The sequence below is a fragment of the Cotesia typhae genome, unplaced genomic scaffold, assembly GCF_013202065.1.
Source record: "Cotesia typhae breed Kobodo isofemale line unplaced genomic scaffold, CoteBio_Ctyphae scaffold_45, whole genome shotgun sequence".
NCBI lineage: Eukaryota > Metazoa > Arthropoda > Insecta > Hymenoptera > Braconidae > Cotesia > Cotesia typhae.
Window position 1 is genome coordinate 2,355,551 of NW_027423777.1, and position 72,089 is coordinate 2,427,639.

General features: G+C 31.0%; 5 protein-coding genes and 1 long non-coding RNA gene across 10 annotated transcripts; 5 read left to right on the forward strand and 1 right to left on the reverse strand.

Moving 5' to 3' along the window:
* Window positions 1–10,684: 10,684 nt before the first annotated feature.
* On the reverse strand, window positions 10,685–11,423 carry LOC141536880 (uncharacterized). Its single transcript, XR_012480815.1, has 2 exons — window positions 11,252–11,423; window positions 10,685–10,852 (listed from the first exon to the last, which is right to left on the reverse strand). It is a non-coding gene; the product is annotated as an uncharacterized LOC141536880 (long non-coding RNA).
* Window positions 11,424–16,458: 5,035 nt separating this feature from the next.
* Window positions 16,459–19,333, forward strand: LOC141536958 (putative phosphatidate phosphatase). 3 transcript variants are annotated; one of them, XM_074257787.1, is made up of 7 exons: window positions 16,459–16,912; window positions 17,046–17,197; window positions 17,292–17,390; window positions 17,470–17,672; window positions 17,789–17,846; window positions 17,917–18,093; window positions 18,313–19,333. In XM_074257787.1, the coding sequence occupies exons 1-7, from the start codon at window positions 16,849–16,851 to the stop codon at window positions 18,409–18,411; spliced, it is 852 nt and encodes a 283-aa protein (XP_074113888.1). In that variant the 5' UTR covers window positions 16,459–16,848; the 3' UTR covers window positions 18,412–19,333. The 3 variants fall into 3 exon arrangements, with proteins under 3 accessions (XP_074113888.1, XP_074113886.1, XP_074113885.1); XM_074257785.1 differs by having other exon boundaries at window positions 16,462–16,912; window positions 17,049–17,197; window positions 18,307–19,333; XM_074257784.1 differs by having other exon boundaries at window positions 16,511–16,912; window positions 18,307–19,333.
* Window positions 19,334–20,266: 933 nt separating this feature from the next.
* On the forward strand, window positions 20,267–22,469 carry LOC141536956 (putative phosphatidate phosphatase). Of its 3 annotated transcripts, none has more exons than XM_074257783.1 (7): window positions 20,267–20,351; window positions 20,904–21,055; window positions 21,117–21,218; window positions 21,312–21,517; window positions 21,749–21,806; window positions 21,889–22,065; window positions 22,142–22,465. In XM_074257783.1, the coding sequence occupies exons 2-7, from the start codon at window positions 20,936–20,938 to the stop codon at window positions 22,304–22,306; spliced, it is 828 nt and encodes a 275-aa protein (XP_074113884.1). In that variant the 5' UTR covers window positions 20,267–20,351; window positions 20,904–20,935; the 3' UTR covers window positions 22,307–22,465. The 3 variants fall into 3 exon arrangements, with proteins under 3 accessions (XP_074113884.1, XP_074113883.1, XP_074113882.1); XM_074257782.1 differs by lacking the exon at window positions 20,267–20,351 and adding an exon at window positions 20,694–20,816 and having other exon boundaries at window positions 20,904–21,022; window positions 22,142–22,469; XM_074257781.1 differs by lacking the exon at window positions 20,267–20,351 and adding an exon at window positions 20,694–20,816 and having other exon boundaries at window positions 22,142–22,466.
* A 10,118-nt stretch (window positions 22,470–32,587) lies between these two features.
* On the forward strand, window positions 32,588–33,758 carry LOC141536989 (calaxin). Its single transcript, XM_074257826.1, has 3 exons — window positions 32,588–32,699; window positions 33,170–33,519; window positions 33,573–33,758. Exons 1-3 carry the CDS (start codon window positions 32,588–32,590, stop codon window positions 33,756–33,758), a joined length of 648 nt encoding a protein of 215 aa, XP_074113927.1.
* Window positions 33,759–38,916: 5,158 nt separating this feature from the next.
* On the forward strand, window positions 38,917–40,392 carry LOC141536860 (uncharacterized). The gene is made up of 5 exons (XM_074257636.1): window positions 38,917–39,050; window positions 39,165–39,437; window positions 39,499–39,693; window positions 39,824–39,988; window positions 40,052–40,392. Exons 1-5 carry the CDS (start codon window positions 38,994–38,996, stop codon window positions 40,223–40,225), a joined length of 864 nt encoding a protein of 287 aa, XP_074113737.1. The 5' UTR covers window positions 38,917–38,993; the 3' UTR covers window positions 40,226–40,392.
* Window positions 40,393–40,832: 440 nt separating this feature from the next.
* Window positions 40,833–42,381, forward strand: LOC141536862 (uncharacterized). Its single transcript, XM_074257638.1, has 5 exons — window positions 40,833–40,944; window positions 41,104–41,364; window positions 41,579–41,779; window positions 41,864–42,019; window positions 42,089–42,381. The coding sequence occupies exons 1-5, from the start codon at window positions 40,900–40,902 to the stop codon at window positions 42,260–42,262; spliced, it is 837 nt and encodes a 278-aa protein (XP_074113739.1). The 5' UTR covers window positions 40,833–40,899; the 3' UTR covers window positions 42,263–42,381.
* Window positions 42,382–72,089: the final 29,708 nt, after the last annotated feature.

Below are 72,089 nucleotides of genomic sequence, written 5' to 3' on the forward strand. Positions count from 1 at the left end.
TTTTATAATTCATCGAAAGCATCTTGTTATGGAATTTTTAAAAATTCTCCTGGAACTTTCATGGCCACTTGTTACTTACAAGTACTTAGTTTAAGATCTAGAAATTTTTTGTTGAAAGTAAACAAGATGTTGAGATTTTTTAAAGCTTTCCAGAACTTTTGCTTCTATATATAAATACAGTAAGACTTTACTTGCATTTTTTAGAAAAAATTTTTATTATTATTATTGATGCAGTTTTTGTTGTTCTGTTCTTGTTGTTGTTCTGGCTCTAGTTCTTGTTGTTATTTTTATTGTAGTTCATGTTTTTATTTTTCTTGTTCGTGTTATTATTGTTCTTTTGTTGCTCTTGTTCTTGTTTTTCTTGATTTTATTTTTTGTTGTTCTTATTTTTCTTGATTTTATTTTTATTATTCTAACTCTTTTAATTATTGTTCTTGCTGCTCTGTTTCTTGTTATTATTAGTAGATTTCATAGAAATCTAACTATTGCATTTGTCCTCATGACGCAACTTTCGAAAAATTTTGCTATTTTCTGACTCAGTTCGTCAAGCTGATTCAGAAAATACCATTAGTTCAAAAGTTTATATATGTATGTATTTATATATATATATATATATATATATATATATATATATATATATATATATATATATATATATATATATATATATATATATACGATATAACGTGGCTTATCCGGACGATAGCGTCTCCAATTCATCATGGATCTTTTCCAAACTCAACATACTTATTTTTCAGACGAAAATTAAGGCCAAGTTCAAAGATGAGCTCAATCGGTCAAGTAGTTCAGAAATTACAGGGTTTTAAAATTTTCAAAATCATAAAAACTCATTTTCTGGCAGATTCTTTCGCGTATAACTTTTGAATGAAATAACTTATTTAATTTTTGTAAATTTTGTATTAAAGCCCATTTAATGAGCTTCAATTTCCATACCAATTCATTCTCCTCAACTCAAATTAACCTCTTCGTCTGTAGATTTTTAATGAAATTTTACTCTTGCAGTCGTTTTTATTTTTTGTTTAATAAGTATAACGCGTCCAAATTTCTTAACTTCCCGCTAAGAAAATCGAAGATATTCAAAAATCGGGACGTTATTGTTCTTACCCCGTTTTTCAAAAATCGAGTTTTTATCAGATCTCGACGTTTTAAGGTGTCAGGAAGCTTCCTTGACTTCTCTAGCGAGGGTGTCTGTATGGCTGTATGTATGTATGTATGTGTGTGTGTGTATGTGTGTGTGGATATATGTAAACCTCTTATAACTTTTGAACGGCTGGACCGATTTGATCTCGGTTGGTGCCATTCGAAGGGGCTTGACCAAAGAGCCCTAGTATTTGATCACGTACCAGTAGATGATCACTCCATGTATTTGTATATCTATATTCACAAATATAAGTATACAAATACATGGAGTGATCATATACTGGTACATGATCATCTATTTGGGCTTACTTTACCTTACCTTACCTCACTTCATCTAACCTTACTCCACTTAATAAAAAAAAAAAAAAAAAAAAATTATTAAGTTTAATAAATTACGAATTATTGAGATTAAAAATGTTTAAAAATCGACAATTTATTTCATGATGTTACAATATAATGTTAAAAATTTGGATTAAAATATTGTTAATATAAAATTCTTAAATGTAAAAAATTTTAAGTCATTATGTATAATTAATAAATAAGTAAATTGTTATTAATATATATATATAATTAGAATTCGCTATTTATGAAATCTACTTCCATTTCGGCTGCCGAATGGCCTTTTTTAATTTTGTTCTTGTTTTTATTGCTCTTATTTGTGTTAATATTGTTCTTGGTGTTCTGGTTCTTGTTTTAGTGGTTCTTGTTCTTGTTTTTGTTGTTCTCACCTTTATTATTGTTCCTCTTCTATTTCTGATTTATAATTCTTGTTAATATTGTTATTGTTGTTCTTCTTATTATCATTATCCTTGTTCTGGTTGTTCTTGTGTTTGTTCTTCGTGTTCTTGTTTTTGTTGTTCTCCTTATTATTATTATTGTAGCTTATTATTTTTTGTTTTTTTTTGTTCTTATTATTCTTGCCTTGTTTTGTTATTTTTGTTCATTTGGTTCTTGTTTCTATTGTTCTTGCTCCAGTTGTTCTTGTTCTTGTTTTTGTTGTTTTTACTCGTGTCATGAATGTTCTTATTGTTCTGGAACTTGTTTTTGTTGTTCTTGTTGCTTTTGTGGTTGTTCTTGTTGTTTTTTCGGTTGTTCTTCTTGTTTTTTTTGTTTACCTAACTTTATTTTCTAATTTTTTTTACGTTTCAATATTTTTATCATTATTCTTCTATTCTTAAAAAACATGGAACAATAACCATTACCTAAAATCAAATTTCAATCATAATGACAGTGACTGATGATCAATGACTATTTGATTGCCACTTTAAAAGTGTCAAATTTATTAACCACAAAAATATCCCCAGTACCATTCAATTAAATTCCGTCGATGGTGATTTATAACTTGAATTGACCGCGAGTTTGCATCATTAATGCAATTACTTTGACGCAAAAAAAATGAATTCATCAATTTCATATCTTTGATAGATGCTTTTTCGGCGGTTATTAAATTTGATTGATACCCGATATGAAATTCACGAGTCATGGATTAAAATTAATTTAAAATTAATATCAGGCAGTCGGTAATTTTTTAAACCCTAAACTTTAATAGCGATTGAATTACAAAACACCCTATGTAACTAATAACCGGTAGCTGTTGAAGATTATCACCAAGACGAATCAAATCCTTGGGAGCTAGTCGTAGCAACGCGTCTCAAGTTCCTCGGAAGGATTTAAAAAATTTAACAACCCCTTGGATCTTTTGACTCACCGACACTTTATATTAGTTGTATTAGCTGTACTATACCTCATATTATGTATACTAGAAGCAGTTTAGTGTAAAATGCACTCTGCAAGGCCGACTAGTAGGCACGTCTCCAATTTCACTCGATAGTTTTTTGCGATCGTAAACGCTCGCAAAATTAACTTTTGCTTCGATGCGCTCCATACTTTATTTAATTTTCATTTAGTCTTTTTTTCGCTTAAAAAAAAATTGTCAAATATAATTTAATTATTTTAACGCACAGGATTATCTAATTACATATAAATAAATAAATGTATTGAGATTTATTTACTATCGAGTCTGTTTTTCCAAGTTTATTTAATTCCGACGGTTTACAGTCCTCATAAAGTAACGAAGAATTTATTTCGAAAGGGCGGGATGGTCACGTTTCGCTACAGTACGTTTTTCTCGTTAAAGTCTGTTTCAGTTCTATTGTTAAACTCAACAAAAACTAAAACACTCCGGTCCATGATTAAATGTCACATAAAATACAAAAACAATATTGCTTTCCGTAAAAAAGTATATAAATTCAAAAAGAATCTTTTATTGTCATTTTAAAATACAAACTGTGTTTACTCTTTTTCTAAGAATTTTTTTTAAACACCTACCAATAAATACGATAAACGAGCTTCCAAATTGTTTTTCGTTATTAAAAAAAATTTTATTTTATTTAAAGCTTCATAGTAAATAAACTTTATTTTATCTGATGCTGTAAATTTTTTTAATTTATTATTATTATTATTATTTTTATTTTTTTTTTATTAAAATAAAAAAAATTAAATTAAAAAATTAAATTTTTTTTCAAATTCGCGGAATTTCGCGGTTTTTTGCGAATTGATCTTTTTAAATTAATATAGCCGTGTGAGTACTCATTTTAATGTATAAATTGGGAAATAAATATATTTAAAAATAATTCCGCTCTAAACTAAAGCCCGCTCTTCGGAATTGTATGCAAATGAGTGAAGGTAGCTCGCTACCAGCTCCAGCAAAGTACGGAATGAAAAGTTAGTGATGAGATTTTGGCCAGGAGGGCCGTTGTCTTTGAATAAAACATCTCCGGAGGAATTTAAAGAGTTTCTCGGGAGAGAAGGAGCGTGTGGGATGCCTAGCACCCGGATCTGCTGGCCAGCGAGCTTGGAGGTGATCCTGGCTGCTGCAGCAGCAGTTACTGGATCAAAAGTTGTTAAGTATACGTCTTACCGGGTGATACTAATTAAAATGAGTGTTCTGGACTCCAGCAGCCAGTCAGAGCTGGAACGGCTGTTGACTCAGATCATAATATAGCCGCACGGACGTATGCAGTCCCTTCACCCTCGGGGCGAAGAATATAAAGATCCTACTTAGTCGTTATTACGTTTATGCTACCATCCTTCTCTTCCCGGGTTAAATCACTCTCAGGTTTTTTCAGGCGCTCATTTGAATCCCTCCTGTCCACATATTCCCGTTCATGCTAGTCCACAGATATTATAATGCCCGCGGCCAGCCACTCTCAGCATTTATTATGTTAGAGCATGTCATGATCGCCCTACAGGCTCAATCAAAACAAATCAACACGGAAAATATTGATACTTTGTACCTAATATTCAGTCTCTCTACCTTTTATTACTACATCCAATAACTCGGTAATAGCCCAAGTAGTGGACACTTCCGACCAAATGCGATTGTTTAACCAACGGCTCTGATCTAATATCCAAGAAATTATTTTCGCGCTTCTGAATAATCATTATATTCTCAATTGTTCAAGAAAAATCATTTTAAATTTATTTAAAAAAATTTTTAACTAAAATTTTTCAAAAATTTTAAGTTAAAAGTAAAAAAAAAAATTATTTTGAAAAACAAAAAAATTTTTTTGATAAAAAATTAATTTTTTGAAAATTTTTAAATTGAAGAAAAAAAATTTTTTTTTTTTAAATTATTTTGAAAAATATAGAAATTTTTGTGATAAAAAATTAATTTTTTTGAAATTTTAAAAAATTTAATTTTTGAATTAAAAAAAAAAATTTTGAAAATAATTCAATAAAATAAAAAATTAAAAAAAAAAAAAAAACAGCAATAAATAAATTATTGTGATTTTATGTTATATTTTATAAATAATAATAATAGTGATAATAATATCTTGATATCCCGAACAATTTTAATTTATCCCATACCACCAAAGATAAAATCAACCCGACTATTTAGCGTCTAAAACGGTTTTTATCATCGATCGATATGACCAAGATTTCCATCTTAAACCTAAAAAGTATCTAAGCCGAAAGCTAAGAGTTTTAGATCCGATATCATCATTGAGCGGTACCATTGTTCTCCGAACTCAGCCACGCCTCGTGCCAGTAATTACAGCCATCTAACACTTACGTCGTGATTCCTTTGATGCGTGCGCCACATCAATATTCTTATCAATACAATCCCGTCCTCTCCCTCCACTTCTTCAATAACGCTCTCCCTAAAATCCCCCGAATTCCGAAAGCTCAAAACATAAAACAAAATATCCAGGGGCTGAATTGCCGAGACGTGGTCAAGTGATTCAGTGAAAAAAGTATAAAGTAAATTTATTTGACTGGAAAAAGCTTTCAATGCTCCGTAATGCTGACCAACTTCCTAGATTCTGCAATAACTTTCTCCGTAAACTGGAATTCCCACAAGTTTTCACAAAACATTTTTATTGCTGTTTTTCTTTAAACGTTTTTTATTTTGTCGAATTATTTAAGCGTGAAGTGCAAAAATCAAGATTTCAAATTTTTGGCACCTAAAATCGTATTTGGAAATAATATTATAAATAAAATTAATATAAAAAGCACATTTTAAGGAAGAAAAATGATTGCTGAATTAATTAAAATTTTTTAAAAATTTATTAATTGCTATTTTTACATAAAAAAGTAGTTTAATGGCTTACTATGAAGGTGTAAGCACGATAACTTTTCAAAATATTAATTTTTCAACTCAATTTATTTTTTAATCTCTTTATCAATCATCTAGGAAGCTAAGTTACATAAATGGCAGCTTAACATTGTTTTGTTTAGTTGTAATAAATTTTTTTCTTTTGAGCAGTAGGAGAAAGTGTGTAACCTTAAACTAATGAGATCGCAGAAAGTAACCCGCGCTATCTGCAGTGTTGACTCGCTAATTAATCAACTAACCGTTATCAATTTTTGGCGAGTTTTCTATCTCCGCTAATTATTGTGGGGGTCGCTGCAGGCCTTATTCGTCAGCTTCACGAGAAAACGACGATCGTGTAAAGGAATTCGTCGAGCGGCTCGTTTGTTCGTCAGACGCAGCTCCAGCTCTGTTGGCACTTCGGCATCTCTTTATCTTCGTATCTCACACCTTGACAAGAGGTGTCTCTTGTTCAAGGCTGACAGAGCGAAATTGCTTCTATCTGTTCTCTGGAAACACCTCTAGAAATCGGGTTTTTGCGGAATTGTACAGCCCAAACGATTTCTCACGTTGCCGATAACGACACGAGAGATCCAGAGGAAATTCCGATGAAAAATGCTCAAGATTTGGGAATATTGGGTTAATTAAGCCGGGATTTTCGGGAATCAAAACTATGCAGAGCATTTGGATGATATTCGGGAAAATGTAAATACTTTCGAGGATTAAAATAACTCAGCGGAAAATGCTTTATTGAAAATCCTGGCATGCAAAATTGAATTCCGGTGAATAATTTTCTTTACCGCGGTAGTGAGGGGTCAACGGGAGGCGGGGGTGGAAATAAAATTATCCGGACTAATAAATGATCAAATGAAGCTTAATAAAGAATTTTAAGAGGCTAAGTAAATAAAAATAGTAAAAATCTTCCTTTTAGTAATTATTAATTATTTTTTATCGTTTATTTATAAAATAAATTTTTTTGTTAAAACAAAAATAATAATAATAAATTGTGGGGTTTTTAAGCCTTGATTTATTAAAAAAATATTAATTCGCGGAAAACCGCGAAAATCCGCGAAATAGAAAAAATTATTAAAAAAAATTTTTTTTTTTATTTTCAAACGGTTTATTTATTAAAAATTATCTTACATAAATTTTTATAAAAAAATGAAAGGCTAAAATATCTTTGTAATAATTATAAATATTACTTTTAAAATTATAAAGTTTTAGATCTTAAGAAAATAACATAGGAGACATTTTTTATTACTAAAAATTTTATTACTCCATACAAAATCCTTCTATCATTGTCCAAGAGTAAGGGGAAGGAGAGTAAGGAGAACGATGACAAGAGAGAGAGAGAGAGAGAGAGAGAGAACACACACGGGTGATAGGTGTTGGTGTAGGTGGAACTGGTCCAAAGCTGGTCAAGAGCCCGGGGGACTTCTGCAGATAGGAGTTACCAGCTCGCCAGACGCCGAGGCCGAAGAAAGACTCACGGGCTTAATTAATGAGACGTATGCAGCAGCTGCAGATACCAGCGTGCATTGTAAATATAAAGAAGAAGGAAAACTATTGTCCTGGATATCCGAAGGTAGATTTATATTTATCCCAATTACCCGTTGGATTGTCACCAGATTTCTTACTCCGGTTAGGGAGCCGATCAGAATTTCTAACCCGTGGCAGTTAATTCCCTGTGCGTTAATGTAGGTGTGATTGAGCTCGAGTTTTTTCCCCGGTTGGACAACAGATGTCCTGCCTGGTGTAGTATCGGGAGTAGCACCAGATAAATTATTTTAAAAAACAAGTTTTAGTTTAAGTCAACTCATAAAATCCACCCACGTATATTATTCACCGGTTGTTCATTTGGTAAAAGTTATTGTGGATCGAAGCTTCGTTACCAACAGAAACCCATTAACCGATGATTTATCGAAGCGGATCCAATGAATATTGCGCAATGCTTATTATCCGATTGGACAGTATCTACCCCGAATCTAAAGTTGAATTGACGGAGCTGGAAAAAGTTGGCTGCGTTATCCTCTATTGGATCGTCGACACTGGATGATTCAGAGTAATGATCGCCCGTTCGTCTTTACTCCTGGCACCTTCTCCCCAAGACTCTGAAGAAGATCAGGAGCCGGGGCCTTGACGAATCGTCGACGATGCATCATTGTCACGGGTCCTTATACGAGAATAAAAACAACGTCTTGATAATTAATTCAAGTGAGTCTAACCCAATCCCCAATGATGGACAACAGAAATAACGACTGGAGGATGTTGCTTCGCAAATACTGATTGTTACGCTTTTTGGGTTTACATCTCATTACCTCCGACGATAAGATTAATGAGGCTACTGTATGCGAATGCCTCGGGAGATTTTATCGCCCCGAAAAAACTGCCAGCTAATTTTAGATTAAATTCATAAAAATCCGACGGTGCCAAAGGGGATTAATTTGTTTATGAATTATTCATCAGCGAATCAGGCGGCTTTCAAGAACCCGGCTTCACGCCACCCACTATTCTATTGCGGGATTTATTCAACTGGATCCTGATAGGACATTGGAGCCAGGTTGGGTAGAATTCGAGTAATTAGATTCATGAGTGCGATTCATCAAGTGTCTGGATGACGAATGGACGGAGATGATGTTCAATTAGCTACAAACGGTAGCTGATACTGCCAAGGGCACTTTTGCACTGACTGCTAATTCGATAGATCGATCATTAACCTCCTGCTCAAAGACACTCCAGATAATTCAATGGTAGTTTGGCGCCCAACCAGTCTTGTGATAGCGAATTGATTTAATAAGAGCTGATGTTGGGATTCTATGGGAGTCTAGAAATTTGAAAAAAATTTCAGTTGCATAGTAATTGTAAGTTGCTAGTTTATTAATTAAAAAAATAAAAAAACATTCATTTGTTTTGCTAAAGCTCTCCTGATTCTCTTGTTAAAAATGAACTTTAATTGCTGATGAGCTTTGAATATTTATTCAACCCCCGACAACAATATCTCGGATTACCATATTAACAATTAACCCGAAAATGGAATAGTTGATTAGCGAATTAAAATCGCTTTTAATAAATTAAACTTTTACGTAATTGGAGAATTATGACGGCACATGTTAAGGATAAATATATGCAAAGCCCTCTTGAATAGGCAGCCCCGGAGTTACTGGTGTGCTAGTCGCATACAGAAACCACCAACTACCCTACGAGCATTAGCATGCGTGCTATGAAATTTGTTCTTCGGGATTTCCTGGCTTCAAAGGGTTTACCAGTATCATTTGCTCAGGTGCATCGCAATTACCCAACACCGGTGCATTAATCCCAACACTGGCTTACCAGCTAAATTAAAACCACTGATTAATCCTGGGTCCCGTCAAAATGATCTTCAATCCAGCTGGCTCTGCAAATCATCAAAATTTTTGATCCAGAAAATATTTTTCAATTTTTTTTTTTTTTTTTTTTTGAAAGTTTGCTCATAATTTAAATTTTGAACTGAAACTTATTTTTTTTGGTCTATAAAATTATACCGTAACGAAAAAAAAAAATTAAAAAAAAAAATAATTCGATTTTTGAAATTAAAAAACAATTTTTTCACTCAAAAAGACTCAAAAAAAAAAAAAATAGTCGGTATTTTTGGAAAATTTAATTATTCTCATTAGCTGGCACCTTACAAGAGTCGCAATCAGCGATTCAGTGGTCGTTGGCAGGATGTGTATTAGTTTGGTGTGTTATTACTCCAGCGAGTTGTTTGAAGACGAGGATGATCATAAAACGGGGATGAGTATGTAGCATACGTGATGGGTGATGGGAAAATGAAAAATAAAAGTGAGAAGGAGAATATAAGCAAGAAGCTATCAACGTAAATCAATAACGGGAGCACTCGGACGGCTTATAGGCCAGCTGCTGCTGGTTCTGCTTCTGCTGTTGGTACGAAGCATTCCGCTGGCTATTACCTTTCTTTTTTCATCAATATTGTTGTTGTTATTCAACTGCGAATAAAGTATGCTGGAGTACTCGCTTACTGCGTATCACGCTCGTGATTACCTCGTAAATAAACATTTTTATCATACATTCTTCGTTTCGCTTCATTTTATAACTAATTTTCCTTTTCCCGGCTGCTGCCATTTCTCCAAGCCATTGTGTGCTCCCCAGGACCATTCGACCGGGTTCATAAATCCTCCCGATGGTTTATGTACTAAAAACTATCAGCTCTGGTAATGACTTCTAAGTTTGCTTAATGGGATTCGCTTTTTACGGCAATTACTCTGGCCAAAGTCTAGAGATAGACCGTTTCACTGGATTTCGGTTAATTATTCGCTGATAAATGTGCTGCTGTTGTTTTATGGAGAGGGTTTCGAGAATTAACAGTTACTTTAGAATAATCTGAATTTTTTACTTTAAATTAAGGCACTTTTGAAATAAATTTTGGAAATAACATCGCGATAAGATCAACCGCTAATTATTTAAGGACTCTGCAAGACCTTCAAATCCTGCCAAAAAAAAGGACCTACCACGAGCAATAAGTAATTATAAAACTGCCATAATTTGGAGCTTCTTTTTCTTCTTTGGGTCGTACATCATCGCCGGGTAAATTAGTTGATACAATAAATTGAGCGACCCTTTCTGCATGCTCAGGTAGTAGCAGGTACTCTGTATGCATAGAGTAGCTGCAGAATTCACCAGCAGCTCCTATTCCTCAAGTGAGTTGAAAAGAGACAAGCGCTGGGTGCTTTGCTGCTCTTAATAACGCCCCGGGCGGCGGGCAGTATCTTTGATTTTAAAGAGATACGATCCATTCGGAATATCGGGTGTCTATTCTTCTGCCCGCGAGCTACGATACCGGATCGATGCTTCCAATCAAGGTTATATACATTCAAGTGTTACTTTTTTTGTCAATTTTGATAGGTTTAAATTATATCTATAATAAAAACTCAATTTTTCGGTTCCAAATATTGGATTGTTCAAAATTTTATTTTCAATTTTAACAATTTATTTTCCGTAATTACCCAAATTGTTGATCATTCTTAATGTTTCTTGGGACCAATCACATGTTTTTCTGTCAGCCCGACAATTTCTATCGCAACACTCCTCATCAGAAGTACACTGTAACAAAGAATTAATTTAAATCAATAAAATAAAATAAAATCGGTAATTTTAGTGAAATTAGTACGTAATTAATGCCACAAGCATCATAAAAAAGTACAAAAAAATTTTTTATTTCAATAATTAAATAATAAAAATTAACTCTCTTGTAGCGAGAAGATTTAGCGATCATGCGCCACCTGTCGGAATTTTCCAAAACTAACTTTTTACAAAAAAAGTAATAAATGTTTTTATACACTTAAATAATTATCTAAAACAATTCTATCAAGAATTTTTACCGAAAATTTTTTGAAATTTGGGTTGAGTAAAAAATTAATCAAATTTAAGCCAACGAAACTTGAAGATGCGTAATTATATAAACAGATTAATGTATATAAATGTATTTACAGAAAACCTTACCTTTACTCTCCATTGTTTGCATCCGTTGGCGCCCAACGCAACCAAAACGAGTAAAAATAAAAATTGACGTAGCCAACTAAACAACACATATTTTTAAAATTGGATCTTGAACAAATAAATTTATTTTACAAAGCAAGCTTAAATAAAATGGTTTCTCAGTCGTATGACTTGTTTTTCCCGGTTCTCGGCTTTTTATCTATCACAAATAATTATTTTGATAATTGCTTTTGTTAAATAGAAATATATCTATTAGATTACAGTTCTTATCGTTTTTTTTTCTCCTTGAAAATATGATGTTATTTAAATTTTGCGTTAAACATTATTTAATAAAAATTACTATAGTAAAATAGTTAAAATTATTTTAATTTTCTTTTTGTGTGAAATTCGTATTTAAAAAAAGAAATTTTTTATTTTTGGTTAATTATTTTTCTGAAGATTTAGATAAAATTATTTATAAGAAATTAGCTAAAAAATATTTTAATAATGAATTAAATAGAAGTTATTCTAATTTATATTGGAAAATAAACTTTATAATGTTTTTTTCAAAATTTGATGTAATTGACTCATGAAATAGCTTCTTATCACAGACCATAAAGCATTTCAAGCGATAAAACATGAATGATAATTTATAAAAATAATAAAATTACACATTTGCTGGCAGTAGATCGATCAAAGATTGTTGTGAGTCGCCAGTAGTTCCATAAATGATAATTCGCGACAGAATTAAGATGTGTTATTAATCATCCGAGTGTGCGTGACTCGTCACATCGCTAACTGGATTGCTTTAATTCACTTTGCTAAGTGAAAGTTAAACCAAATATGATACAGAAAGCCTCATTTATTAATAAAAAGTCCCTCGGTTTATTTTAACACTCTTAATTAATTATTAAAAAGTTTTTTTATGCAAATTTTTATTTAATTTATTTTAAAAATTAAAAAACAATTTAGTAATTATTAAAAAATATTTTAATAAAAAAAAAATTAATTCTATCAATTGCAAAATTAAAAAAAAATTTTTTTTGACCTCAACAAGTTTCCTGTTAGCTGTTTAGTGACTTAAAAAAAAATTCTTGAATAGAAACAACTACGGAGAGATTTTCTTGGCCGAACGCCTGCAATTACCCGGAGCCAAACCGGTAAGTTGAGGCGGGACGACCCTCGACCCTTTGGGAGCTGCGACCACTGGATCCGCGGAGGCCCGCTCAATGTAATCACAATCATGTGCTGCACTGCTTAATGCATCTCCCCCGTTTTCCCCCGGACTTTCTTATTACTTTCGATCGTGCTCCGAAACTGGCTTAAGATTTTCCCCCTCTAAAATACTAAAAAATTTGTAATTTAACTGTTTATTGTTACTAGCGACTCTTATTCTCAATAATATAGATATATTAATTCGAAGATTATATATTGTCTGCGCAGGATAATTATTTTGATTTTTAAAAGTTTACTCTGGAGGCATATATGCTTTACAATTTCGGGCATTCTCGGTGATCGAGAGTTGTTATATGTAATTGACGTAAATGCCTCGAATAATGAGAAAAAAGATAATAATAATGGAAAATAACTTGAGTTGGCAAGACTGTTATTATTTAAGTTATTTGCGAAATAATTTCTGTAACTGTCTTTGCAATTCTAAAGACACTTTTGGTTACTTCTCTCTTTAAAAAGGTAAATCCCGATGTACTTAATATGTATGTATGTTATTATTTATTGTAATTCCGTACTTCTATTTATATTTTTCAACTGAGATTTAAATTCCTTTAGCAATTGCTGCAAATTACTAACAATCTTAAGTACTCGCGTTTATTTTCTTACTATTATTATTATTATTATTATTATTATTATTTTTTTTTAATTAGACTGATTTGTTTTGCAAGTTGTGTTTATTCATGAATTAAGTTAAGAAATAATTTTTATTAAAATCTTATTTAAATATTATTATTTTTTTTTTTAATTTTTAGAAAATTAATTTTATAAAAAGTAAAATTAATAAATATTAAAAAAAAAATTTTTTTTAATATTTTTTTTTAATTAATTAATGAGTGTATAATAAAAATAATTGATATTTTTTTAATTTAATTTATTAATATCTTAATAATAAGAAAAAAAAATTTTTATTCAACTTATAATGAAGACAAACAACAAGAATTAAACAAAAGTCGTTTAATAATGTATTTAATATTGCTATTAAATATTCAAAACGTCTATTCTAGAATTAAAGTTCCCAAGAAGCGGCGTAGTGAATATTAATCCCTCTGAAAAGTTTTTTATTTCACCACAAATTATAAAAAAAAAAAAAAAAAAAATGAAATGAAGCTGAACTTTGAGAAAGTTCATTACACTTTTTACACCATAAGTTATTAAAAAATTAATCTTTTATTTTATCTTTGTATATAATTAACTGAATAAACCTCGGCGTGGTTCTCAAGCTCGAGGGATTAATGAGAAATTAATTAAAATTTAATAGCTAATAATTTGGTCCTCCCACCGCCTTACTGAAATAATAATAAACAGTATGATTGACTCTGAATAGCTAAATATTTATTATTATTTTTATACGAATAGATAATAATTTAAAAAAAAACACGAAAAAGTGCTCAAAAGTTTGTTGTCCGGCTTACGATTTATAAATATATTTCGAGAGTGGATATTCGAAGGATTTAAAAGTGATCCCGAGTCTCCACAGGTGTTCGCGTCGAATTGTTCACTAATCTCCATTACAAAATTACATTAGTCCCGGATGTAACGCTTCGTTACTTATTATTGTACTTAAATTCAAGAATTTTTAATAAAATTATTAATTTTTTGGAATAAAAATACTGGAAATTAATTTTTTTATCAAAGCTAGGCTAAAGTTAATGCACAAAATGAAATTGAAATGAGATAAGAGATAAATGAAAATATAAATTTATATCATAATATTTTGATTTATATTATCAATTTATTGTAATGGGAACGTGGGATGATGCGGGTTTTATTTCTGTCGGGGATTATTGTAATACTGACCTCTGAGTCCTCTAAGTGCCTCGAGCAAGCACGACCACTGAAAATACCTTTCTTTATATTTTTTAAGATAAATACTTAACAAATAAAAATAAATTTGAATTATATTAAAAAAAATTTTTTTTTAATTTATAAATTTTCCTTTTCATAAAATAATTTTTTAAAAATTCAGAAAAATTTAACTTTGAGTTGTTAAAGAATTAAATAATAATAATATATGATTAAACTAACAATGGTGTCTAAAGTAAATTCAAAATGTCTAACTTTAATGAAAATATGAAAATGTAAAACTAAAAACAAAAGTAACTTTTGTGCGGGTTTAGTCTCTCGCGTCTTGTTAACCCAAGTTTGCACATAATGAAGCGTAAATTACAGTATGAGTAGAGTACAACTCATTTTCATGAAACTCGATTGTCTTGTGCAGAAACGGTGCACGTTAAATGGAAACAGCGAAACTTTTTCCCTGAAAGACGACTTGGGAATGTTTGAAGCCCCTTTGATCATTCAGAACGCTCTTTTATACTTACTATATAATATATTTTTACATAAATTTTCCGAGCAATATTATAGAGCGCGAGCCAGGTCAACTTGATCATCCGCTCAAAGCATTCCTACTGAATAAATTTTATTTTTAATGCAATAACATCCAATCATTGTTCACTTTGTTGTTTTCAATTTAAAAATTCTTATCAAATAATTTATTCTATTTCTTCCAATGCTTCGGAATTTTTCTCAGGAGAAAAAGAACTTTCTCTTATCGTGCTGCAAAATACAATCAAGAAAGCACTAAAGTATCCTTGGAATCTCCGAAAACTGTTGAAATAAATACCGAAATTCCTCGAGTACATATATAAAAAAATCCGAGGGCACTTAATTCGTAATTTAAACGCGAAAGTCGGTGTAGACTTATTATCCAATTACATCGATTTAAACGGGACAAACGAGCAGCACTTCCGAGTGCCAGATGTCCGAGCAAAGAAGTCACCGTGACCATGTTGCGCACGCGATCGACTATTTTTTCCGATAAAGTTTAATAAAATATTTACAAATTTTTTTTGGAAAATCTCATTTTTTTGTGGAAATATTATTAATTAAATAAAAAAGAATTGCAAGATTTTTCTAATGAATTTATTAGGAAAAACTTGCAGAAAAATTCTATTTAATTTACATCTTAAATATATTTTTTTAGAAATAAAATTTTTACATTTCAAAAATTGTTATTTTTTTAATAGAAAAATTGTAAATTTTTTATTGGAAAAAATGTAAATTTTTTTTTAGGAAAAATGTAAATTTCCTTATTGGAAAAAATTGTAATTTTCGCGTGAAAAAAAATTTTAAGTTTACATGGAAAAAATGTAAATTTGATAAAAGAAAATTTGTAAATTTAATATTGAAGTAAATTTACATGAAAAAAAATCTAATTTTTCAGTGTAAGAAATGTAAATTTTTCTCATGGAAAATTGTTTAATTTACACGAAATAATGTAAAGTTTTGAGGAAAAATGTTAATTTAAAACGTGAAAAATATATAAATATACGTGGAAAAAATTTACAATGGCAGAAATTGTAAATTTAGTGTGTAAATAAAATCTTAAGTTTACAAGGATAAAAATGTATATTTAATGTGTGGAAAAAATCTTAAATTTGCATGAAAAATAATGTAAATTTTTAAGGGAAAATTTACATTTAGCACGCAAAAAATATTTTATTTTTCACGAAAAAAATATAAATTAAACTCTATAAAGTTAGTAAATTTAATATTTAAAAAAATGTAAATTTAGGACGTGGAAATAGTCTTAAGTTTACAAGGAAAATAATGTAAATTTTTCATGGCAAAAAATATAAACTAAGTGCATGGAAATAAAGTCTTAAATTTATACGGAAAAAATTATAAAATACAACGCAAACTTAAAATGGAAAAATATGTTAATTTACATGAAAATTAAAGTAAATTTTTAAAGAAAAAATGTAAATTTAGCATTCAAATAATACATTATATAATTATATATTTCCAAAACTCTTATATAATTTTATATAGACATTTATATAACCTCATAAAAAATTTTTCCCGAGTATTTAATTTCATCAGATCCATTCCAGTAAATTAATAATTTTTTTTATAAAAATACCAATTCTTATACAACCATTTCAGTATCTTCCACACATGTTTTTCTCAACGAACAGTTTTTTACCGATTTAGCAGTCATAAAAGTGAGTCACATTCTACCGAAAAACAGGCCTATAAAGATTCAAAGTCTTTCCGAGGTCTATTTCGGTAAATAATTACGATAACTTTTACGGTCATATGTGTGTTCACTTCTTTGTAGCTCATAGAAGAAAGATAACCGCTTACCTCCACACTCGACTCACATGTGATGACTCGTATCTCGTACTACGCATGTAATGTGTCATCATTTACTCTTAAATTAATCAGCAGTCTCAACAGAGATCTAGTGTTTGCATAGCTGTCAACTCAGCTCAGTGTGCCAAGATCACACGTGCTACAATCTGATTTTATTCTCTGTTCGACTGATAAAAAATTATATTTAATCACTCATGACCTGATTTGTGCAATTTAAATTGGGATTAATTAAAATGATCGTGCTGCGTGAGTCAAAATTCAAGAAAATTTCCGTGGAAATTTTTTGCCTTGTTATTTGTAAGTAGAAAAATTTATTTTTTTACAATTTTAAAATCAATTAAATTTTTTGTAGAAAATTTTAAATATTTTTTTATAAAAATAAAATTAAAAAATAATTTTTTTTTAATTTTTAATAAACTAAAATTTTTAGTAGCTGCTGCATTAATACCGACGAATTTTTACATCGAGCCGCATAACAGAGGATTTTTTTGCAATGACCAAACAATAATGTACCCACGTGTCTTAAAAGAAACAGTATCAAATTTAACACTTGGAATTATAGCTCTAATTTTTTTAATACTGGTAGGTATAAAAATAAATTAATTAATCTCAATAAAAAGTAATTTTCTGTCACTTAAAAAATAATAATAATCATAATTACGCTTAATTGAAAAAGATTATTATCGGGGAAATTTTTCACGCCCGAAAAACGCGGTCATCTCAGCAATTACTCACCTTCAAAGTGCCAAATTGGATTACATTAATTTACCACAAGGTAATTATGAGTACAAGAGTAAGATTCATCATCTTCAATAAAAAAATGATTAATATTTATTTAATTAAAATTATTTAAGGCAGGGACTTACTTGATCGGAGGTATAACCACAGTGCTGATCGGCGATGTTATTAAATTAACTGTCGGGAGACTGAGGCCCCATTTTTTGGACGTTTGTGCTCCAAATATCGACTGCACCTTGGCGACCAATCTTAATCGGTATGTTGGTCCGGGAGAGTTTGTTTGTACGTCTAATTTTACTGATGATTTAAGGAATGCAAGGTATTGCAAATTTTTATTTTTATTATTTTATTTTAAAAAATTATTATAAAAAATAGAAAAAAAATTTTTTATCAAAATTTTTAATTTTTTTTTTTTTTTTTTTTTTTTTTTTCCAGATTATCATTTCCGTCGAGTCATTCATCGACCCTCACTTATGTCGGCGTCTACTTTATCGTAAATAAAATTAGTATACTTAATGATTATAATTATGATTATCAAACAATAATCACAATAATTATTCTAGTGTTACTTACAATTGAGAATAACATCCAGAAATTTAAAAATGCTAAAATATTTTCTCCAATTCATTGTTGTGTCGGTAATTTGGTTTATTTCAATGACGAGAATCTCGGACTATTTTCACCACTGGAGTGATGTTACTGTCGGAATGATGATTGGTCTAGTCAATGCGCTAATTACTGTGAGTGTGATTGCTATCATTAATCATCATATCATCATGAATCATTATCGTATCACAAATCATTAAATAGAAGTGTTTTGATGCTAATTTATTAACACTTAGTTAATTTAATATTATTATCATTATTTATATTTTTATAATTATGTTTAATTAATTATATAAAAATTAAAATTTATAAGTATAAGATGTAACCGGGGGTGGGGGTTTGCCCAGGTCCAGTTAGCTACCCCTTTCCTCTTTAGAAAGGGCGCCACTGGGATTTTAGACACGGTGTCCCAGAAACCGGAGGAGCATGAGAGGGAAAAGACAGGGTCGTGAGAAGTCCGAGAAAGGCTGTAAATAAAACTGAGAAAATTTATTTATAAAAATTAAACTGATTTATTAACCAACTCCACAAACTTAACAATCTCCTTAAAACTAACTTAATTGTGAGAACCTCTCACCTACGCTAAATGGCCCTTGCCAATTTTTCCTATAACTAATTAACCAATTTATTCAACCTCGTCACTCTGACGGAATATCTCAATATCTTAATTTCCTCGTCAACCTGACGGAATACCATAAAATACCAACTAATTACCTCGTCAACCTGACGGAATACCAATTAACATAATTTACCTCGTCAACCTGACGGAATACCAGTTAAAACCTATTCCCGACTGCGCCCCCGACTCGGGCGTCTACGCAGCGGTTTCCTAACTTAATCCGTTGTACCCCCGACTCGGGCGTCTATACAACGTTTCTAAATACTCACTAAATTCCATACAAAAATCGTCCACCGGACGCTAACTTAATACACACTTTCTCTAATTACTCAAATTTCTTCGAATTACTAATTATCTAAATTCCTTGAATTTTACGCTTAACATTTCTTTAATACCAATTACCAAATTCACTAATTTAATTCATTACCAAATTTTATCAATCAAAATTATTCAATTAAAGTCATTAACTATTTTCTCAATAAACTAATTTACTAGATTTACTAAATTAATTAAATTCAGCCCAACGGCCTAGAATTAATTTTACAAAATTTCAAATTTCAAATTCTACAAATTTAACAAGCCTCATTAAATATTCAAACTGCATATATTCCAAAGTGACCTTGACTATCTAAATTACACAAATGCTTCTACTATTTCAACTTAATCAAATAATTTTAACTAAATAATTTCCCATAACTAAAAGGCTTGTAACAACTAATTAATTGACATTTATGAATAATTTACTTATAAAAGAATCTACTAAATTAAAAGTGACATCTGAGACAATAGCGATCATTAATTGACAAATTTTATTACAGTTAATTCGGCCTCTCAATTTTCAAATTCAAGCTTGGCCTGAAATAATTGTAATAATAATACCTGACTTAACTTTTACAACTCTCCAAACGTTAAGTGAAGTCCCGGTGGAAACGGGCGAAATCAGCGGCTGGTTGGTCTCTCTCTCTCTCGTCTCCAATAAACTTTCCGGCTCCAAGTAATGGGTTCCCAATTCCGGATCGTAGATTGACGTCCTTCTCGATGGTCCTGAATCTCGATGACAGAATTTATTACACAGCACTACACTGACTCACTGTTGTGCCAAAAGCCTCACTGTCTCAAAGCGTCACTGGCTCAAAAGCCTGGCTCAAAAGTTGTTACTTGTTCCAAGGGCTGGCTCAAAAAAGCCTTGATGTTTCTTTTGTCGGATCTTTTATAACCCTTGACTCCGAGTTCTCGAACTTTCCTATTGTCAACCCCGCTTCGTTTTTTGGGGACAGCAGTGGGGACTTTCGATTTGCACGCCCGGTGACAAGTCTGAACTACTTGTCAAAATCGAACGGTAAGGGAAAACCCTCATTTATCGTGGCGTCAATAAAGTGGTCGATAACGACCATGGGAAGTTCAGTTTTCCCTGTCACAAAGAAAAAAATTCATTTTATTAAAAATGATTTTTTAATTCGCGGTTTTCCGCGAATTGATATTTTTAAATAAGTCTATTAAATATTCCAACATACATAAGTTCTCCAAAAGTAGAAAAAAAAATTTTTTATTTTATAATTAAATCCTTAGAATTTAATTATTTGCTAGCGAGAAAATTTAGCGATCATGCGCCACCTGTTGGAAATTTTTAACACTATTTTTTTTTTTATTATAGGTATTTTTAATTGCCGATTTATTCCAAGAATTTCAAGGATACGAAATTAAAAACGACCGAAATGACAAAACCACAAAAATTGACATTCATGTCGCTACTTGACAGCTTATTGTAACATTGTAAATAATATTATTTTGTACATATATTAAATAAATTAAATTATTTTAAAAAACGTAATTTTTTTTTAATTTTTTTAGACTTTTAAAATTTAAAAATTTTTTATAAGTCTATTAATTATTTAATATTCTTCAAATAAATCAATCAACTCAAATTTATTTCAATAAATAAGATTGTCTAATGATTTAAAAATTGACAATTAAATAAATTTGAAATCTATGGTCACTAATTTGATTTTAATTACCTCCATAACAACAATAAAGATAATCTGACTCTTATTACTTTCATATTTATATTTAGACTTTATCAAAAATTCCTTAAATTTTTCTCCAGGTAAACTCAGTCTAGAACTTGCTTTTAAAATAGTCGGATCATATTTAAATTTTTGAAATAAAATCTCAAAATGACAAAAATTTTTAAATCTAACGGCACTAAAATGATCGTGGATATTTTGTGTTTATTACTGTGTAAAAATTAAAATTTTTTATCAATTATTTATAATAATAATAATTACTCAAAAATATTAATAAAAAAAATTTTAATTATTTTTTTAGTATCTGCGGCTTTAGTCACAGTTAATTTTTTTATGGAGCCGCACAAGCGCGGATTTTTTTGTGATGATCAAACATTAATGTATCCTTACATTGCTCATACTGTGTTTTCAACTTCAAAAGTTATTATTTTAGGATTTGTATTCTTGTTTTTGGTCCGTATTAATTAAAATAAATTTAATTAATAAATTTATTGTAAAAAATTAATTTTTTTAGATTATAATCGCAGAAATTTTTCTTGGAAGGAAAAATAGAAGGCAGCCATTGAAATTGTTCTATTATAACATTCCCAATTGGGGATTTTTTAGTTACCATACGGTGAGAATAAATTTACAAAATAAATTAAAAATAATAATAAACGATAAATTAAAAGATTAAATTTTTCATTTTTTTGAATAATAATAATTGCAGGGAGGTTATTATGTAATCGGTACTTTAACAACTCTATTAATCGGTGACGTAATGAAATATTTTACCGGAAGATTGCGTCCAAATTTTATGGAGTTATGTAATCCGAGCATTAATTGCAGTTTGCCGATTAATCAAAACAGATATATAACTCCTGAACAATTCGAGTGTACAAGCGTTTACGGAGATTCTGCCGCTAAAGAAGCCAGGTATTTATCATCAATCATCAATAATTAATTAATAATCATTATTAATTATGAGACAAGTTGTCAGACATTAAAAATTTAATAACAATTAAATTATTAAAAAAAAATTTAATTAAAAAGTTTCGCATGTAAAAATTAATAAAAATTACAAGTGAAAATTTTTAGAAGAATTTTTTTGTTGTAATTAATTTGTTAAAAAAATTCTTTAAATTTACAGCTTAATTTTTTTTTTAGACTATCATTTCCTTCAAATCACGCGTCCTGCGTCGCTTTCTTCGGCGTCTTCTTAATCGTGAGTGAAAAATAAAAATTTGATTTAAAAATTTTTTTTTTTTTTTAAATAACAAGAATTTTATTAATTATTTGCATTTCAGTGTTACTTGCAATCACGAATGACTAGTAGCATCTTAAAAATACCTAAGCACTTACTTCAAGCCGCTCTTGTCTTGATGATTTCATTTATTTCAATGACGAGAATCTCGAACTATAGGCACCACTGGAGCGACGTTGCTGCGGGAATTTTAATTGGTTCCGCAAACGCTTTAATTACCGTAAAAAATTTTTATAATATTTTAGTGTATGTTATTTTTTATGCTTGTTTATTATCAATAAATATTTTCATCGCAGGTATTTATAATGGCCAATTTATTTAAAAAAGACCAGCCAGAAAAAGTCGAGCATGATTATCAACTCGACCATGAGCAGCAACGTGATATTGATAATTATATTGAAGACCGTAATAATAATACTATTAATGTCTATCCTAAAATGGACGTTGAGATGATAATTTAATAATTTATCTATTAATTAATTCTATAAATAAATTTTTTATTTATTTTTTAATTAGTAAGTTTGGATTTTTGTACAAAATTATTTTTTTTTTGTTTAAATAAAATGATTTAAATCTTAAAAAATGTCAACTTATATCTGTAAAAATGTTAAAATTCAAAATTTTAAATATTAAAAATTTTAATAAATTTAAAAATTTTAATAAATTTTTTTTGTGTTAACTTTAATGAAAATAAAAAAGATCGATATACATTCGTAACTTTCATTCAAAAAATTCCAGGACACCGAATTAACCTTTGACCCGGCAATATGTACGGATTGTACAAGTTTAACCTTAAATCACCTCGTGTAAGCGGAACCCGACAATTTGCCGATTAAAAAAAAATAATAACAGACTCTTAGCTGTTTTCTGAGCGGAGTTGGCAATCACAAGCTCCTCTGTTTCCCCAAAGTTCACTTAAATATTTCTCGAAATATTAAATTACACACCTGTTAAATTACCAGGGATAAAATTATCCCAATACACACTTTTTTGATAAACGGATTTATTAAACAATTTGGTAAATTAAAATAAACAGCATCCTCTTTCTCGAGCGATAAAAATAATAATCCTCGAGGGATAATAAGCAATAACTAATAAGAATATAAGAATATGTAATGGAATATGTACCACTTTCTCATGTCTAATTGCTCGGGCAGCTGACCAGTCGTGGGCTTAAATCTGGGACGCGCTACTACGCCCCGAACCCCGTAAAAAAATTCACAAAGGATTGAATAAGTGTTTATTTTCATTTTAACAAGATGACCATAACCCATGACCATTTTTATTTGCTCGGCCCTTTCTTCCATTCGAATAAAAATAATAAAGACCCGTCTAGTCTCTAGAAATTGAAAAGGTCTCGGGTAAAATTACACTTTAATGGCGAGGATTTACATACGGAGATTTTTTTGATAAATGTTGAGTAAGAGGTAATATATAATATAAAATTTATAAGGAATGGTGAATCACTTATCGCGTAAATAACATGATTATTATCATTATAAAGGATAATCATTTATAGTTGTTATCATATACTCCGATATTCTCATTACTTAACGACAAACGATCATTTTGATATTACTTTATGCCGTACTATTATATTTAACTAAATTACTAACGAGTAATTTCCTTGACCGGGATATACTTAATACTCTGTTTCAGATTAATCAAAAAATTCGTACTTTTTATCCCCTAGCTCATTATGTCTCAATAATCTTGAGAAACTTCAAACCTGTAATACAAATTTTTTTTTTTTTTTTATTTATTTTATGCTTTTATTAATAATCATATATTTTACTTTTTTCAGATATTTTTTAAATTCCTGCTAATGAAATTTTAAATTTTCAAAAATCGTCTTAAAATTGTTGTTTGGTTAAGATCTTAAACGTCACACAAATCAAGACTATTTTAAGACTTTTTTAAGACACCAAAAAAAAATTCTGAGAGCAGATTTTTGAAAATTTTTTTAAAAAATCTTAAAATAGTCTTAAGAAATCTTAAAATAGTCTTAAAAATTTTTAAATATTCTTAAAATAATCCAAAAGTCTTCTTAAAAAAATTTTAAAATAATCCAAAAATCGTCTCAAAAAAATCTCAAAATATTTTTTAAAAAATCTTAAAATAGTCTTAAAAAATCTCAAAATAGTCTTAAAAATTTTTAAATAGTCTTAAAATAATCCAAAAGTCGTCTTAAAAAATCTTAAAATATTTTTAAAAAAATCTTAAAATAATCCAAAAGTCGTCTTAGAAAAATCTTAAAATAGTTTTAAAAAAACCTTAAAATAGTTTTAAAAAATCTTAAAATAATCTTAAAAAAATCTTAAAACAGTCTTAAAAAAATTTTTTCGAGACTATTTTTTCGAGCCCCGGAAAATTAAAACGAAGCGTCTTAAAATAAATGTTATTACCTAACCTAATTAACTAATATTTCCCCCAAGTCGTGATCAAATAATAAATGATCATTTTACAATGTAGAAATTTGGAAATAAAAATATTAATCAATGGATCAATATTTTTTTGACACATTAAATAAATTAAGCTTCAAAAATTCATGTACATTACGAAAATAAACATGTATAAAATAAGACTAAAGACGGATTGAGAACTAGTCAGTTTTGCCTGATATACTGTCGTAGTCTGTCGTGTCTCCTGTCAAATCTTATTTCACAAATTCTACGACGGCTGCTCCGAGTATGATAATAAGCATCTATAAGCACTTATTCTATATTAATTCGCAATTTATAAAGTTAAACTTCAACTTTTTTGCTCTCGCTCCTGAGAAATAAAAAGTTTTCTATTTACAATTTATAATTTATAAATGATTACAGCTGCACTTTGGAGTGAACATCAGAAATAAGTTACAGCTTGTAAACAGGAAGAATTATTCGAGGGAGGAGTAACTTCAATAACTCGAGCATTATCTGGAATTCCGATGCGAAAATATAAATAAAGTTTTAAAGTATAAGTATACAGTAAATTTAACAGTTGGACATTTGCCTCATGCTCATGAATAAAAGGCTCGAGTGAAAATACAGAGTACTAAGTACATACAGGACTCGGTACTTGCTACTTCTGCTGATCACTCTCCAAGATGAATAACAATCCTATAATATTACTTACAAATTTTAAAATATATATATTTATTTTTATTGTAGGAAAAATAAGAAAAAAAAATATGAAATATTCACTTGGACTTGCAATTATTTTTTGCTGATCCCCGGAGAAATTTTTTTGCTTATTTAAATTTTATAGAATTTTTCTAGAGAAAATTTATCGATTTAAATTGCGAAAAAAAATTTTTTTTTTAAATAAAAAAAAAATTAAAGATTTTTTAAAATATAAAATAATAAATAATTTCTAATTTGAACACGAATTTACTAAGATATTTTATGTTTTATTTGTACAATAATTGGCTCAACTTGTCAAAGGCTTGGTTTGGTAATACAAGTCTTGGTAAAGCCATTCCTTTGTACAATCCAGTGAATAGACTTGAGCCCGGACCGGAATAAATGGACAATAAGCTCAACTCCGAGGCTCTTGTGATGGAATTCCTCGATAACAATAACAGGAATGATCGCAATGAATACCGAACTGGAAAACAATCAGAGGATTGACAACAGCACCACAAACACGGTGAAATTAAGACGCAATCCATTTTCTGGTGATTAAAACAAGCTTCAGTTGCAATTAAGACCTCGTTCGGTAGCTAGGGCTCTTCAGAGGAAGTTGGAAAAATTTTTAAAATGGCCAAAAGTGACGCGAGTGTTTCTGCTTTTTCAAATTCTACTCTTGAAGCGGAAGAAAATAAAGTAGAAGGCGATGTTGAGAAAGCTCTGAGTTACACGAAGTTACAGGCTCGCATGAAGGAATTGATGCGCAAAGAGAAAAAATTAAGGAGGAATAAGGAAACTGATCCCCTGTACTGGTGTGTGATCGCTGCGGAATATTCTGATTGCTGTGGGATTGTTCTGAAGATTATTTCTGGGGATTTGGCTAATCTTTCTATTCCTGCAAGTTAGTGGAAGAAAAATTAATTTATGATAAAGATTCAATTTTTTTTAGTCCTTTAATTATGTAAATTTATTTTTGACATTTAACTACATTGACGTGTACAAAAAAAAAATAAATAAAAATATGATTTTTATAGAAAAGCGAATTAAAAAATAGAAAATAAATTTTGATAAATTTAAATTAAGAATAGTGTTAAAAATTTTGACAATTAAAAATTAATTATAGTGTAAATAAAAATAAAATATATTTTATTCTCATTGACACTATAATTAATTTATATTTATCAAAATTTTTAACACTATCCCCTCATTAAAAAAAAAAATTAGAAAGAATTCAAAATAATTTGATTTTTAATCATTTTAAATAATTTCTCATTCTTCAAATCCTTTTTAATACTATCTCTTATGGGCATTTAACATTTAATATCATTTTTAATTCTTTTTTTTAATAAGAATTCTTAATTTAAATTTATCAAAATTTATTTTCTATTTTTTAGTTCGCTTTTCTGTAAAAAGCGTGTTTTTTATTTTTTTTAAACTATTTATTTGTTTTGTTAAATTAAAAATTTTTTTTTTTTTGGTATTAAAAAATTTTCTAATACTGGAATATAAAATAAATGTTTAGAATTAAAAATTTCCTTCAATCCCTGTCCAATTTTATAAATTAATAAAAATCTTATTTTACAAAATAAAAAATTAAATAGACCTCGATGAAACTCAAGATCTCGACGCTATTAAACGGAAATATCGAGTCATCAAAGCTTACAATCTTCTTTTGACACTCAATGACTGTTTTAAAAGAATGTATGGAAAAATTAATGAAATTTACGGTCAATATTCCAAGAGTTGTTATCATTCTATCCATTTTACACCATCAATCCAGGTTATTTATTATTTTAATTTTTATCAATTAAATTTATGAAAAAATTACTTTGAATTTTTGCATGAAATGCAAAACATGTAAAAAAATATTAAATAAATATATTTTTTATATTTTCAGGTGTTTGAATCGAAAGCAAATCTCATCAAAGAATACATCGACATGTTGAAGCAATATGTTAATACAATGTTCGAGATGAAACACGTAGACATTTAAATTCGAGAATATATTAAAAAAAAAGTTCTACAAGAAAAATAAAAATAATTATATGAAAAAAGCCAACAAAAAAATATGTACGACACCCTGAGAAATAAAACCCCGTCGACGGTAAATAAAGACATTTTTCAGTGAGTACACGCTTAAAAAAACAAGACTTATCTCTTACATATCGTCGCAATTAATCACTTTCCGCTGCGTCATTTTTCAACTTTAAAAAAAAAATTTACATATTATTTTAAAATATCTTTATGTATATTTATTCAAATTTATTTTTATTTTCCATTAGAAAAACACAATAATTTTTAACTAGTTTAAAATACCTTCAAAAGAAAGATGACAAAATTAAAATTAATTGTAAAAAAAAAAAAAAAAAGAATATTTTAATAAAAATTTTTGAAGAGTTCAAAGTGAAAATAACTTGACTGAGGAAATCAATGGGGAGACAGGACCGGGGGTGTCCTGAGGCCAAAAATTAAATAATGGGAGCTGAACCCCAGCATCAACACCCACGCGGGGTCTGCGGTGGACCCACCGGGTCGTAAATAAAATAAAAATTGTTGACCAGGATCGCTGGCCCGTTAAACGTTTTAACAAAAGGCTGGAGGACATTTTTCGAGTGTATCTTTGATCTCTGTTTGAAGAGCCCACATCTCAGTTCTCAACCCCCTTCCTCATTTTTTGCGCACCAAATAATCGGAATAATTATCTGTTAGATAAACATGATGGAAAGATAACGCTTATTTATGGCACACACTGTCGACGCCGGTTGTTAAAGTAATTATTTATTTACAGCTCGGGGTTAAGATTTTTTTTTGTTATTTAAAAAATAAAATAAATTTTCTTTAAAATTGTTAAAAATTACCGGCATTATAATTAACAATTACAACAGCAACACTTTTTAAAGTTTGGCGGGTAAATTTACGGACTAGTCCGTAAAATAAAAAATAAAAATTTTAATTAATCTTTTTCGGGAAAAATGATTGCAAACAATTGAGCTGAAAAGTGACTAGAGTAAACAGGTTGTATTCACATTGTTTGCAAGCAGCAATGCTTTTTTAAAAATAAATAAACTCATACCAGAGGGAAAGAGCAGTGCATTGTTTATAGTGGAGTTTTAAAAGCTAACCGCAATTCAAACAATATTCGATATTATATGTTTGTACGTACGAGTTAACTCACTGAGTTTAGTGCTTAAAAGTTATATTGCTTAAAAACTAGTCGAGGATATTTATTTATATGTGTGGATAATAAAAATAAAGGGTTTTAACTTGTTGTTACTTGTAATAATAACACAATGCTAGTTAACGGAGCAATTTTCCGTCGTTTACTGGCCCGGGCGACTGTAATCTTGAGCAATATCCCAATGAATGCTAATGCAGGACTGCCGAGAGGTGATTTGTGAGGCTCGCAAAAGAGAAAAATTCCAAGGTGTGTTTTTAAATATTTTTAACCTTATTGCCGCTTTTGCTCAATATTTTTATTTTGATGTCTGAGGCTTTTTTTTTAATTTTTTGTTAAAAATTTACGATTTACAATTTAAAAATTGCCAAATGAAGATCGATTGAAATTTTTATTTTACGGACTAGTCCGCAAATTTAACTGAAACGCTTTAAGAATTATTGCTATACATTCTTAATTAGAATCCGGTAATTTTTAACAATTTTGGACAAAATTTCTTATTTTTAAGGATTTAAATATTTAAAATTACATTAAAATTAGAAGTTAAAGTAGTCCCCAAAATTTAAGGGAGTTTTTAGTTAAAATTAATTAAACATTTTTTTTTAAATATAAACATTAACAATTAATAATAATATGTCCAATAACAATTATATTGTGTACAGTAAGACGAATTAAAACTTTTATTTTACGGACTAGTCCGCAAACTGAAAAATTTTTAAAAGTATAGTTGTTATTAATTAATAATTATAATATCGGTAATTTTTAACAATTAAAAAAAAAGTCCCTTATTTTTAAGGACTTAAATATTTAAAATTACAGTAAAATAAATCAAACTTTCAATGTTAATAATTTAAAATCTAGTTTTTTTTTTTTTTAAGCATAAACTTTAATAAATTTCTAAGTCCAGGGTTCGAATCCCAGACGCTGGAATTTTTTTTCGTGACCCAAAATGTGTTAAAAATAATAATAATGATTAAGTTTAAAAAAAAACATAAAATACCTAAATGCATATGTTACTTAACGAATTTATAAGCGGGATTACAGCTTGACAAAGCTTAGATAGTGATAAATAAAAAACAATAGTTTTATTAATCCATAATTTTGCATCTGGGCGCTTGGAATACAAAATACAAAGTAAAAAATATAAAATACAACAAAATACAAAATACAAAGGTATTCTGTAATCCTTTGGCGGAGAACGGTGCCTTTGATACGCGTGCGTGGGCACACAAATCGAATTGCCTTGCGTTTCATCACGTTTCGTTTGAAATCGTTGGTATTCCTTTACATCAGCCTCTACTTGGTGTTTCTTCCCTTGTTATACGTCTATATATTTATATTTATATAGAGATGGCCTTATGCCTGATTACAATTTATGTATCACCAGTCAGATTTCTTCCTCGCTTCATCCTGCAATCTTTATCCCACTAGCATTATAATAATGTACACACCAAATTGTATTTATATTTTGCTACAATAATAAAATAAAATAAGATGATCATAATGTATATTGTAATATAAGTTATAAAAAATATATATAACAATTGTGGAAAATTATATTTATTATTTTTATTATCGATATTTTAAATATTTCTATTTATTATTTAATTTTATTTTCACTTGTGATGGTTTATTATTGTTCAATAGATTATTTTGAATTTTTATTTTTTAGAGGATGAAATATGAGAGGATCATTGATCAATCCTCTGGGAAATGGACATCAAATGGAATATATGAATAAATATAAATATGAAATTCATTGCTATTATTTATGTAGAATTATTTCTACTTGATTGTATAAAAAAATTAAATTTTTTAATGTTAAAATTTTTTTCTTTATCAATTCGCGGTTTTTCGCGGATTGAAATTTTTTATTAAATTCAAGCATGTATTATAAAAATTTATAAAAATCTAATTTATTATTATTATTACTAGCTAACTTGTAGTTACTATAAATAAATAAAATTTTGCTTAAATTTTTTATTAAAAAATCATTTATGTAAAATTATACTGTATTTTCATAAATTTTAAGATTTTTAAAAATATATAAGCTCATCCTGATATTACACTCGTCAAGAGCTTTCATTTGAGTACCCACATGCATTTTTCATATATTTTTTCATATATACAAATATATGTAATATATAAAATATATGAAAAATTGATGTGGGTATTCAAATAAAAGCTCTTGAAAAGTGTAATGTCGGGGTGAGCTTATATTTTTAAAAATGTCGAAATTTCACTTAAAAAAAAAACCGATTTTATCGTTTTTTAATGTCAAATAATTTTTTTTCTTTTTCAATTTTTTTTAATTCGCGGTTTTCCGCGGATTGAAATTTTTAATTAAATTTAATCGTGTGAGTACTCATTTTAAAAGGAATTTTATGATCTACATGAAAATATACTTTTATGATTATTATTATTATTGATTTTTTTTAGTAAAAAAAAAATAATAGAGAATTGACCGGATATAAATGCTTGGGATGATTTTAGAATAATAGAGTCCAATTTTTACATCACAAAAAATATCAAGAGTTCAGGACAATAGAGTCTGTACATATATATAAATCGGTCCGTATTTCGTAGAAAAATGTATCTTAAATAACTTGTATTTTAATATTGATAATAAATTGTAATTTCTAAAAAATATTATTTAATAAGTCTTAATTAATTAAAAAAAAAAAGTAAATTGAATTTTAGCAATTACACATAGACACAGAATTTAACGATAAATTAAACTGGGTATTTGAGGTACTTCAGTGAGTCGGCTTTCAAGTTTATTTATTCAAATTTATAAGGGCGGATTCATCACTGGAGAAACAACAGTAAGTAAAATGGAAATGAAAGTAATTCTATTATGAATAGGGTATTCAAATAAATATTAAATACTCTGTATTTAATTAAAATCAATACGGGCTACAGAGTTCTTTAAATTACAATCTTAAAAGCTTTTAGTCTTTTTATTATCAATTTTTTATATTAAATTTTTTTACAATAAATTATTATTATTATTATTGTCCTAAAAAGAAGAACATTTAAGACATTGTATGTATATAAATAAATATAAATATAAATATAATAAGTTGTGTTCATAAAGAAGCTCTGAAGAATTAAAAAGTAACCGAGTAGGAAAAAATAGTGGGTTTCTTTGTGGGTAGCCGACCGTGCCCGAAAAGGATCTTTCCTTTCTTGGGCTCGAGGGCTGCGTTGTAAACTGGTGAAGATGTGCCGATTGCTACTCTGACATCGAAGTAATGTAGTTTAACTGTATGGTAGAATGGTAGTATGTATTATCCTCCAGAGAAAAGAGAAGAAAAGAGAAGAGAGTACTAACCGGGTACGTAAGGATAAGGAAGGCTGGGCGCCAGCTGAGAAAACATGCCCCGGGCAACGCTGTCCTCGGTCCTCAACGTCGTACACCGTCGACATTTGTGGGTGCGCAAGATGCTGAGAAAAATAATGCACTGCAATTTGTACGATCGATTTAACCTCAGGAATTCAACCGCTCTCAGCTCTAACTTTACACTCGAACCGACGATTTTAAACCTCTTATTTACGCTTTTTTTTTCAGATTTATTACATTGCTTTTAATTAAAATTGTGCTATTATTTGTTGTAGATTTTTTTTATACTAGCAATTTTTTTTTCTCCAGAAAAAAAAAACGATTAGATGGTTTAAGTTACATCGTGAAAAAATTTTAGTTTTTGATGTTTTAAGAGCCCTCTCCAAAAGACAGCTCAAAAAAAATTTTTTAAGAGGTCGCTCGAAATTTTTTTAAATTTCAAAAATCGAATTTTTTTTTTTTCGTTACGGTATAATTTTATAGGCCAAAAAAAAAATGCCAGCTCGACGAGTTACCAAAAATATAAACCCGTTTTATTTAGACAAACCATAAACCTTTGCTCAGCAGCTTAAATATAAATATAAAAATATCATTAGATATACTTAAGACATTATTGTCATTTTAATGCTTCTAGCGTAGCTTCTGTTAAATCCGGTCCATAATGATGATCACTGGGCGTTCGGTGTTTATAATGCTATTACCAAAAAATAATAATATTATTTAAGACCCGCGTGGCATTAGACGAGCAGCAGCATTAAGAAACACTAAAATATTTAATAAATTTTTACAACACTCGGGTATTAACATTAACCGTGACTCGGTTCCTTATTTAGCGGCGTTAAATCTCGACACCTCAAATCAACGATTTCTAGAGAACCAGATACAGAGCTCGAGGAGATTATGCTCTAAAAGGTTTATTCAAATAAGGCTGTAAAAGAATAAACTCAAAAGATTATATTAAGCTACTTTACAACTTATTTCTCGGGTTTTAGATTTTTCATTTTTTATTATTTTAAATAACTTTATTTATGTGTCGTCATTTGTTTAATCCAACCTCAGACTCTGGATATTTAAATTTTCGTCCCAAGTCCTAAATCATAAGTCGTAAGTCACAATGCCGGATATGCTGGGCGACCCATCCAAGGAGGTTATTTTTTTGAGGAAAAATTTTCGGCTGTTTCGTAAACTTGTCAAGCAGACTCACTTTAATTTGAAAGAAATTGAAGGTACAAGAAAATTAATTTTCGCAAAAATATTATTTACGATTTATACTTTTTAAAGCTTGTAAGTTAAATTTACGGACCAGTCCGTAAAATAAAAATTTTAATTTTTAATATTTAAATCCTTAAAAATAAGGAATATTTCTTTGAAAATTATTTAAAATTACCGGTATGATTTTACAATTAATAACAGCAATAATTTAAAAAATTCGTCAGTTAATTTACGGACTAGTCCGTAAAATAAAAATTTTAATTTTTAATATTTAAATCCTTAAAAATAAGGAATCTTTCTTTGAAAATTATTTAAAATTACCTGTATGATTTAACAATTAACAACAGCAATAATTTAAAAAATTCGTCAGTTAATTTACGGACTAGTCCGTAAAATACAAATTTTTCATTTTTTCTTATTATTAACCTCAAAAATATCAAAAATTAACTTCCATTGTGAATAATTGAAACTCATTTGGTCCCAGCTCTTGCCTTAATCTACCTCAAAGTAATCAACGACCGGGGCCCAATGACAAGATCATCATTCCGTGACATTCTGCACGCAGGATTCGACTTCACGGAAAACATCCGGCATTTACTAATCGACAGAATATTTTCGGTGTTAACTGAGCAAAATGCGCTGCACCTGGACCTGGAGCGCTGGATCAAAGCTCTGTCGTTGACTCTGAGAGGAACTTTGTCCGAAAGATCAAAAGCTGCCTTCAAAGTCTACGACTCGCTGATGTGCGGGAAAGTGAGGCGCGAGCAGATTTATCTGAACATGCGAGGCTGTTTGGTGGGCCTGGGCGACGAAGATCAGGCCGAATCTCTAAAAGTGAGTGATTTAAAACCTATCCAAGCCCAAAAAAGCATTAATCGTCCTTTTAGGATTTAGTAGAGATGATTTTGAAGAACCTGGACCTGGGCCGCGACGGACACATCAATGAGGCCGATTTCCGCCAAGCTGCTGATAAGAATCCGCTTTTGTTGGAGTGCATGGGTCCTGTGTTTCCCTCGCGAGAAGCCTGTCACGCTTTTTCGATGACTTTCACTCGCAGCGCTAGAGATTTTTGAGATATTTAAATGGACATTTTCGGCGGGATCTGATTTATGGTATTAAAAATGGTGATCTAATTAATTTAGAGTACTTTCAAAATTTGGAAAACTGAAAAAAGTCAAAATAATGAATTACTATTTTTAAAAATAAATTTGTCTTTAATCTAAAAGTGAATAAACTTTTCAAAGTAATTAGTTACGTTTTTTAGACGACAATCTTTTATCTTTTATCAATAGGGTGTAACTGTGAAAAATAGTCTTGAAGTTGATCAAAGAAAAACCTTTTGGTTTCTTATTATCTTCTCCGAAGTCCCAGAGCAATTTATTTCCTCACTTTTGGTGTGTTTAAGTGTTGGAGATAATGATTTTTTAAAAGTTTACCAAAAAACTCAGTCAGAAGATTCTGTCCGCCCTAATACTAGTAAGAAGACTTTAACAGAGAGTCTCGGGTTGTAATTAATTACTGGTGTCAAAAGGAAAAATTGTGCGTCGTTAGTCCTATCATTTGTTGTAGGATTTAGAGCTCTTTAAAAAATATCACAATAATAAAGGATTGAATTACTTTGGTATGTGAGTTTTACAAAGCAGGTGATCTTCCATTATATATTTTTTAAACTGAGCCGTATATATATATATATATATATATATATATATATATATATATATATATATATATATATATATATATATATATATATATATATATATACAATACATTCTTGATTTTCATGTCTTCCTTTTAGATACCCAGATTGAATAATGTGAGATGTAGCAATTATTCTTCGCTTCTTTTTATTCAATAAAAAATTATTTTTTACGTCAAAATTAATTTGATAAATTTTATTTTTATTTTAAACTTTAATTTCGGCTTTTCCAAATCGTAAATTAAAAAAATAAAGTCGGAAAAGCTTTATTGTGATGTTACAGAAGGAAGAAATAAAAAAATATTTACGTTGATCTTTTATCAAAAAATCAGCACGGTTGAAGGCCCGTCTGTATCCACGGAGATCTTTGGATCCTCGCAGCGGGGCGTCGAGAGCATAGAACCCAGTGGAGCATCTTCTAACAGGATTATGAAAGACGGATACGCGTCAAAGAAATAGAGTGGCATTGTGGGCCTCATACCAACACAACAAACGCACTTTATATGTGAATATTTGGACATGTTAAATAAAATTGATATTAATTATTGTAATTATTAATTGGAGAATTTTTTAAAAAATAAAATTCCTTTCAAAATTTGTACTTACACGACTAGATTCATTAAAAAAAAATAATTCGCGAAAAACCGCGAATTAAAATTAAAAAAAATTTTTTTTTTTAACATTTATACACGGAAAGAACAAGATGACACTGTATATCATTCCTGATTATACTCAGTGATATCTGTGGTGAAAAAAATTTTCAGATAGTAGCTAGTATAATCCAGATTATACTGGGTGATATCTGGATTATACCCATTGTAATATGGATTATACTAGTTACTATCTGAAATTTTTTTTTACCCAGTATAATCTGGGATGATATCTAGTGTCATCTTGTTCTGTCTGTGTACGTTTTATTTTTTATGCAATTTTAAATAATTTTTTTAAACAATAAAATTTTTGTAAAAAATAATTTATAATTAAAAAAAAAAAAAATTTTTCTAATTATATATTTGGCCTTTATTTTTTATTGTTATTAAACATAATATCAGGATTCAAAGGTCTCGTTAATCTGAGAGCTGTCGAATATAAAAATGAGCTTGAGATAAAATATTCGACCTCGATTAACACACCCGATAAGTAATTCAATCCGAATAAACCTCAATCTAACGGAGCTATCCAATTTCTCGTGAGACCATTTGCGGATTAAAGTGTATCGGCAATTGGAGGAGGATCAAAAAGACGCCTTGGGCGTTTCACAAAAACAATGCAATGAAAATAACAATAAAAAATAAAAAATAAAAAATATTTTTCAGCAATGTTAATTAATAATCCAGAAACTTTTCCTGCAATTGGAAGCCCGGTATCGAATTTCGTCAATTGGATTAAATGTTCCGTGATGATAAATAAAAACCGGATTAATAATATCATATTTAGGCTCACATTATTAGTATTACACACTTACGTAAATATGCAAATACCCTCGCACATGCAGGTTCATTTATAAGCTACTTTTGATGCGGCACCACTGCTCGTATTTCCTCTAATAAAAAAAGTTTCACGGATAAATGTATACGTAATACCGCGGAATATTGCCTCGGCTTTTTTAATACTCTATCTCTCTATCCTAAGTATATATTTATATATATTTATATCCGCAACCTCTTTCAAACTTTTTCACGGTTTTACGTTTCATAAACATCCAAGAATACTAAAAGGCATAAAAATTCTGTAATGCTGATATAAAACCAAACGGTAAAAAGAAATTACAATATTCCCTGCTTAATCAAATTGAGCCAAGCCATTTTTCGACATTACTCGATTTAATGAAACATATTGTAAACATTTTAACATTTTAACCATTTATCATTTAAATTTTCTTTACTCAATTATAAAAAAGGATTTTTTAACGGTGTAAATTTTCCAATCGAGCATTTGCTATGAAAGGAAATAAATTAAAATAAAAGCTCGAAGAGTGCAATGAAAAGAAGCTAACGAACTTATTCACTCTTCAGCTCAACTTAAAAGTTCTTCAGCTTCTAAAATTATGCCTCCAATTGATGAGGATATTAATTCATCAAATGAATACGAGAGAAAAGAAGAAATATTCTGAATAAAACACAAGTTATCCATAATAATTATAATAATAAAGAATATTAATAAGAACCTCGTCCAATTAAAATTGTAAGTCCACTTGAAGCTTCTCGTGTTTCGTTTATTCGATAATTAAATGATGCATGAGATAAAGACTTATTTTTCTTACAAAAAATAATAATCAGCAGTCGGTAATAAAGAATTTTAAATTATTAATTGAGCAGTTTTAAATCTAATTAAAAATAATATTTATTTATAAATTATAAGGGCATTAAGGTGCATAAATACACGTAATTAAAAGTAATTATGTAGTGTCGATTATTTAAGGTTCCATAACCCGATGAAACGGTCAGACACCTTTAACACCTCAGTGATTTATCAAGTAGGTGACCAAGCGTTAATTAAACTCTGGCATACGAACATATAATGAGAAATCTTCCGTATATGCACTTGTTTATTACACTATATTAAATATATGGATTCATATCTCTTTTATTCCCACAAGATGTAAATCTTAAAGCCCATTTATCTTTATTTCTTATTATAACAGTCAAGGCGTCTTATTAATTATCAATATCGGCATTAATCTCTTCTTTTTTCTTTCAAGTAAAAAAATAATGGAGAATTTTTAATGCCTTGTTGCTAGATAATAGTTGCTGGGGGCGTGGCTAAGCTTACTAGGCAACGGTTGCTAAGCGACAGTCTTTAGAGGCGTTGCTAGGCATTAGTTAATAAAAGATAATTCTTAGAGAATAGTTACGTCTGAATTTTTGCTAGAAAAATGTTTCTAGGGGCGTTGCTAAGTGATTGTTGCTAAGCTACAGTCACTAGGGGCGTTCCTAAATAGTAGTTGCTATGAAGATGATGCTAGGGGCGTTACTAAGCAATAATTGCTAAGAAATAGTTAAGAATAAGTCACAAGGGGAGTTGCTAAGCAATAGTTGCTAAGGAATTGTTGCTAGGGGCGTTTCTTGGCAATAGTTGCTAAGAAATTGTTGTTAGAGGCGTTTCTAGGCAGTAGCTTCTAAAGAATTGTTGCTACAAAAAGTTTCTAAGGGCGTTGCTAAGCAAAAGTTACTAAGGGGCGTGACTAATTAATTGTTGCTAGGCAACAGTTGTTAAGGGGCGTTACTAAAGGATTGTTGCTAGGCAACAGTTGCTAAGGGGCGTGCCTAGGATTGCTATGGGCGTTACTAAAGAAAGAAAGTAAGTAAATATATTGTATTAGGCATAATTATACATTTTTTTTTAATAAATATTTACTTATTAAATTACATCAGGATAATTTTTAGGAAACTTCACGCTAGAGGCGTGCAATAAAAGTCGATTTAAACCGAAGGCCACTAAAAAGTCAGGCTCGTTCCTGCGCAAAGTTTGGTTGTCACAAACACAAAAAAAGAATAATCCAAATAGTTATTTATTTGTAAGATGCGAAAGGCCATGGAAGAATAGACTCGGATATTGAATGAATCAAAAAGACACGTGTCTTTGACTCTTTGTTGACAACTTTACCACCCGCAGATGCTCGGCTAAATAAAGACCAGAACAAGACTATGTATGGATTTTCAGGTAACATATAGATACACGAGATGTAGATGTAGATACGACTCCGCTTTTCTTAGTTTTATATATATATATATATATATATATATATATATATATATATATATATATATATATATATATATGTATGTCTGAAAAGATTTGCTCGATAACATTCTATCCGTTTTAGAGTTTTTTATTTTCATCCCTCGCAAACGTTATTGTGTCGCAAATACGGTGGAACTTTAAAAAAAATTACATTGCAAAAATAGTTCGCTATAAATAGATTCAATGTTGTGATGTATGAATTAAATTGACAGCGTGTATATATTTTTCAATTTGCATCAATATTGAAAAATAAATTAGTCGAAAGAATTTCACTGAAAATATTAAACAGAATAAATTGGTTCAATAATTAATTTTTTTTTACATCAAATGAAAAATAATGAATTTCATTTTTGTTTTTTTTTTAATAAAATTTTTGTGGAATGTTACACTCATCGAGAGCTTTTTATTTGAGTACCCACATCAATTTTTCATATATTTATATATATTACATATATGTATTTATGAAAAATATATGAAAATGCATGTGGGTACTTAAACGAAAGCTCTCGACGAATGTGATTTCGAAATGAGTTTATATTTTTAAAAATGTCAATATTTAAGCAAGCACCGTGCAATTTAACGAAATTTATAATTTAATAAAGCAAAATTTTAATTTTTTTTAATTCACGAGTGAAGCTGCTACTTTATTATTATTCTTCATATATTTTACTGTAATAATATTAAACAAGAACATGCAAATATTTAATTATACTAACCTTATGATAATACTAGTAACAAGTCTCGATAACGAGGTTTATCTAGAGACTATTATTTAACTACGTACCTACCAAGTTCGCACGCGGTATTTGTTCACTAAACACTGTCACAATTTTTTGAACGAGTATAAATAAAAGGAATTTAAACAATGTTTCAGTATTTAATTTTAATATTAAATATTTCGGGCCTAATTTTAACAGCAGAAGTATTTACATTATTTTTAGACTTGTTAAACTCTCAATTGAGCGGTGCAGGGTTCGAATCCCGGCGGGGGTCAAGCAAAAAAAAATTAGTAATTTAATTTTTTTTTTTTTTTCAGGCTCAAGTTTATAAAAATAATCTGAAAGTTTCAACGCGGCTAGACTTGTCGGGGTCATTGAAGCATCTCTGTGCTGGAGATGATCAGAGTGATGACGATGAAGTGGTCTCCTGTGCTTGCCTGAGTAAATTGTCAGTTTTATCGACTGTCCAAGTGGGAAAGTACCAAAATGTCTACCATCACAACGAGAGCAATCAAAATGGCGTGAACACTTACGCGTCGCTTTACCAATCCAAAGAAAACTTGGGAGTTTATGGCTCCGGACGCTTCAATGTATTTTTTTCTTACTTTTTGAAGTTTTTGGAGGGAAAATTGATGCAATTTTTTTTTGCAGTTACATAATGTTAAATGCGTAGAAAATAATGAGGTTAAAGATGTTCAAAGTCGGTACACTCATTGGTTCCACGTTTATTACACTTATTCAAATGTACCTATTCCTAATAAAAAACTTGATTACGAAGACTATGAAGCCGAGGTTCTATTGCCAGTAACTATTGTGGATATTACTCTTGAGAATGCACTTAAAATTGTGAGTATTTTTATTATTTAGTCATAATAATCATAATAATTTAAATGATAGTATTTTACTTATAAAATTTCCTTTCACTATTCATATTATCAATTAAGCGGTTTTTCATGAAAAATAATAATTTTTGCAGAGACATTTAAAATTAACATTAGACGATAGCGAAATTTATAATTTTGAAGATAATTTGGGAACAATGTGTGGTGAATCGCTAGAAGAAGGTTCTATGGAACGAGCCTTGTGGAGCATTGTTGATAGAGTTCTATTGCATAATGACAACAATTGCAACTATCCCAAGGTATTTATTTTACACTAATACGAGTAACTACTATAATAATCATCATTTAATTTTTTTAAAAAGGGTTCCACTTTCCCGACTACCGAAAAAATGCCTTTGACCATTACAGTCGACGAGCCTCTGAAGTGCGGCAAATATGGGCTCGAGTTTTCATTTCATTTATATGATGATGTTCCAACAATAAATTGGAATGGTCAAATTTTTTGGTATTTAGAAGCTGGTACTACTTGTGTTTAATAATTAATTTAAAAAAAAACCTTTTTTTGGAATTTAATTAATTGTATTTATTGTGTGTAATTAAATAAAAAATAACAATTAAATTTTAATGTCATTTTTTTATGACATTTTAGACCAAGTTTTTTTTCATTGTTTAATTTAAAACGGAACAACATAAAAAAATAAATTGAAAGAAATAAAAAATTTTTAATGATCAATTTTTTTAAAAAATAAATTATTCTCATTTATATTATTAAGAAGCAAAATTTATTTTCTCTTTAATTCAAGTCACATAGTGACTGCAAATTTGCTATTTTTTATTAATAATTTTTTTTTTTTTTTAAGCTACTAACATAAAAAAAATTTTTTTTTTTTCAAATTTTTTGTCATTAAACTCATGAAAAATTTACATAAAATTAAATTAAATAAAGTAAATTTTTTTTACGATTAATTCTTTAAATTAAAAATTTTTTTAATTGATAAAATTACACAAAAATGATAAAATAATTGTATAAGCTAGGCAACAACCACAAGCTACCTTGGCAAACAAATAAGCGATAAAAATAATTGCTCTTCAAAATTGATAATGCGATAATTAACCGTAACGTATGTCTCCAGTATTTCGAGCCAAGAAAGGAACGTTCTATTGCTAAAGTATTTCATAGGATTGTTTTTTAACAATAAAATCAAATAAAATGAGGTCTTTGCTCCTAAAAATTTTGCTGCTTATTGCAGCGAAGGTAAGTGAATTTCTCAAAACAGAAAATGAATTTTAATTGCACAAAAAAATTAACTTGAATTAAAAAAAGGTTTTTGGTATAAAAAATTCCAGAAAAAATTATTTATTTTTTTTTTTTGTAAAACAAAATTAAATGTTTGATAATTTTTTTTTTTATTAGAGCACAGTGTCAACGGGAATAGGAATACACGCTGATTGGGATATTCAAGGGAAAGTATCACATTTATGCGAAAATGGAGTAATGCTAGATAAAGATTATCCGCCATGCGAATGCTTAAAAAAAATGCCAATCATCGGAAATCTTGCGATAGGGCCGCCAGATATTCCTTATTCTGGAGATGTTCCAGGGTTTGATGATCAACAATCAGTACCTAGTATTTCAAGTGATAATGATATGATTATTCCTTCTGGTTCTGTTTCAGTAAGGTTTCTTTAGGAATTTATTTGGTGTCTTTAATTAATATTTATTTAATTTATTTTTTTAATTAATATTTATTTAATTTTTTTAAATAAATATTTATTTAATTTGCTTTTTTAATTAATATTTATTTAATTTATATTTATTTAATTTTTGTTTTAAATTAATATTTATTTGATTTGATTTTTTAATTAATATTTATTTAATTGGTTTTTAGATTCAAGGATTAGAATGCATGGAAAAAGGGAGCAATGAGACAGTAAAGTTAGAACGAACGATACTTTATATGCTCAATATTAAAGTCACTGAGCATCAGTACAATCCTGTAAATAGCTATATCAAATTCAAGGATACGTCTTCTGGGGAATTGAAAATGAAGTTCTTAAAAAATATCACTCGGAGAAATTCATTGAATATTGTAAGTTTAAAATTTTTATTATTATTATTATTATTATTATTATTATTTTTTTTTTTTTTTTAATAAAAAAATTATTTGACTTAGATAAGTGGCGAATTAAAAATCAACGATGACTCCGTCCAAACATTTGGACCAGAAGATAATGTATGCGGACCTTTTGAGGATGGTATGATGAAAGACATTGTAGGACCAATATTGAGCCTTATTATGTTCGAGCGACAAAGTTGCCCGATTGAAAAAGTATTTAACTTTGTTCTTTACATAATTTTAATTGTTTTTTTATTATATATATTTTTTTTTCTATTCAAGGGAACTTCTGTGGTAGTCAAAGAGAACAACCCCATAACTATGATATCAGAAGATCCCCTGCAATGTGGCGATTACAAAATGACGGTACAGATTAATTCTTTGATTGAACCGGAAGTCTTTTTGGACCTTATGTTCGAGTGGACGGTGTCTGAAAATTTGCACTGTGAAGAATAATTATTTATTTATATTTGTTGATTTTATTAGATGAAAATTTTCGGGATTTTTTTGAGGAAAAATCATTTAATGTTATGAATTTTGGTGATTAATAAAAAATTGGACGATAAAAATTCAAATTTGTATTTTATTTTATTCTAAATTTTTAAGAAATTAAAAAAAAAATTTTTTTTTTTTAAATAATAAATTTTTCAAAAATTTTTAAAGTAAAAAATTTCTTTAAAATTAAAAAAAAAAGTCTCAAAATTTTTGACAAAAATTTTCAAATTTTTAACAAAAAATTAAATATTAATGTTTATTTTTTGAATTCGCGGATTTTCACGGTTTTTTCTGTAAGTGTTTATTTTAAAAATAATTTTATGATCTATAAAATACAACAATTAAAATTTATTATTATTATTACTATAAATAAAAAAATAAATACAATTTTCATAAAAAAATTTTTAATTACAATTTTGTATACAAAACATATAAATAATGATTTCTAGATAAATAAAAACTTCGATGCGTTCTTCGAAACGATTCATATTTTATCGGATGCGGGTGGGATTGCATCATCGCACCTCCAAATGAATTTAAAAAAATTCCTCCAGCCACTGGATAAACCATCAATAACAAAAAAAAAAAAATCCCTAATCTCTCTCGTCGGCTTTTCATTTTAAATTTCAAACTTTTCACCTGCAATTAAATAAAAGACACTTTTAAATCCGAGTATTTTTCCTAAACTACTTCTAAGTCATTGAAAACTATACTTACACTCGTACTCAAGTAAAGTTCATTTAATTTTAGTGACACTCGAATAAAAGTTATCTGTCATTCAATTATCCAGCACTTAAAGACATACTTTTTGAAATCACGTAATTTTTTTTTTTAGGTCTTCGCTCTGGTCAACAAATTAAATGACTGACTATTTCTTATGAAAGACTTACCTTTATACTTTTATTTATTAGTTATAAGTATTTTCTTAATGTAATTTAATTTCTGTAGCTGTCAAATTTAATACTGATTCAGAATTAAAGTCTTGTAATCATTAATGGCTAATGACTGAGTTGTTAATTTTTATTTTGTTTTAGTTTTTAATAAAAGAAATTACAGTTTTATCAAAAGTTAAAAATTATAAATATCTTTATTTATTTTTTTTTTTTTAAGAAATTACTGGTCAATTTTTTTTTTTTTTTTTTTTTTTTCAATTAATTGACTGAAATTATTGTAAAAAATTTTAATGTAAACTTAAAACAAATTTTTATAGTTAAAATTAAAAAAAAATTTATTATTTAAAATTTTGAAAAAATTTTTCATTAAAAATTAAAAAAAAAATTGTTTGTTAAAAATTTTGAAAAAATTTTTTGCTATAATAATAATAATAATAAATTATTTTTAAACCGCGAAAATTGAATCAAAAAAAAAACATTGATTAAATTTTTTTTTTCTGTACACAAAATTTTTTTAAATTTATTTGTAAAAAATGGAAATATCTAATTAAAACTTTCACACACGCAACAATCTTCAGGTTGAAGCCGAAGACTAACCCCGTGCTGGCATTAAATAATCAAACGTTTAAATCGCTCTACTTGAAAGGTCGAGTCAACGCCTCTGGTTTTTACATTGTAAGTGTTGATGCGGTTGTATCTCGAGCCAGACGATTTTATCTGGTGCATGAGAGTGCTAGAGCCTTGTACGCCCATCTGGACCTCATATCGGGCTCCTCCATTGGAGCAAAAAACCAACAGAGGTTCGGTTGCTCGTTAGCAGCCACTTACAGCGTCAATAATTAAAAACGAGCTAAGACAACTGAAACAACCAGCATAGCAGGATGAATCACTGCGCCAAAAGCATGACTCGTGATCCAGGGCTAATTACTGGTTCTACAATCTACGAGATGAGTTAGAAGAATCGGATCAAATCTACAATCTCTGGACCCTCATCAGCATCTCGCTCTGATTGGGTGATTATTTTGCTCAGGTGAGAAAGCCAACACTTGATTTTTGAGAAGCCTAATCTAATCTCGCGGTTAAAATTTGGCTACTCCAGCTCCAGACGATGGAAAAGACCCAGTTGACGATCTAATTGCTAGTCGGGTGTGTTTGCCGAATGCCACATCGCCAAAAACGTAAGCCAGGGGCTTGTTTATGTCCATCATGGATCCGGTTACTCTAAACTGGTGCTTTTCAAAACCAATACGCCCCGAGGTTACCGCAAACGTGTCATTACTTAGGTGGAAAGCGGACACGGAGATAAGGGAGGTGTTGAAGAGCCAGATCAAGATACTGATACCGATTCTCTCGAGGAAATAATGCTACGGTTTAAGAGATCAGTACTTTGCTTGACAAGAACTCAGCCTTATTTGATCAAACATTACCTTCTTCTTTCACCAGCCTCATCAGCTCCGAATCATGTATGCTGATTTATAGGATCACGCCGGGAATTTTTATCAGATCACTACGGAATTTATGGAGCTCTTCAGGGGATTCTTTGATGAGTTAAAAAATTTTTTTTTTAGATGAAACTGATTTTATTTAGTTAACTAATTTTTAGCCGAAAAATAGCTCAAATTGAAGTGAATTCTCTTGTTTACTTTGTTCATATAATATCAACGTAATTTTCATTTAATTCCTGCTTTATTATTTCCCTCATTCTTTTCCGTTACTTTTAATTAGATCGTAATTAGCTTGTAAGTAAATTTAAGAGCAATTATTTTAATTTCCTGGCACGGCTCATGGGTCAATACAGTAAGTAGTAATATTTTAATTAATTATTCGAAATGAGATTATATTAAAAAAAAAAGTTTGAGTAATTTATTGTTAGTTTCTTTTAAAACTTAAACTTTCCCTCTTAAATTCAAATTATTATTCCAATAAAGTTTTTGCTTCTCAATTATTTATGCGATAAATAAAAAAAAGTTTGAAATAAAGTTTTTTATAAAATGTCAAAAATAAAATAAAATAATAATAATTGGATTAAAAAAAAATATTACATTTTCTAACAATCAATCGCAACATAAAAAAAAATTTTTTTTTTTTTGAAAAAAATTTTTTTGAATACAATCCTTAAATATAATTAAGATAGTTAATTAAAATTTACTCTAAAAAAACTGGAATTATTTAATAATATTTTTTAAAACTTAGTTTTTGATTTTACCGCTAGGTGGCTACGCTTTCTCGCTGTCAGAAAAATATTTCCAGAGTATATATAAGCAAAAAAAAATTTTTTTTAATAAAATTAATATTTTTCTATTGTAAGATTAAATTTAGAAGCTGAAAGTCACAAAAAAAAATTTTTGATTGAAAGTAATCCAAATTTAAACAAATTTTTTCATATTTAATCCGTATTTCTAAGTTATTTAAAATGAATTTGTGAATTTAAATCGAAGAAACTGTTTTCTCAGTGAACAGCAATGTCAGATCCGGTTCCAGTTTAGAAACTTGGAAACCAAAAAATAGTAAACCTAATTCAAATGTAAACATGCAAAGTACCTGACTAAACAATAAAATTGCTGCGGTGATTTAGTTAAAAGCGAAATTTATAAATTTTACGAGGCACATCCGGCGGATTCCTATGCAAAGCGAGAGTAGGGTGAGCCGAAATCTCCATACAAAAAAATGGCTCCCCCGGGGCATGCAAAATCGGTCTGAGCATGCGAGAAGCGAATAGGTCGCTTCCCAACTCTGGGTGAGCCTGGATGATTATATGTGTCTTTTTCAACACAAAGGGCTCGAAAACCAACACCGTAATACGTCGAGGCAAGCGCCCTGTAATCAATCGAATTTGGAATCCTCCAGCCGAGAGGATCCTTCCAATATTATCGATTCTTATCCCTCCTCTGTCCTCACTTGATTCATTTATATTCCCAATGACCCGGCTCTTTTTTTTTTCTTTTTGACAACGTGACAGAGCCCTCGGGCTGTCATTACCTGCTGGTGATATCAGCCACGGATGATAGTGATCAGATTCAGGTGATGTCGTGACAGAACCAATTCAGGCTCTGTTTGTTTATCTGAAGTCGTCGAGCCAGTGATTGGCAGACTTTAAGCACTTGTCTGACGCTCAATTGCTGTTTATGGAGAACCAATTGAATCTGATCACTCCCCCAGATTTGGGGGGAATAATTGATGCCACCTGCCGAGTAACCTGCTCCAACTTGGCTTAGAATCACCAGGGGAACTGTTTTAGTGGCTTTAAGATGAGCGCAATTTCGAAACGGCTGCTGGCGAGATAATTACGTGTTGGTTTTAGAAAAGGGGAATGGTTAATTGCACACTACTGGAAGGAACCTGCCTCCGGGCTTGCCAGTAAAAAAACGGGAGATTGGATTAGATCGAATACCTGTGAAAAATTTTTTGATAGACTTGTAGGTATTTTTTTATGGAATCATATTTGTCTTACGAAAAATAAAGCCTAAACTGTGATCATATGTACACTAATAATTTATTGAACACGTAAGGTAATAACCAGGGGCTTAATATTGTCACGGAATAATTTTTTTTGTGTTGGAATTTTTGTAGAACTCTAAAAAAAAGACTTTTAGCTTCTAAATTTAATTTTTCACTGAAAAAAATTGATTTTAATTTAAAAAAATTTTTTTTACTCATATATACTCTGGTAGGATTTTTCTACTAGCGAGAGAGCGTAGCCACCTAGAGGCGAAATCAAAAACTAAGTTAAAAAAAATCACCAATTAATTAGAATAAATTTTACTGAACTTTCTTAATTATATTCAAAAAATTAAAAAAAAAATAAATTTTTTTAAAATAATTTTTAATTTAAAATTATTAAACTCTTCAAAATGATTTTCTTAATTCAGTAATTTTTAATTTGAATCAAATTAATTTTTTTAAGAATGCAGAAGCTTAAAAGTTGTAATTATAATTTGATAAAAATAATTTTAACGGCAAGTTTGTAAAAAAAATTAATTTTTGACAAAATTATGCAGTTAAAATTAGAAGTTCTAATTGACTTTTACAACTTAATAGCTCCTGCGAGCTTGAACATGTTTACAGTCAAGCAAGGGTTCATTCCACTCTTAATGTTCGCAAAAGTTGTAGCTGGACATTGCAAAGTTGGGGTTTTTTCTATCCGACTGCGGACAAATGAATTAACGAGGCGTCAAGCCGCGCTGCAGCTGGCGACATAAGTCACCGCAATAACCGAAAAATATACATAGATTATCTCTCGGTTGCAGCAAAAACACAGAGATATTAACTTTAAAGTTGCCTGTGATTTATTTTCCCCCAGTTTGTTATTAACTTTATGAATTACTGCCGCTTCAATCTTCGTCACTTCACCTTGTTTTTTACCGAGCACCTAAATTACCCAGTTAGCTTTTTAAAATCATCCCGGTGAAATAACTCCCCCCTTTTTTTAATTTTTTTTTAATCGAAATGTTAGAAATAAAAAATAAAATAACAACAATTGATCATTTAGATTGATTCTTGTGAAGAAGTTCCGGCTAACACATGTTGCCTATGATTTTCTCACGATCAGGCGGCGAATTAAATGGAGCCCGGCTGTTGCTAGTTCCGAGTTACTTAAGACGCCTTATAGCCAAACTAGACAGCTCGGAAATTCAAAATTCGCCATTTACATTTATGATACAGGCAACAGCACACTTTTATTTTTATTTTATTACACATTGTGTAGGAAATTATTTCCTAGAAAAATATATTTCGGGCCTTAAACCCCGCGTGTTATATTTAGGCGTAAAATAGCGTTTGTAGCCTCAAGTGTTTAATTTGAAAAAAAAAAAAAAATAAAAAAAAAATAAGGAACCACTTGAGTAATCGATTTCTATAAACGATTTTCTACTCTGCGCTTCACTCGATTCTTTATCGTCTACTCAGCCACTAAATTTATGCACCGCAATACATTTTAACTCTGTAAATATACTTTACGATTTAAATAACCAGGGGCGTAATACTGTCACGAAATAGGTTTTTTTTTTTTTTATTTTAGGATTTTTGTTGAGCTCTACAAAATTATTTACCATTTTTTTTGGAGACTTTCAGCCTCTTAGTTTATTCTTACAATAAAAAATATTAATTTTATTAAAAAAAAATTTTGTTTTGTCTATATACTCTGGCAAAATTTTTCTGATAGCGAGAGAGCGTAGCCACCTAGCGGCAAAATGAAAAACTAAGTTCTAAAAAAATTTACTAAGTAATTTTATTTTATTTAGAGTAAATTTTACTGAAATTTATTAATTATAATTGAAAATTATATTCAAAAAAACTTTTTTTTCCATTTTGAAATTTTTGTAGCTCAAAAAAATGATTTAATTTTTTTTTGCAGACTTTCAGCTTCTAGATTTAATCTCATACTGACGAAAAATTGATTTTATTAGTAAAAAGATTTTTTTGCTCATAAATACTCTGGTAGAATTTTTCTGATAGCGAGAGAGCGTAGCCACCTAGCGGCAAAACCAAAAACTAAGATCTAAAAAAAATTATTAAGTAATTTTATTTAATTTAGAGTAAATTCTACGGAATTTTATCAATTATAATGGAAAATTATCTCCAAAAAAAATTTATTTTATTTTTTAGCCAATGAATATTTCATGAAAAAATAAAATTACAATATCAAACAAAACTTCAACGACCAATCGTTCCTCCGGCAAACTACTAAAAGCCTTTAAGTAAACAGACTATTTTCCTAAGCAGAACACAAAGCCTGCACTTGTGTCTAGTAAAAACATCTGGCTTATAACTTAGCCAGAAAATACCTAAGCGACTAAAATAACAAAATATTTGTACAGATGATCAACCCTTTTTATTTTCCCATTTGTTAAACCGCGTATAAAATTAGTTTAAATTAACCATAGAGCACATATTTGTCCTCGAGCGGAGGAAGCTGCAAAAACACCGGAGCAAACACAGGTGCCTTAAAAATATGTTAAACATTTTTTTCAAAATTCATAAAATCAAAAGTCATAAATGTAGATTTATGGACAACGCCCTCTTCTAATCGAGCAATCACTTAAAAACTTAAAAAGTGAACTCTTATTGAGTGGAACAAAAAACGAGCACACTTGTATTATGTTGGTGCAGACGAAGACCATAATATAAAGAGTGGAGAACAAACTGAAACGAAAGTCGGTCGGTTCCGCCCTCACACTCCACCCATCCATCTCGCGGTGAATATTTTCGGGCAGTTAGCTCAACTCGCTCTTTACATTTAACATTATACTTTTTACCTTTTTTGTACCTCTAAGATTTATCACACATCGGTAAAGCTCGTTATGCTGCCCATGGGCTTCCTCCCTCCTCCCCTCCTCCCCCACCAGCACTCAGCCTCCATCTCTCTTCTCCTCTGGATGCACGAGTTGTGATCTCCGATCGTGTATTTCTGTTTTTATGGACCATGATAATTAAGAGAAAGCATGAATAATAAAATATAAATTTATAACTTTTTATTTCAGTTGAATTCCTCCGCTGACGTTAATTACTTTTTTATTTAAGCTTTTTTAAATAATATTGAATTTTATATAAAATCGGTAAACAAAAAAAACTTCAACTAAACTGTTTTTATTTAGACTAGAAATTTAACAGCTACCCTATGATTACGAGCGATCTATCAAATTTCTGTCGACACCTCGCCTTTTTTTAACAAAAGTCTATAATCGGGTGAATCGAAATTTTGGAATTTGTAATAATTATGATGATTAAGTTTAGGAACGGGTTTGTTGGTTTACAGAAGCCTTAAGTCTTAGATTTTTATTTTACTTTTGGTTGTAAACATTCATGAGGGTTTGCTTCTGTGAAATTATTTGTATTTTTTAATAATAAGTTGGTGAAGGATTTTGGGGGTCTTGATACTCTAGACAGTGGTTGCTAAGTTACGGTTGCTAGGGAGCGTTACTAACTAATAGTTGCTAGGTAACGATAGTTAGGGGCGTTACTAGCTAACAGTTGCTAAGTAATAGTTGCTAGGGGCGTGGCTAAGAATAATAGTTGCTAGCTAACGATTGTTGGGGGCGTTACTAGGTTACAGTTGCTAGGTAACGGTTACTAAGCAATTGTTGTCAGATAATGGTTGCCTGGCAACGGTTCCTAAGTTTCCCAGGGCACTAGGGGCGTGGTTAAGGAGTGGGGCGTAGAATTTTCCCATCAATCTTACTTTGCAAGGTTTTTAAAATAAAAAACGAATGATTTATTTTAAAAATATAACCTTGCACTGAAGGAAGAACGAAAAGTGTCGATGGCCCTTTTTTAGGTCGAGTAATTTGTGAGCAAGTGTCAATGTCACGTGCAAGAAAGTCAGAGACGAAAAGTAACCTGAAGCGTGGCACCTGGGAGCCGATTTAACGGAAAAAAAGTGTGATGCCGGAATGCCAAAGTTGATGGACATTATTGCTTATTACTATTGTCAGAATTGAAGCAATTTCGAATCCCAAAAAGGATTCCTGCTCTCTGTAAAAGGAACTGTAATTTATCCTTCGGCATCTTCGATTCGAATCGAACATAACTGAGGCATTAATTGAAGACCGGAAATAAAAGGACGGGTCGGTCTTTATCTGCCATGGTCTAAAATGAAATGAAATGAAACCTGGACGGAAGTAGGGAATCTTCAAACGATTCTTTCAGGTGCAATGGTCAGTAAAATAAGCTGATAGTTGTCCTGTGTCAAAGCCGGATGAATTGATTCATGTTACAAGCTCCCGCTGAGCATCCTCCGTTCAACTGCGCTTCATTATTATGGGAATTATTATGATGACGCAGAAATGAAGAATCAATTTGCTAGGGCTGGCAAAGGGGACTCGAGCTATTAAATATTGATTTAAACTGGTGTTTAAGTTTTACTTCAGGTGGGCGAACTATTAAATCTTTAAATCCTAAATCAACTCGGAAGAGCTTGAGCAAACGTTGTCCAACGGCACAATCTGCCGAAAGTTAAATATTGGGTAAACAAACAGTCTCTAGGCTCCGGGGTTTTTATTCGAATGGACGATGTGAGCATCGCCGGGAGGTCCTGAGCTTTGCTTTTTCTTCACCTCGTTTGTCAGCGCTTCCATGTGTACGTAGGGAAATTTAAGAGTGGGTGTAAAAAAATTTTATTTTTAGAGGATTTTTAATAATTATTTTTGGGCACTTTTTATTATTATAATTATTTAAAAAAATTTATGTAAAAAAAATAAATATCAAAAAAAATTTTTTTTCAATGTTTTTAATTTTTTAAATAACTCTAAGCGAGTGGGTATTTATTTAAAAAGGAATTTTATTATCTTAACAATAAATATTGTTAAAAAATTTTAGATAAAAAAATAATTTTGATGGCTATTTTATTTTGACTAGACCGCTTAAAATTAGGTGAATATAAAGTGTCAGAGAGTTGATAAACGAGAGTATGATCAATCAACACTGTCGAAAGTTGTTCCTAACGAGGCGTGGGTTTGCATTAGCACACACCATAACACAGCGATCCTACAGCTCCAACAACAACAACTAATATAATATATACAATGTACTATAACAACAATAACAATAACAATATTGAAACCTAAGGTAGGTTAATACGTAGGCTTCCGTTTTGTCACTTGTACGTGACACAATATATACCGTTGAGAATGAACTTGGAAAAGCGAGCAGACGAGGTTATTCACGCTGTGATCTGTGATGTAGATATATATTATAATAGCCGGGCTTTCTTCATATATTTTTCATCCTTTTTCCAACAAACAGACATTTAAAGAGAGACGTTAAAAAATTCAAAATGAAATAGTAAATGCGTTGTCTATTTTGGGCATGTAGGCCGTTCCTCCTACGCTATTTTTTACAGCACAATGCCGGGTATTGTTGTCCGCTGTTTGCTCAAGAGCTGATCTGGATGTGTGTCTACATTTATACATACATATAAATGTGCCAGTTACAAACTACAAACTGAAACGTGTCCATTGAATACAACATTGAAATTCAAAATCGTAGACTGAGACAAACTTCCAATGGAATTCGAATGGAAACCTAGACAGACCGTAAATCCTCCCCCCCCCTTCCCCCTGACGGTCCCCAGCGAATTCTCCATCCCGGAGGACTCCAGAAAGGTGGGGGATATTGTCGTGTGGCTGTTTGTTTGTTTAGGATTCTTATTCTGGTATCCACTGAAAATTTCCACTCTCGATAAGTCTATTCTTTATTAAAATTACAAATAAATCTATTCACTGGCAACCTAAGAATTTTTTTGCATGGCGCTTTCATTTTAAATCGGGCATCCGGATCTTCAGGAATTAAGTTTTTCATACGGAAAATATTGAGGTACTTTTTCATCTACTTCTGAGAATTTATTTGTGATTTAATTGTCAGATATTTGAGATGGTAAATATTAATGTAATTGTGAAGATTTAACGAAAGATTAGAGGATGGAAATATGGATCTAGGTCAGGAGGAATTGTAATTGTAATCCGCTTTGAAAAAATATGGCCTTAAGGTCATATACTTGGCTGCTATACGGTAAATTTTGATCTAATTTTTTATCAAAAATTAAACACAGACAAATCAGACTATAGAAATTTTTTTTTAATTTTTGATTGATAAAAATTGATATTTTATATCTTCAGATCCTTAAAAAAATTAATGAACATTAATAAAAGCCACATGGGTAGAAAAAAAATTTTTTTTGAAATATAGACCATATTAATATTCCTCCTCATTATGTGTTTCAACGTATTACTCAATTAAATAAAATTCCCTTTGTTTGTTTGTCGATGTCACCAACTTTAATCCCATTTGAAAATCTCGATTTTAATTATCCCATCAGGATTTATGACCTCAGTTTCTCAATGGTTGTCATTGAGGATTAATTTTTGGGCCAAAAAAACGTTTTTAAACACACGTGCCAGAACAAGAGGCAAGCAGATGTTATTTTTCTAAAATTTCCATATTCACAGAAGCTGTTAAGTTTCGAGTGACAATTCTTGAAAGCAAAAAGAAACTCAGGAGGTCCCGATTGTTTTATTCAGAGAATTTTAAATTCTAAATTCTGAATCATCGATTGTTCCTTTGATTGGCTTAGCCGCTCAGATCCCTGCCGGACTGCCGGAATGTCTTTGTCGATTAAAGAAAGGTGTAAAATACGAAAGAAAAACCGAATTTACATTGTAAAGCAGGTCTAGATCCAGATTTGGGTATTCAAATGACGAAATTTACTTTTTTTTATCTTCTAAAGGCTCAATTGGCTCTCGATTTTTTTTTATATTGAGATCTTTTTAGAACTAAAAAATTATTTACTTTTTTTTTGAAGACTTTCAGCCTCTTAGTTTATTCTTACAATAAAAAAATATTAATTTTATTAAAAAAAAATTTTGTTTTGCCTATATACTCTGGCAAAATTTTTCTGATACCGAGAGAGAGTAGCCACCTAGCGGCAAAATGAAAAACTAAGTTCTAAAAAATTTTACTAAGTAATTTTACTTTATTTAGAGTAAATTTTACTGAAATTTATTAATTATAATTGAAAATTATATTCAAAAAAACTTTTTTTTCCATTTTGGAATTTTTGTAGCTCAAAAAAATGATTTAATTTTTTTTTTTGCAGACTTTCAGCTTCTAGATTTAATGTCATACTGACGAAAAATTGATTTTATTAGTAAAAAAATTTTTTTGCTCATTAATACTCTGGTAGAATTTTTCTGATAGCAAGAGAGCGTAGCCACCTAGCGGCAAAACCAAAAACTAAGATCTAAAAAAAATTATTAAGTAATTTTATTTAATTTAGAGTAAATTCTACGGAATTTTATCAATTATAATGGAAAATTATCTCCAAAAAAAATTTATTTTATTTTTTAGCCAATGAATATTTCATGAAAAAATAAAATTACATAAGAAAGAAACGCAAGAACAAAAAAAATAAATTTTTTTTTTATCTCTTGCGAGTGTTTTCGTGAATTTTCTCAAGCGTTATGTACACGATGATCCCAGACACTAAAACTGGAATTACGGATATCGAATGTCTTTTTAGAGTGAGTTGATCGCTCACCGACCTCTCATACAGAGCACTTTTTTCCGGAGAAAGAAAGAACATTTTATTCTATTCGGAAAATAGTCTAGTCTTGTTGAAGCGAGCTAGGAAAAAGTAAAAAAAATCGTTTTCCTTACAATGCACGGGCCAGGCTGCAGTTCCGCCCACTTCCGGCACTGTCAATACCTTCATTTAACTACCAGTGTGTTAAGCCACGTGTGTGCGTCCTTTTCGCTGTAGGTTTTTTGTGACCGAGGATTTAGGACCCAACTTGAATTTCTCCTGTTTGCTCCGCTTTCTTTATTTTTTTTTTTTTTTTTTTTTATATTAAATAAGCTCGTTATTTACAAGGGATGTTGTAAATTTTCTGATGACGTTAATTTAATGACAAGTAGGTTTATTATGTGAATAAATAATTGCTCAATAATGGACGCTCGTCCATTGATGAGGAAAATGAAAGTCGATTTTTTTTTATTTCTGAGAAGTAACAATTCGGATTTATTTCCTTTTGTTGTTGCTTTCTTTGTTGTGGAAACTGCGCTTTAAAATTTACTGTTATAATTATTTTTATTTAATATTAAAAAAAAAGAAATTAGTAATTTTGGTGGACATCCGCGAAAAACCGCGAATCAGAAAAAAAACTCAAAAAAAAAATTATTTATGTATTTTACGTTTCAGAGAATCAATTACAAGTAATTTTACATACATTTTTTTAAATAATAATAATAATAAAAATAATAATTTTTAATATTTAATAAAGAGTCCAGTATCTTCTCAAACTATTTCTTTTATTAAAAATCAAAGAATAAATTAAAAAAAAAAAAAATGCAGAGATTAACAAATTATGAATAAAAAAACTTTAATGATTTTTTTAATCACAATAATAAATAGTTTGGGGAATTTTTAAATAAATTTTAACAATAATAATAAACTCGTCAAAAAATTTTCCCTTTTCTCTCAATTATTTAAATCATAAATAACTATCGCTAAAAAATATCAAACCCAATTTATGATAAAGATAAACCCAAAACTAAATTTTTAGTCTCTTAATTATATAAATTTATTTTTGACATATAATCTTGACGTGTACAAAATAAAATAAATAAACAAGTTTTGTTTATGATTAAATTCTAATCTATTTATAACTACGAAGAAAACAGAATAATAAATAAATTATTGAGGTTAAGTTAAAATTAAAAAAAAAGTATTGAAGTTATGAAGCCATCAAAAATGATTAATTATTCTCCAATAGATTATCAGTGTGTGATCATAAACCGATTCATTAAAGCAAAACTGTATATATATCTTAATAGACAGCTTTGACAAGTATCTAGGATCAGAACAAGTTTTTTTAAAGATCCAAACGTATCTATCGGTTACAAAGGCTAATTCCAGGTGGGAAGATGATGATGATCAACAAACCCAGTGGGTCTCTTACGCAAAACCGGCAATCGAATGAAGAATCCATTGAATCGTCGAAAAGGATTTGCGGTTACCCGTCCCGTCCATCCAGAGATATATCTGGCAAGTTGTCCATCATAACAACAATCTTCCATCTCAGTAATCGCCGACCGTAATGATTCTCATCGGCAACACAAAGCAATAAAAGAAACACAGCGAGCACATATGAGCGCAAGTATCAAAATAAAGAATGGACATCCGTTGAAAAGAGAACTGGGAGCAGGTAAGGCAAGGCTAAGCCTTTTGAGATGAGTCTATCATTTTAACGAGCATCATGCTTTGTGTACCGCTTGCTCCTATTAGCAACTGTCCGTTTGTGCGATTGATGATTTATGTGTCTGCTCCGTGCTTACAATACAATCGCAAAAATGGAAAACTATCATAATTAATCCTCCTTCTCTTGAAGCTGCCGATACTTTTTAACCGAGAATCAATTTCCGTCACTTTGGGCGCCAAATTCGACATCTAATGTCTGTGATTAGCGTGATACTTTTCCAATTAGACTGCACTACCTTTTTGACAGTTTATCCGAGCCTATTATTACCCAGCGCCGATTCGCTCCCGCGTATTTCCGCCAGAACTATTTTTTTACAGAGCAATTGCCGCTCGGTAGGTGGAGCACCGATTCCCGGGATCCGTTTCCGAAAGAACCTTCTCACCATATGCTAGATGATTTGCCAAAACCGAACCGTTACTTTTAACGAACAATTAACGCTCCGCGCGTGAACTTTGGCGCATTAAAAAATAAAGGATCTTTTGAGAAAGGCCCTGCAAACCACAACATTTTAAAACCGCCCAAAAATATTATGGTCAGGGCCATTTTTCATCAGGATTACGCCCAAGGATAACTTTAATTTTTTTTTTCAAAGTTTAGAGACTAGATGCTGATTTTTAATTAACATTCCTGTGGTTCAAGCTATTGTTCTTTTTTCGGTTTGTAATTTTTAGAAAAATTTTGTTTTAGAAATTTTTTTTACTTCAAGGCTAGTATTAGAAGTAATAAATTTATTATTATTATTTATAATTAATTTCAGAAAAAATAAAATGTATAAATATTAAAAAAAATAATTTTTTTTTAAATGTTTGTTTTTATTTCGTTGTTTTCCTGCGATTAATATTTTTTAATGGCGCCCCTTTAATTATTGCTTTATTTTAAAATGTCTAAAAAATCTCATCAAAAATTAAACACATTAAAAATAATTTTGTAATTTTTTATAAAAGCATTTTTAGTTTTTTAAACAATTATTTATTTAAAACTATTACGCGCAATTTGCTAAAGGTCCATCTTTAAACAACCAGGTAAGATTTTTTCTCTAAACGTTATAATACCCCGGCGTCTTTTGTTCATCATATCGCTGACCTTTGGACTGTCATAATGGCGGTCGTATAACCGGAAATGAGAATTGAGAGCTCAGTCCTGAATCCTGAATGGTGAAATGACAGTTTGGGGTGCAATTTGTAATTGTTGTTTTACTTTTTTCTCGGTCCAGTGCAGATCGCCCTTTCCAGACACAAAATACGAGATATATACGGGCTTATTTATTTTTGAGTACCGGTTTCCGACGTAATATACCCGACGAAATTGCAAGGACATCAATTACAATAGCTTCTGTCAAGTCGACGGGATGATAGGATTTTTTTCAAACTAAATTAATGGTAGCATTATCACAGTTGGTGGTACGTCTTAAAATCAATCTTATATATAAACCTTGATACCTCACATTCTTCATTTTCTCTCTTTCTCTCTTTCTCTTTCTATATATATATAAATATGTGTGTATAGAAATTGCTTAAGGTGTTTTCTGATTGCAGAAGCCTCGCAATTATATCAAAGCTCTACAGGAAATTGGCTACAAATAAATATATATATATATATATATAACTTTCAGAATTGCTCACAATGATATTTCCAATTCTGCAGTAAAGTAGATTTTTTTTATTATTATTATCGATAATGCCAATTTTATCGATGCTTGAGGAAACTTTTTAAAATCTTTAGTTAAAATTTTTTTAAAGAAAAAATTTATGACTACTTTAATAATTCATCAAATTTTGCAATAATTTTTATATTTATAATCATAACGCGCCATGTAAGCAGGATTGCGCCCACAGTTCTCAACCGATCTACATGAAATTTTTTGGGCTCATTCTGTGAATAAATACCAAGATCTAGTTCAAAGATGAGCAAAATTGGCCGGTTAGTTTACAAGTTGTGGGTGTTTGAAAATTTTTTTTCATTTTCAAAAAATTTTGAATTTCGTACATTTTATGAAAATTATTTTCCAGATGTAACAGATAGATAAAATCTATCAGATTTATCTTAAACTTCATCTAATTACCTTCAATTTAAACTATCATTGGTTTTGATGATTTTTTTAATTAATTCCGTGATTTTGAAAATTTGAAAAACGTTTTTTGGCTCTTTTTCTTCAAATAATTTTTAAGCCGTAAAAGATAGCTTAAATCTATTAAATTTATGTTAAAATTCACATGATTGTCTTTAATTTGAGCTATTTTTCGTCGGCTCTTGATTTTTTTTTTTTTTTTTCAATTTATTTCGCAGTTGGGAAAATTAAAAAAAATCAAGAATAAATTAATTTTTGGGTTTTATCATCTGTTACAAATTTTATTTTTTGGGTAAATGTCTATTAAATAGAACAAAATCCTTCTAAAAAAATTTTCCCACAGTTGAAGCACAAAAAAAAATAATTCTCGTAATTTGCATCCAAAAACTGGCTCTTAAATCTCAAGCACATCAAAGAAATTGAAGATAAAAGCAAACTTAATCCATCGATCACCTTCATCGTTGAATCCTCAGCTGGAATTCATTACCAGGTTCACCCACTAGCAGCCTACACTCAGTTTTTTTTCCTGGCCAGAATCCCGAGCCCGGCACTTAAGCTTTCAGACCATCACTCTCCAGCGCCCAAAGTCATTTGTACTCGGGCAACGATTTAGCTTTTTGTTGACCGCAACAATAGGCCCGCGAATTATTTACCCATTTGGCCGGGGAAATTTTGATTGGTAAACCACCTGAGCAAAATCAACAAAAACTCCGGCTTGGCTCTGAGAAATTAAATGGACATTTAAATTCGTTTGCAAAAAGTCAATTGCCGGTTGGTTTAATGGATCGAAATGCAAACAGGACTCGGTGTTGATCGCGAGCTGGAGTTTCCAAGAGACACCGCATGACGCCTGTTCTCAGGCGCTTGTAAAGACTGGACTTATCTCTGAAGATCTCGGCTCATACCTTCCATCTCGCTTTCAGTTGAGACATTAAGACTGGCTCGTTAATGAGATTTAGCTGCCGACAATTCCGATCAGCAATCTCTAGATTGCTGATCGATATTCACACAAGTTGCTGCTAGACGGATATTGGAATTGTTTGGAGCAATATATTAGACCGTGACCTCGTTGGAAGTTTCCTCGGTTTTGATGTTTATATTCTATGAGCTTGCTCTGTCAGACACTTAACTTTCCGAGGAACTACTTGGCTAGGTCACTTTGAAGTTTCACGATGACAATATCATGTTAACAATGCATTTACTGATGGTCTAGACTGTGGCCACTGGAAACTCTTGCAATAATAGCAGCACGGATCGGTTTGATGCTTTTCAATTAATTATTAATTACAATATTGACTCACAATTTTTGTTTTAAATAAATTACAACTTTTTGAACTAGATAATTAAATTTTTTTTTTAATTTCTTGTCTAAATTATGAATAAATAAAATTTTTGTTTAGTAATTTTATTAAATTTTTTTGAACTTAAAATTCTGGCTGAAAGGTACGAGATACGAAAAAATTGATGAATACTTATTAATTTTTTCATATCTTTAATTTTAAACCCCTAATCTTGACGTTAAACTTTTTTAAAGATATATTCTAATAAAATACTAAAAATCAAATTTTAAAAAATCGAAGCGATCTACATAAAAACCGATAACTCTCGGTGACCCCCGAAGATGGTAGATTTCACCCGAAGTCTCACCCTCAAATACACCACAAATCACGAAGTTATTTGAGATAAAAAAGATGGTCGTGCACATTGTAGCGCTGGGAGCAAAATATTCGGACAGCATTATTCATCTTAGCGTCCCAGGAGTGACTGTGCAAAGCGAGGTCTGGAGCGTTTATTCGCCTTGGGTGCAGTCTCAAGAGCCATACGGCTTTTAGCACACATACTCTTATGTGGGCACGGAGCTCGCTACAAGCAAATATGTATCAACGCCCCCTTTACTTTTCTTTCTTTATATTCCTCTTGGAGCTGACTTATCCGGACACGAGTGAGGAGGCACCCAGGACGCCTCCAGGCCAGGCGAGTCTCTCTCCTCCAGAAGAAAGTGAGCAGAGTAGGCTGATCAGTCCAGGCAGGTGTTTTCAGGCCTCTCGCGTTGTAAGCGCACGTGCTTTATTACTCCAGTCTCGAGTGACTTTGTGTCCGGAGTCTCGTCAATCAGGGTCCAGCTCCATCCTGGGGAGCTCTTCCAGCTCTTCCAGCTCTTCCAGCTCTTCCAGCTCTTACAGCTCTTACAGCTTTTACAGGGCGTGGACCCCCTCCAGCACCTGCTGGGCCTGATACCCAGTCATTCCCACACGATTAACTAAATATCTCGGATATTCCTTGATGATCTTCCCCTTCCCCTCTTCCGCGGGATTATGATGGATCACCGGGGTTATTAGAAGGGGTGACTAGAGCGGTGATTAGTTTGACTGACTAGTTTCATGACAAATTACCAGCCGGATCTCTTTTAACGCTTCAGGCGTTTGGAACTCTAACCTTTTCCCTTATTCTCCATCTACGGTTGTTTCGTTTGTTTCTCCTTTGCCTTGTTCTCCCTCATGCTGATTATGAGTTAAGTAATCTTCATTTATGAGTACTTCATATTCGAGGGATTGATTAATTTTTTAAAACATTTTTACCTCGTATCTTTTTGATTATAACAGTATTTTATTAGAATATGTATTTAAAAAAATTTAACTTCAAGATTTGGGGTTTAATCTTGAAGATATGAAAAAATAATAAGAAATCTTTTTTGTAGAAAATTTAATGCTCTATAAAAAAGATCCCTGTCAATTTTTTCGTATCTCATATCATTTAGCTAAAATATCATTTTTAAATTTGACTTCAAGTGTTTTGTTGGAAAATGTATTTAAAAAAATTTAACGTCAAGATTAGGGGTTAAATATTGAAGATATAAAAAAATAATAAGATATCTTTTTTGTAAGAAATTAAATTCTCTATAAAAAAGATCTTTGTCAATTTTTTCTTATCTCTTATCATTTCCCCAGAATTTAATTTTAAAATTCGAATTTAAGTGTATGTTCAAAAATTATAATATCAAGACATATGAGCTCATGTAGCGTTATCAGAAAAATAATTCCCGGATGTAACCCAAATCGAAAATTGGGTCATCGGATGATTGATGAGGACATTTTCAATAAAATTCGCTGGTCGGCTATCGTGTTATTGATACATCAGGCATTAATGAGGTCATGCTAATCAATACCATCAGCCCAGCATGCATCAGTCTAACTATTGACGTGGACCCAGGCTGTGGTAACATCAGACTCAATTACCCGTGACATATCCGGGTAGCCTTTTCACAACACGGAAAATCAACATCACCAATTGGCTCCCGATCTCCAAACTTTAGCTTCCAAAGTTCCTTATTCCGTCCAACGAATCGTTAACTCTAAAACTATCCGTCTGGAGGCTCCTCATCCGTGAATTCCGGGATCAAGTAGTTAAATAAAGTTACAGCTCGGATGCCGAACTGCTCGTCCACATTATAAGATTGTAAGTAATTGTCTGGAGTGTTCTTCTGATTCTCGAGTAGGAGCAATTCTACGAGCCTGATATGCACACTTAAATGCTTAACTCAACTCGACTTAGTTGGAGCATTATTATCATTATCACGGTGATTTGCGACGGTTTCGTAACGGATCTTATTAGAGGTAATGACCAAGTACTGATTCTGTACGAACGAATTCATTTGGCAGGTGGTGAGTGCTAGTCACCACAATTTTAAAAGATTATAATTAACACTCGTGAATCATGCATTACAGATTATGATTATTTCAATGATGATGATGATTGCTGGCGTACAAAATAATACCTCGGGTCTTTATTATTATCATCTAGAAGAAAAAGACTCTCAAGATGATTGGCAAGCGTATTTAATACTAATTACTGCGTTGCCAGTTGTCATGACAGGTTGTTAAGTGTCATTGAGATTGCAGTGTTTAACTGGGTATGAGTATGAATTTCCACTCTCTACCACTACCATCACTACCACCACAAATATAGATAGTATTGAACATAATACTTGCAATGTTACTTTCACGCGCACGCGTTTAAAAGGGTACGCGTGCCTTGGTTGCCATCAGCATCAGCATCAGCTCTTTCACATATAATACGAGATACAATATAATATAAGAGACGTTTGTTCAAAAGGACACCTGCATTCACCTACTCTCTACTCCGGGATTTTATTTACTTGGAACTCCAGGCATACACTCATTGCTATTTCATATATCACCGAGATCCCGTATGTTAAGGCGTCGCAGATCCCATCTTGAGTCAGAAAAACCGTAAGGTACAAGACACCATGTGTTACGAAATTTATCGTGAGAGTCTTTGCATAAGTGCTGGTAACATTCTGGATAGATTTTTGTAATTAATATTTATTAATTAGTCATTTTTAAGAAAATTAAGTTGTAAGTTTATTACGGTTAATGATTTAGAAATCAGATTATGATCATATTTGACTATATATGACCAGATCAGGCTATATATGATCAGATCAGATCAAAATTTACTGTATATAATCAGATCATATCAATATTGACAATATATAACCAGATTAGGTTATTTATAACCAGATTAGGCTGCTTATGACCAGATCAGATCGTTATATCTTACCAGATTATGTTATATATGATCAAATAAGGCTATATATGATCAGATCAAGGGTATATATAAAAATTTCTTCACAAGATAAAAAATCTTTTTCGCAAAAAATGTGATTGGCATAAATATTCAGGTAACAAAAGTATGTCAGGCTGTCATATTCAAATAGTATTCTAGGAATATTTAATGGTTGATAATCGAGGATGGTACTGGACATGCACAACAAATAATAAAAAATAAAAAAGTAATAATACACCGTTACGAATATAATCCCGTCAAGTTTTGCGATAACCCGCTGTGTGATCACGCAACTTGAGGCGCAGAAAGCCTCGTGCCGTGTAGAATCAAGGTAAGGATGATGCCCCCGGTCTCCTTTATGTTTACGGCGAGCGGCTAGTGGGAGTAAGCCTGTCAGGGTCATTACGTTCCTCGCTCTTCGGGCCAACAGAGAAAGGTTTACCTCACATTTACACAGATACGGACGATAGTGTGCTGCACAAGCGATGGGAAGTGAAAGAACCCTGCGAATACAGTGTGACGAGGATAAAATGGATGTTCGGTGTATAATGGGCTGCAGGTTGGAGAAAAGGATAAATTGTTTGGCTGGAGCGAGGGGAAAAGAGTACCCGAGAAGACGAGAAGATGCTTGCGAATCCTGCGTGGAGACTTACTCCGCTGCATCTCCCTCCGCCTCCTACCCCTGCCCCGATCCGGCACGTATATATCTTGGAGCGTGCACATTAAGAGGTCACGCTCCGGCAGGTGGCGTGCGCATGATTCACTTGGGTCTTCTCGTGTGCTATACTGGAAATCTTTACTCGTGTTTGTGCAGAGTCTTTGCTCAACCCTCACTCACTCATACAAGTACGTATTCACTTATACTTAATTGTCGTACGGACACTGATTTAAGGCCGCTGAATCTCATCTGGATGCTGCGAGGGTCCAAGTTTTTTTTTTGCTGCTCGTCATCTCTTCTATGGTTCCATCATCAATTCTTTAGGCTAATTCGCCGGTGATTTCAATCGAAATCTGCTGAGATAATAGAGAACCCGTACTGTGATCTGGGGTTCTGCTCAGACGGTCTTTATTCGACTGGATGGTAATGAAGGCAACCAAACTGGACCTGGATCTCCTGGTTATTATTTTAGAAAAGAATTGCACGCGAGATTATGAATCATCATTATTTTTCAAGTTCAATTTTGATCATGCTAATCTAATATTATTTTTAACAAAGTTTCAGATCAATTTTTCTAATAAAAAAAAAATATTTGACACGGATTTTTAATATCAGGCCATATATAAAGCCATATAAGACCAGATATAGCCATATTTAAAGCCATTTATGATCCTATGTGATCTTATATGGAAATTTTCAAATCTGGTCACATTTAAGATTGTATATGGACATATGTGATCATATTAAACCAGATCAAGTCACATATCAAATTTGATATGGATTAATCTGGTCATATCTGATCCTATATGGCCAACTTTCATATCAGGCTATTTTTAAAATCATGTGTAGACCTATCAGGTCATATTAGGTCAGATTTGGGTCTTCTAAATTTTTTTAATGGCCATATATGGTCATTTAAGGTTATATAAGATTTTAATACAGTCATATATGACAATTTTTCATTTCGAATCACGATATGAGTACGTTAAAAATTTTTATATGGCCAATTAGGTCATATTATGCCATATCAGATCAGATAGCCATACGTGAAGCTTTATATGATCAAATATAAAATTGCCAGATATATGATTTTATATGGCAAATTTCCATATATATATATATATATATATATATATATATATATATATATATATATATATATATATATATATATATATATATATATATATATGATTTTATATGGCAAATTGCCATATATGACCTTATATGGCAAATTTTCATATTAAGACACAAAAAATTATGTATAGACTTTTGAGGCAATGTCAGAATATTTTTCAAGGGAACCTATATGTAATACCAAGTAATCAGAGACTGAATATTTGCCATGTCCAGGTTGGTTTGATTAAATATAAAATAACCTTGCTTCCCATAAAATGCATTATAATTTATCACAGAGGTATCTTATTCCGATGGCAGCATTAAGGAGCCCCCTTGGTAAATCTCCTCGTTGAATAAACTGCCGTAGCATATCCAGCAGCCAGTCTTAACAGTAGTTGTAATGAGCATGCAGAGTGCGCGGGAGTGCAATCAGACTTAATCTCGTTGCTGAGAAGAAACTCTTCCCTTCATGACTGAGCATACATCACAGTCTGCCCCCAAGAGATCCAGTCCATTGTTCCCATCTGGTAGTCCAAGGTCTTCTTCATTCTATCCGAGGCTTTTATTTTCGTTCCTCCACACATCCATGCATACCCTAATGGACTCGACTAATTACTCACCTCAAATTAACCTTTTTAAGATTTTAGATTTTTTGTCTAAAAAGTGTGGGGGGGGGAGGGCTGAGAAATTTTTATCATAAAAAATTTATTATTAAAATTATCTCTTTATCTAACTCATACGTACTCTTTTTGCGGATAGACATACACGAAAGGATTATAATGTGAGCTCGACATGACACGGTTGCAATTGCTATGCTCACGGATCTTACATCAGTTCTCTCTTCTTTTATCTCTTAGCACTTGACTTGAGCATCACCGAGACTGAAAATCCTCCTTTCTCCCCCGTTGGAGCTCACTGCTCCTCTACTCAAGGTATGTTGTATATAGTGCTCCGTAACCGCACACTCGTTCGCTTACTTCACTCTCATCTGGCTCATACTTCTCTCTGTGCTCTTCTTGGAACAATCACGGTAAGCCTCAGCCGAAGCGCACACCAACTCTGGATCCGAGAGCATGCCAACTCTCTATGGCACGAGCACTACGTCAAACCTTTTACCTTTCCAAAGGTGCAGCTGCTGCACATCTACTTTATGTGAGCATTATTCACGGTATTTCTTTTAAGGAAAAAATAATAAATACCTCAACCTTTTTTTTTTTCTTTTTAAGCTTCAAGAATTTTCCGACGTCTTATGTTATACCGGGGTTTTAATTTTCCGGTTAGAAAATTGCTAACTGTTGATTTTTTGCATTATTATTATTTATAAAAAACCTTTTTAAAATTAAATTTTTTTGTGCTTAATTTTATCTCCCAATCAGAATTTTTCATCCGAAAACGGAAAAAAATAAAAAGCGTTCCAATTAAAGCTCGAACAATTTTCCTCGTGAAATTTATTCACCGATTAGTTAACGAATTTCGTGCACCTCCCATTGAGAATCCTCGTAAAACTTTTAAATTGAATTTAAATCAATGAATAATTTAACACTCGATATCACAATCCGATCTTGTGTAGCCTTTAAGTTAATCAAAAAGTGTATCTGCAGCCAAGAAAGACAGATTGAGACAATATGTCTGTATATCCACCGTTGAAGAACCAGGACCACCGAGAATTAAAGTCCTCGTTTGGTTTTTGTTACAACAGTGTATTATTGTCACCCACTTGTGGCAATCTTTTATTTTTTTTTTGTTTATCCTCAGGGCTTTTTGCCGGTTTATTTTTTACCCCATCAAGATCAGCTGCACTTATTCCAACAGACAAACAGAGAAAAGAGAGACTGCAGGCCGAACCGTAAAATGGCTAATGCGTTGGAGACGGTTTCATATCTACCAGTGCCATCTGGTCTCATCTGACACCTTGGGTGGCGTCTTCATTTGCCGAGTATCCCTCTCACGTACCTATATCTCTGTTAAATCTCAAGTGTCACTCAAGACAACTCCCATGTTTTTGTCTCCTGTCACATTTCCATTTCCACGCTTCGCACCAATTTGTCTTACATCCAAGTCTGTAAGCGTGATTCCTGGATTATTACCGCACTGGACACCGCTCCTTACTCCCCTAAGAAGACCCCACAAAGTCCTGTGTTCCTAACTTGAACCAAAAAAAAGTTTTCTTTGTTAGGAAAATTCAAGGTCACGGGTTTTTTCCGAAAAATCCCATTTTTTCCGTATGTACTCGTTTTTTCACCCAATTAGCGCTTATTAGCGGTTGTTTTCAGCTTCTCGCCGAAATTTTACGAGCCCAGAAGTAGGTTGGTCCACCTCCTGGCCGGGCATTGTAAAAATGACATCGCGTTTTGCGAACCGTTATTTTTTACAACTCAATTAAATATATTATACTTATAATTTATCAGACATGGAGAAGAAAGATGAAGCAGGGTCATTAGTACTAGTTATTATTATTATAAAATTATATGTAGACAAGACCGTCAATTATTAACTCATTACTCGTCTACTCTTGGCCGCAAGTGCAAAAGACAAAGAGCTGAGACATAATCAGCACGCAGAAGAGAATGTGGTATATTACTGTCTGCATGAGTATGGAATATGGATGGTGGTAAGTCTCCGCGTGGTTAAAGTGCTAAAGATTACTACTGGGTTATATTATAGCGGCATCTTGCCAGCGCAACTCTTTATTCCTTTCTCCTCTGCCTCGTGCAAAGCTAAACTCTATTCTTATATCTTAGAGACAGGTGGTCGAGCCAGAGCTGGCATAGGCAAAACTACTATCTTATTGCTAGATACCAACCACATACTTTTGAATCATCATCTCCACCATCAGACGCTTCATCCACCTGGTGACACCTACGTAACAGCATTCAGGAATGTTTAAACAATTTTATCTGTGTGATATCAATTCTTCTGCATTATCAAAATCATTTCTAACCAACCAAACACGTCAAAAATTTCCTGATTAGGCTTGATACGGAAATGTATATTTTTTTTGACACCTCAGGCGATATTGGAAAATTTTTTTGAGGATTAACCAAGAAAATTGTGTACTTTTGAAGATAACCAATGACTTCCATGCAAAAAAAATCCGGATCATTCATTTTCAAGCCTCAAAATTCAGATTTTCGCGAAAAAATCAATGACCTTGAATTTCGCAACAAAGAAAACTTTTTCCCTAATTAATAAAATCTTTCCAAATATTCAGGGCACAATATTGGAGGCAAAATACGCCTCCCAGTACCACAAACACGGCTTCGAATTTGAATAGGAGCAGACTGAGAGGCAAAAGTGTATCCCACGTCGCACAAGTGAGGTTGGCGACGGGATGGCGCGCGCGTGACACTGCACATTGGCCTGGTCATTATCCATCCTCTCCATTCTGGTGTAGAATGTCCCATGCCAAGCGAGCATAGTGGGCAGTAGTAGGCAACCACGAAAAAAATTTATTCAAACATCCGTTGGTCATAATCATGAACCGAGACCTCACGCCGAGATCGAAGAGTTTGTTAGGCTTAGCTTCAAAGTCGTGATCTTCAATGAGGATCCTTTTTACACACAGCAATCTGTTTTTTCCTTTTTTCACCGAACCTCGACCTAGGTGGCTTGCATTTTCATCTTTATTATTATTTTAGGACCAACAACAAACCCAGACAAACTTTGGATTGGCTCTCGGGGGAGTTTGTTTGTTATTACATCTCAGGGTAGGTTATTTTTGTTGGTACTGGTTAAATAGACGTCTGGTAGTTTGGAAATTATTTTCTTCGTTATATAAAAAAATACTTTAACGGATAATAAAAGTTAATTTAGTCTATATACAATTTTAGTACTTAAAAATTCCGATAGGTGGCGCATGGTCGCTAAATCTTCTCCCAACCAGAGATTTAAATTTTATAAAATAAGTTTAGAGACAAAAAATTTTTTTTGACTCTTTTAAGAAGCTAATGTGACATTATTGTTCAGTTTTAAAATATTCTAAATAAATTGTTGTCTTAAATGAGTCAAAAATTAATGTAAAAATTTTTCTAAAAAATTAAGAAAATTTTTTTTTATATTTTTCCATATAAAAAAATTTTTTTGAATGTATACTTATTTATAATGGTCTTGCTTTATTAAAATCCTTTTAAACCGATAAAAATAACCTTGACCAAAGAAAAATATACTTATATTGTTCTTCGATTGTAAAGAAACCGAGGTTTTAAATCCCACTGTGGTGGTCTCCAGTCAGCGAGCGTGAAAAATGGCGAACGTTAAATATTTTTAGTCTACAGGGATTTCATTGCCTTAACGGTTCAATCGGCACGCGTTAAAATTTTTTTATATATGTTTATAGGCATTTACGAACATAAAAAGAATATAATGGGTAGCGGAGGCTGTGAGGAAAAAAATTCGGAATATTGGAATCAATTCAGACTCGTAAAGCATAGACATCCTTCTGACGAAGAAGGTGGGCTAGAAAACCGTCTAGACAATTAGATTCACACAGTTGTCCAAAAGTAATTCCAATATCTCAGAGATAGTTGTGTTGAAGACGTAACCAGTATAACTGTATAAGTATTGTTGTCACACTCAGTGAGAACTTATTCCTGGTTGAATGAGTATAAGGCATGGGAATACGAGGTATTGTCACAACTCAGTAGTGTCCAATGCACACAACACAGGTCTCAACGTTGGGCACAACGCCAAGTTGTCTTGTTATGTTAAAAGACATCCTTGTGTATTATGTAGTTGGAGTTGGATGTTAAGGAAACGAATGGAATTTAACCAGCGCCAAGTCTCATCATCTTCGACGTTTCAATGGCACACAAGTAAATAGTCTACTTGCTGGCTCTTGAATGCTAACGAAACATACATATTAACTGTTAAGAAACCATGATCTGGGATGTATGTTCTAATGGCTATTCAAAATTGCATATTCATACTGTCTGTGATATCTTTGTTACAGTTACAGGTAACAGACTGTTTACAAATCCCAGTTTATTTATTTATTTATTTTTTTTTTTTTTTGTAGAAAATATTAATAATTGTCGTTAGAAGTTTTTTATTTTGATGAAAAAATAGCAATCTTTCAATAAGTGTAGGTATAATCATAATTATAAATACGTAAATAACAATTTTCGACGATTTAAAATGGCCTATTTTGCCCCTAAAGTCATTATTTTAGGAGTTATGGCCACTTTTGTGTTTCAGAGTTAAAAATTGAATTTTCGATTTTTCGAATTTTTTTCAACTCTCAATATCTCTAAAAAAAATTTTTTTTAGACTTATAAAACGTAATGAGTCTTGTAGGAAATTTCCCGAGGAACAATTTAAAATGGTCAAAATTGCATTTAAAGCAATTATTTTAGGAGTTATGGCCACTTTTATGGTCCAAAGTCAAAAATTTTAATGTTCGACTTTCCCACAATTTTTCTTATTTTCTTAATAATAATAATCTAAAGCAATAAATTAAACTATACAATAGTGTTTAATTTTGATAAAAGATAATCCAAAAGAAATAGTGGCACACATAATAAAAATCCATACAAAGAAATCTATAACCCAGGATCCATAGGACACCCGAGATATGATCATGAATCACAGGATTTTAAGTTGAATTAACCTTTTGGAGGATTTGGGTTTAATTCGTAACACAAATTCTTCCCGGTGGTCCCTTTTTACACCAAAATCCACGACCCTTGCACCCTACAATACACCATTATAATCATGATTACAAGATCCATTTAGCATCTCGCATCTCGGCATATAGATCGCAAGGCAGCAAGCGCGGCGTTTCTCATCGTTTTCATCATCAAGGATCTCCCCTAGCCCCATACAACACACACACATTCACCTCGCTATTCATTTCTCTCTTATTGTGCTGGATATCACTGCTGAGATATCCAGCAGACGGCACAGGTGGCACTAAAATAGTTCCGCGGGTACATTGTGCTGAAACTATTCAATAGATCAAGTTTTTGTGTTAACTCATTACAGATAAACGTGTCTCATTGTTTTCGGGTGATTTTATAAGGATTCCTGCCAGTAAAAAAGGTATCCTTGGCTAGCTAGCCGAGCAGTTTTAGTGGAACAGTGTGAGTAGAGGAGAATCGAAAATAGTTTTGATGCCCGAAGGCCACTCGGATGCTTTTACGGTTCAGCGTGAGATTGGATCCAATTTCTTATGGATGAATAGACCCCTTGAGTGGGAAATAAAAGTTTTATCATTTAGGATAATGGGTTATTATAGATTTATATTAGTCGTAATATTCCGTAATTGGGATCGATAATGTCCTCGTAATCGATTATTATCATCTTGCTCCTTTCTTTTTCGGATTATTGGCTACCTTCAGAGACTAGAGTGCCCCGAAGACTGAAATTAATAACGACAGTCATGCATGATGTCTCTCGATAGACTTCATAAATGAACATGACGTCCTCCTACTCAGTTCTCACTTCGTTATCCCAGCCGTGATCTTTAGACCTCAAGAAAATCGTTATTCTCAACCAGTCATGCTCATAAGATTACATTTTTAAATTTTATCTTATTTAATTCGTAGAAAAAAATTTTTTATTCAGCCATATGTGGCTCGATATTTTTTAATATGACCTAATGTGCCCATATTACCCCTAATTTGGCCATATATAGCTTAATATATCCAAATATGACTCAATATGCTCAAGTTAGGTCTAGTATTGTTCAAAAAAAATCATTAAAATTTTTTAAATCATAAAAAAATCAAAACTTAGAATTTTAACATTTTTTCAAATATAAATTGATATTTTCAAAGATATAAGCTCACTCCGACATTACACTCATCAAAACCTTCTATTTGAGTACCCACATCAATTTTTCATATATTTATATATATTATAAGATAACACTGGGTATCATCCCATATTATATTCAGTGAAAAAAAATTTCAGATAGTAGCTAGTATAATCCAGATAGTAACCAGTATAATCCAGATTTCAATGAGTATAATCCAGATAATAACCAGTATAATCTAGATTACAATGAGTATAATCAAGATATCACGCAGTATAATCTGAATTTTTCTAGCTACTACTTAAAAAATTTTTCACTACAGATATCACTAAGTATAATTTGAGATGATATCCAGTGTCATCGGATTGATTATTATTTTAAATGAATCTAAACGTGTAAGTATTTATTTTTAAAGGAATATTATGATCAAGATTCTATAATTTATAATTTATTTTCTTACTAAAAAAATTTATATAAATCTAAAAAAAAAAACGTAAGTAGTTAAATTAAACTTTAATCGAGACAATTAAGCGGTTTATCATATTTACGTGTTTAACCCTGAAATTTAATTGATCAATGATTGAATTTCTTTTAGCACAACACGGCTAAATAGCCTTCTGGGCGCAAAAACGTGTGCCATAAAAATTTATTCACACTTACAGATTTATCGAATAAATGTTCGAATGTGTTATCCAAATATAGCGAGCGCACCTTGGAATATTTCGCTCTCTGTGCTATAAACCCCAGATTTTAAGGTGATTCAACGCCATTTACGGCTCATCACCATCCGAATCAGTACATCCACCGAGAATGCTTGCAAAAACCACAAGGCCAATAATTCCAAATTTTATTTACATAATTTAATTTTTTTTTTAAATAAAAAATGAAAAATTTCCTACTTAAAAAATGATATTTTCTTTGACTCCAAAAATTTTTCTAAAAATAAAAAATCCTAGATCTGAT

Coding starts and splice junctions, on each gene's coding strand:
- LOC141536958 (XM_074257784.1), top strand. CDS start 16,849: ATGATCGTGCTGCGTGAGTCAAAATTCAAGAAAATTTCCGTGGAAATT. Junction 16,913..17,045: donor AATTTTTTGCCTTGTTATTT/GTAAGTAGAAAA, acceptor TAAAATTTTTAG/TAGCTGCTGCATTAATACCG. Junction 17,847..17,916: donor ATGTCGGCGTCTACTTTATC/GTAAATAAAATT, acceptor TAATTATTCTAG/TGTTACTTACAATTGAGAAT.
- LOC141536956 (XM_074257781.1), top strand. CDS start 20,753: ATGACAAAAATTTTTAAATCTAACGGCACTAAAATGATCGTGGATATT. Junction 21,056..21,116: donor GATTTGTATTCTTGTTTTTG/GTCCGTATTAAT, acceptor TAATTTTTTTAG/ATTATAATCGCAGAAATTTT. Junction 21,807..21,888: donor TCTTCGGCGTCTTCTTAATC/GTGAGTGAAAAA, acceptor TTTGCATTTCAG/TGTTACTTGCAATCACGAAT.
- LOC141536989 (XM_074257826.1), top strand. CDS start 32,588: ATGCCGGATATGCTGGGCGACCCATCCAAGGAGGTTATTTTTTTGAGG. Junction 32,700..33,169: donor TAATTTGAAAGAAATTGAAG/GTACAAGAAAAT, acceptor ATTTGGTCCCAG/CTCTTGCCTTAATCTACCTC. Junction 33,520..33,572: donor ATCAGGCCGAATCTCTAAAA/GTGAGTGATTTA, acceptor TCGTCCTTTTAG/GATTTAGTAGAGATGATTTT.
- LOC141536860 (XM_074257636.1), top strand. CDS start 38,994: ATGTTTCAGTATTTAATTTTAATATTAAATATTTCGGGCCTAATTTTA. Junction 39,051..39,164: donor GCCTAATTTTAACAGCAGAA/GTATTTACATTA, acceptor TTTTTTTTTCAG/GCTCAAGTTTATAAAAATAA. Junction 39,989..40,051: donor ACAATTGCAACTATCCCAAG/GTATTTATTTTA, acceptor TTTTTTAAAAAG/GGTTCCACTTTCCCGACTAC.
- LOC141536862 (XM_074257638.1), top strand. CDS start 40,900: ATGAGGTCTTTGCTCCTAAAAATTTTGCTGCTTATTGCAGCGAAG. Junction 40,945..41,103: donor TGCTGCTTATTGCAGCGAAG/GTAAGTGAATTT, acceptor TTTTTTTATTAG/AGCACAGTGTCAACGGGAAT. Junction 41,365..41,578: donor TTCCTTCTGGTTCTGTTTCA/GTAAGGTTTCTT, acceptor ATTGGTTTTTAG/ATTCAAGGATTAGAATGCAT.